The sequence below is a fragment of the Cricetulus griseus genome (genome assembly GCF_003668045.3).
Source record: "Cricetulus griseus strain 17A/GY chromosome 1 unlocalized genomic scaffold, alternate assembly CriGri-PICRH-1.0 chr1_1, whole genome shotgun sequence".
NCBI classification, from domain to species: domain Eukaryota; kingdom Metazoa; phylum Chordata; class Mammalia; order Rodentia; family Cricetidae; genus Cricetulus; species Cricetulus griseus.
The window spans coordinates 98,884,932-98,945,879 of record NW_023276807.1 but is presented as its reverse complement, the minus strand read 5'-3'; the positions used below and the strand labels follow the sequence as shown (position 1 = coordinate 98,945,879).

The 60,948-nt window shown below is 47.4% G+C and overlaps 3 protein-coding genes and 1 pseudogene across 3 annotated transcripts in view; 2 read left to right on the top strand and 2 right to left on the bottom strand.

Moving 5' to 3' along the window:
* Nucleotides 1-3,960: 3,960 nt before the first annotated feature.
* Myl7 (myosin light chain 7) lies at nt 3,961-9,385 on the bottom strand. Its single transcript, XM_035453025.1, has 7 exons — nt 9,280-9,385; nt 5,760-5,881; nt 5,495-5,570; nt 5,153-5,257; nt 4,618-4,696; nt 4,404-4,452; nt 3,961-4,062 (listed from the first exon to the last, which is right to left on the bottom strand). Exons 1-7 carry the CDS (start codon nt 9,383-9,385, stop codon nt 3,961-3,963), a joined length of 639 nt encoding a protein of 212 aa, XP_035308916.1.
* A 33-nt stretch (nt 9,386-9,418) lies between these two features.
* On the bottom strand, nt 9,419-34,854 carry Gck (glucokinase). The gene is made up of 10 exons (XM_035453024.1): nt 34,828-34,854; nt 17,686-17,848; nt 17,092-17,246; nt 15,894-16,013; nt 14,537-14,632; nt 14,332-14,431; nt 11,717-11,900; nt 10,260-10,415; nt 9,786-10,019; nt 9,419-9,563 (listed from the first exon to the last, which is right to left on the bottom strand). Exons 1-10 carry the CDS (start codon nt 34,852-34,854, stop codon nt 9,419-9,421), a joined length of 1,380 nt encoding a protein of 459 aa, XP_035308915.1.
* A 615-nt stretch (nt 34,855-35,469) lies between these two features.
* Nucleotides 35,470-36,777, top strand: LOC103161819 (annotated as a pseudogene).
* An 18,120-nt stretch (nt 36,778-54,897) lies between these two features.
* Nucleotides 54,898-60,948, top strand: part of Ykt6 (YKT6 v-SNARE homolog) — a 10,993-nt gene continuing 4,942 nt past the window's right edge. The window contains exons 1-4 of the mRNA XM_027388185.2: nt 54,898-55,132; nt 58,457-58,539; nt 59,534-59,634; nt 60,601-60,705. Coding sequence (XP_027243986.1) covers nt 55,029-55,132; nt 58,457-58,539; nt 59,534-59,634; nt 60,601-60,705 — 393 coding nt within the window. The 5' untranslated portion in view covers nt 54,898-55,028. The remainder of the gene's footprint in view (nt 55,133-58,456; nt 58,540-59,533; nt 59,635-60,600; nt 60,706-60,948) is intronic.

Genomic DNA, 60,948 nt, shown 5'->3' with positions numbered 1-60,948 from the left:
CTCCCAGGTCATTAGGAAACAGTCCTGGGCTGTAACTTGGGAAAGAGGCTTATTTAACTTTCAGACAGATTTATATAACTAGAGGCCAAGAAAGACCCAAGAGTTTACAAGACTTCTAAACAAATGCTCCAGTAGAAGACAGAGGGAATGCCTACCCTTTCTTTATGCCCTGGGGGATTAACATGTTCTTATTTTGTTTATTTTAAACACTTTAGTATGATTTATTTATTTATTTATTTATTTATTTGTGTGCGTGTGTGTCTGTGTGTGTGTGTCTGTGTATGTGTGTTCTGTATTACTTGGATGTATGTCTGTGTACCTCATGTATGTTTTGTGCCTGCAGAGGCCAGAAGAGGGTGTCAAATGTCCAGAAACAGAAGTATAGGCAGGAGTGAGTCACCATGCTGTGGGTGCTGGGGAACAAACCAGGGTCCTCTACAAGAGCAGCCAGTGCTCTTTACCATTGTGCCATCTCTGAAGCCCTTATGTGTCTATTTAGTTTTTGGTGAGGTTTTGTATGTTTGTTTTTCTTTTTCTTTTCCTTGAGACAGGGTCTCACCATGTAGCTAGCACGAGCTGGCCTGTAACTTGCTATGTAGACTAGACCTGCCTCTTGAGTGCTATGATTAAAGGCATGTACCACAACACCTGGCTGTTTATTTGTTTTGTTTTGCTATCATTTTCTCTCACTCTATAAACTAGGCTGACCTCAAACTCAGAGATCACCTACCTCTGCCTCCCAGTGCTGGGATTAAAGGCGTGCACCACCAAGCCCAGCCTGCTTGTTTATTTTTAGCTGATACACAATAGTTGTTTACATGTTTAGAATCCTTGTCATGTTTCTTTCTAGCCACATATATGTAACTAAAACTGAGTAAATACATCTGTCTCCTCAAACATCCATCTCTTTTCTTTTGTATAGGCATCCAATGTCCACCCTTCCAGAGGGTCCATTATCATTATCTGTAGCCACTTTCCTGGGCCATGGCACATCTGAGCTATTCCTCCTGGTAAGTGAACGTAACAGCCATTCTTCCTTCTATCCTCTCCCCACTACAGTTTCATATTCAACTTCTATGAGATCAATAAGAATCATCTTCTAAATGTTTCTGCGTCTATCCCTCAAAAGGATATACAGCTGGGCCCTGCCCTGAGGGCCCGCATGAGACCAACACCTGCCGTTAGGAAATCACATTGTAGGGCAAAGAGGCTCCCACAGGCCTTTGCATCCAGCATCTGCTGAGATGTCAGGTGTGGGTAGGGAAGGGATGGTGGGGTACTCTAAAAGGGTATTAGAGGGTGACTGGAGTCCCTCTAAGGAGATGAGGAAACTGATGCTGTTGTTGCAATAAGGGCAAGAAGCTTGGTGTATCCCTATGTGGGGCTCTGGGGTAAGATGGGTTGGGAGGTTCCGGAGGACCGAGAGCTCTGGGGCCTCTGAAATGTTCTCCTTGGGTTAGAATATAGGGTCTTCAGAGCAAGGAGGCTTCCAGGGCTTCTAGAAGGCAGCAGGATCAGAAGAGGAGGATTTGTAGCCTTCTGATAAGATCCCCCAAGGGAGCCTCAGGAAAAACTGGGGTGCAGGGTGGTAAGTGGTGCGAGTATACAGAGGCCTATTCTCAAGCCACACAGAACCCAGGTAGCAGGTGGGACCCAGGGGTGTGTGTGTGTGTGTGTGTGTGTGTGTGTGTGTGTGTGTGTGTGTGTGTGTGTGTGTGTGTGTCCAAGACAGGGATTCACTGTGTAGCTCTAGCTGACCTGGAAGTCACTCTGCAGACTAAGCTGGCCTCAAACTCACAGAGATCCCACTGCTTCTGCCTCCCGACTGCTGGGATTAAAGTCATGTGCCACCACGTCCAACCTGTTTTTGTTCTTTGAGACAATCTTTCACTTGGCCTGTTACTTACCGACTAGCCTAGCTTGGCTGGCCAGTGAGCTTCGGGAATCCACCTGTCTCTGAATCTGCAGTCCTGGGGTACAAGCATTCACCGCCACATTCAGCTTTTTCACATAGGTTCTGGGGACTCTAAGGTCCTCATGCTCACATAGAAACTGAGCTCTCTAGCCATTAAAAGACACCCCGACCCCCTGCCAGCCAGGTGCAAACAGGACCTTGACTCAAATGCAAAACAAAATGAACACCGGCAAAGCCTTATTTGCTCATTCGTGAGGGAGTCAAGGAGACGCTACAACAAATGCAAGAGGCACCCCATGTGTGGACAATCAGGAAAGCTGAGATGAATCTGCTCAACAGATGAAAGGCTGGCTTCTCTCACAGAACGGAAGGGAAATCATCTGCACTTCTGCTGCCTTTGCTTTCATATCCACAGATGAAAGCCACGGTCTGGCTGCTAGTTCCCCATAACCTCTCCCCATTTCCCTGTCTGCCTTCCCCTCTCCTCTTTCTCTTTCTCTCTCTCCTGTTCTTTCTCACCTCTCCCAGCTCCAAGCTGAGAGACATTGCAGCAGGCATGGAAGGAGGCACAGAGCTGCTGCTCAGCTCTGGTCTGATTAGTCACTAGTTTTCTTTCTCCCTAAGTACTTTCTTGGGAATCACTGAAAGATTTTAGTTTGCTGAGAGAAAAAGCTTTAAAAGATTTTAGTTCACAGAGAGAAAAAGTTTCCCACAGGCCTTGGCCCATTACAAGGCAGTTGGCCCCAACCCCGGGCACATCCTATGGTTTAGACGGGGGCAATCGCCAAGACAACCCTCTTTGGGTCACACCTGGCTGGCCAGCAGACCATCAAGGACTTTCCAGGGTACGTTCTGTGGTTTTCCTTTGTAGAAAAGCAGGTCACACCTGGGTGACCACTCTAACATGAGGTCATACTTTGTAATCAACCATTTTGTGCCCCTTGCCTGTATGCTGATCTGCGTTTTTTTCCTATAAAAAGAGCCTGTAACCCTTGCTGGGTGTGCAGCTTCCCCGATATTGCTGACACCCGAATGCGCATTCGTTCAATAAACCCTCTTGCTTTTGTAGCTCTTGGTCTGGTTTCTGAGTCTTGGGGGCTCCTCGGGATCTTGAGGCCCTTAGGGGACTGGGGGTCTTTCATCACCTGCTTCTACAACCGTGATTCTAGCAGGGATGGGAGAGTGCGCAGGGTGGATGGCGGGGGGGGGGGTCACTAACAGTTCTGCAGGCACAGTCCTCTCCCTGCTGTCCAGTTGTATGACCCAGGGACAGAACCCCCAATATGAGGGCCCCGTGAGGCAGGAGACCAGTTTCTAGCACCTGCGTGTGATCTGGCTCTGTCTCCGGTGTCCATGTCCCACCATGTTATAGTCTTTCTATTCTTCCAATATGATTGCCATCCACCCTCCCCCTCCAGTGTCCACGTCCTAGTCTTCCTGTACTTCCAATAGGACTGTGATACCCTTCTTCTCTTTTCTCCTCTCCTCTTCCCTCTCTCTCTTTCCTAGGGGAGGGGTACTTATTGGGAATGGAATACAGGACATGTAACATGCTAGGCAAGGCACCCACCACTGAGCCATCCCTCTACTTCTGGCTGTGTTTGTAAACAGCCTCCTCTGTGCTTTTCCCACAGGGCCCGCATATCAAGAGTAGACTGGGCAGTGGGCCTGTGTATAGAGGGGGAGGCTAAGTGGGTGAAGGCCCTTGGGGCTGCATCTACTAGATGAACTGCTGGGCAGAAAGTCTTCTGGGTGTCAACAAGAGGTTTCTTCTTGCCCCAGACCTCAAGAGCTGGGCTGCCCACCTGTGACTCATTCCTGGGCCTCGTGGAGGTTGTATATATCCCATCTCCTCTTTGAGTTCAGCAGTGGACAAAATAATGGTTCATATTTTAGTTGGTAGTGTAGAGTGAACCAAGGTGGGACTTCATGGGGGGTGGTCCTATGTCCCCTGCCTGCTCCAGTCCCATCTTGCATGTAACAGTCAAGTCAACACCTCAGTTCTAGTTCAGCACAGAGTTTATTGAGGTGACCCCAGCCTGCCTTTACTCCTCTTTCTCATCCCCATGGGTGATGATATAGCAGAGGGACTTGTAGTCGATGTTGCCTGCCAGGTCCATAGGTGTCAGGGCAAACAGCTGTTCTACCTGCAGGAGACATGGCCTAATGATGCCCTGTCCCAAGAGCTGTGCTTTGGGACTGAGCCTTTTCAACCCCAACTGCAGTCAGATGTTTGAGCTGTTGGTGGGCAGATTAGGAAGTGGGCCCAAATGCGAGGGTCAAAGGCTCACCTGACCACAAAGACAAGCCCACCCTCTTCTGAGTCTGGTTCTCCCCTCTGGGTCTCTTCTGGGAAGACCCTGTTACCCTTTTAGCTTGTACCACATAGGATCTGGGTTCTGAGCCCCCTGGGCAGTGGGTCATGAGGCTTCCTAGTACTAGAATGGCAATGCCAGGAACAGGTGTTGATGGGGCCAGAATGTCTCACCTCAGCAGGAGAGAACTTGTCTGCCTGGGTCAGGAGAAGCTGCTTGAACCTGAGGATTGAGAAGGCTTGAGCTGGGAGGGAGAGTGGCAAGGGCACAGGGAAGGACTAGTCACCTGCCAGAATATGGTTATGACCCGAGACACAGAGGACCTTACCTCACCACCCTCTTGTTTCCCTGTGGTGCCCACCCCAGGGGATGGAGGACCTCACTTACTCATCCTTGTTCACCACCCCCTGGCCGCTGGGGTCAAACATTCGGAAAGCACTCAGGATGGCTTCCTCAGGGTCGGTCCCTAGGGGTGGAGGCAGCCAGGTGACCTGTCACATCCCCCACCTCTGGGTCCAGGAAGAACTCATCATAATACAAGGGAGCTAGGATCTTTCCTGGAGGTCGTTGTTGGAGGGGACAGTGAGGTGGCGGGGCCTGAAGGGCTATAGCTGTATCAGATGAGTAAAGGTCAGGCAGGGTAGATGAGAGGGTGCAGGAGAGGTGTGTGTGTTGGGGGGGGTTACCCCACAGAGTATTTCTTGAGGAATCAAAAGGGTTGGCAGGCCTGGTTGGGAAATCAGAATTGGGATTTGGGGGTGGACATTTTCTGAGTCCAAGTCAGTCCGGGTGTTCCCCATCCAATGGGTTGACCATGGTCAGGCAGGCCCACAAGTTTCAGGTGAGCCTTACATGGGGCTCAGAGGTCAGGTGAGGTCAGGTCTGCTTAATGGCTAAGGAAACCGTCATGAGGCAGACTCACCATTGAGTTTCTCCCCAAAGAGTGTGAGGAAGACAGTGAAGTTGATGGGGCCCTTTCCTTCCTGCAGCATGGCATCCAGCTCCTCCTCTGGGACACTTACCCTCCCTATGAGGGAAGGACATGAGGAAAGGACCCAGGCTGTCCTCCCAGGCTTCCCAGGCAGTGAGGAGAGATTCAGGGGGCAGCTCTGGCTGTGGAGCTGGTGGGGGATGGGGATGTGTGACTGGACTGAGGGACGTTTAAGGAGGCTATGTATGTGGGCAGGGCACTGTCCCGTCTCTGAGAAGGCCCCTGAGGAGATTGGGATGGGTCACTGGGAGGTGGGCCCCTGTATCTACTCACCAAGCTGGGAATAGGTCTCCTTCAAGTCTGACTTGCAGATGATACCATCTCGATTCTGGTCAATGCAGCTGAAGGCCTGTGAGGAGAGCCTTCAGGTGGGAGCTACCCCCTCTCTTCCAGGGGAGGCAGGAGATGAGGGAAGAGTCTTGGGTGGTGTGAGGAGCAAGGTTGGAGGGAGGACCCCCCCTCAGGGAAGAGAAGTGTGGAAGGGGTATGGAGTGGGCTCCCCTGGTGGGTGAGAGGCTGTTGAAGATACAGTACTCACTTCCTTGAATTCCTGGATCTGGGCTTGTTCGAACATTGAGAAGACATTGGAAGAGCCACGTTGGGCCTGCTTGGTGGCTGCAGCCTTGCCTCGGGTCCCAGCCTTTCTGCTGGCCTGTAATACTGATGGTAAGAGGGGCCCATCTCCTGATTTCCAAAGTGCCCCTCTCCCTATCACTTGTAGCCTCAGGGCACAACCAGAAGTGCCAGGCCGAGGGACCTTTCTCCACCCCTAGAGATCATTTCCCTTATCCCTGCACAGGCTCTGCCCTTCTGCAGAGCCGAGACTGCCTCCTGTGCCCCACCCAACACTCACCATGGTTTGCAGTGGTCTGCCTGTGTGATATTGTCACCAGGCTCTTTATGTCTCAGCCTTATCAACCAGAGGCCCAAATAAGGAGAGGAATGGATGACGGGGCTAAACTTGGAAGCCCCCACTTGTAGAGGAAGACAAGGGCCTTAAGCAGGTTCCATTCACACTCCTGGTGACCTTCAAGTGCCCAAGTGTGACATCCTGGGATCCATCAGCTCTTGTGACCAGGTTCCATGTCTTCCTTGGGCAGAGAGGCTCCAAGCTTTTAGCGTCCCTGGTGGTGTTGAAGATTTCCTGTGACCCGTCATCTACCATCCCTCCTGCAAGTCCAGGCTGGACTTTGGCTATGCCGTCCTTACTCTGTGGATTTAGGAAGCAGTGCCTATTTCCAAGGATGATGTACGTCTTGAATCCTGGATGAATCCTGAATCCGGGTGAAAGCCCTGAGCTCTGGCCTGCTGCCCGGCTGACAACAGACAGAGCAGTTTGGAGCAGGCTGTGAGCTGTGAGGTGACAGATGCACAGCTGCTCTCCTCACGTTCAGACTGTGCTGTTTTTGCACCTGCTCTGCTATTTTTGCACCCTATTTGAGTCTTGCTATTTGTTGAACTCTATCTCAAGTCCATCCTCTCCCTACCTCAGAAAACTCTCTCTGACAGTCCCAACTGAGAGCTGGAGTCTACTCCTGAACACACAGCCTGGTCAACATCTGGTCAGCAACTGGGATCCAGGGGACCAGGCACAGAGCAGGCCTGTGTGAGGCTGTTTTTCCGGGAAAGTTTTGGAGCATAGTGCCTCCCCAGGGTTCCCGTGAAAGTGGCTCATTTAGTGGTTCTGAATTTTGGACAAAGGGGCTCCTGTTCCAAGCAGTAACACTATCAACTTCTTGAGGACCCTAGTGTGGCAGAGGAGTCAGAGAAGCTGGGCAAGCTTGGGCATGGTATGAGTAGCCCTCTGGCTGGGTTCAATGTTCATCCTCACATTGGGAGGATTGCGAGAATGTGGGTACCCCCTGTTAGGGCCTGAGTCCCACCCACCCTCCTTCAGTTTGCGGATAGAATTAGCTATGTGGCCAGGGATAGCCTGGATTCCAAGCCTATACCGGTACACGTGGCTCCAAGGCCTCCTTCTGTGTAAGTATTTTATAATACACCCCTTACTATCCAAAAATGAAGTTCATTCATTCAAATTAGATGTGTAAAGAGAGACTAAAAAAAAAAAACATCAGTACTGTTGTAATTTAAGAAAAGCATCACTCAAGAGAAAGATGCCATGAGACAGGCTTCAGGCAGAGGGTTCCTTATTAGGTAAAGAGATCATAGAAAGGGGAAAGGGAAGGTGGGGGGGAGACCAGCCTCAAAGGGACAGGAGCAGCAAGAGAGAGGAAAGTGGAGAGAGAGAGAGAGAGAGAGAGAGAGAGAGAGAGAGAGAGAGAGAGAGAGAAAGAAGCAGACAGACAGGCAGACAGACAGATGTAGGGGAAGCTGTAGCCAGCCCTGTAGCCACGCCTAGTTAGGGGCTGGCTACAGCTTCCCCTACAGAGAGAGGGAGAGAAAGAGAGGAGAATGGGAGATGGGCAGGGTCCTTTAAAAAGGGAACATAGTGAATATGCACAGTGGCTGTAGCTGTGAGTGTATCCTGTCAGAACCCCAAGAACAGGCCAGTACAGATGCCAGAATACTAACAGGTGCAATGCCTCAGATTCCAGATTTCAGATTTCCAGAGAAATGAAAGAAGACAAAAAAGAAGATAAAGATCTATATTAAAAGTCTGTTCAAATATGGACATAAGCAAGTGCTGGTGTCTGTTCAAGACAGTGAAGATGATCCAAAGCAATTCTATATGAAAGTTACTGGAAAATGATAAGATTTCAAGGTGTGACTTTCCCCCAAATCACCAATTTTTTTTTTTTTTTTTTTTTTTTTCTGAATGAAGCAGAACAGTTGCTTTTGACCTACTGGGTAGTTCCATTGAGAAATAAATGTGCATTAACATCACACATGTCTGTGTTTACCTGCAGGTATGTTTATGCTGCACAGAAAAGGCAGTAGGCCCTTTGTGATTTCACCTATGAGAGTTCTCCTCTGGGGAGACCTTAGAAATTGTGTGACATCACATAACCCTGGCCCTTACTCACTGTTGCTTCCTCCATGGTTCTGAGGAGACAAAGTGCTGCTGAGACCAACCCATAGCTGAACCAGAGCATCGTTAGGCCTGGCATTCCTGCAGGGGCAGGGGCAACCCGGGGCCTGGGCCCAGCACAGGGATATTCAGTGCCTGGAGTGTCCCCATGCCACCCCATTCCCACAGCTTACCTCTCACACTCCCCTGGGCAGTGTCTGGAGCGCACAGCAAATTCTGAGACACAACCAAGTTGAGGGAGTACCTATGTACACCAGTGATGTTTCTTTGTATGTTATTACAACAGTCCTTACGAACAACAGTCAAAGAACAATGGATAGGCTATGTTTAAGTATTTTAAAATATTTAATTAAAAACTCCCTCACAGTCCCAGGTTGGTGTAGAGAGGGCGGCATGGTATTTGGGAGGATGAGGGAGAGAGGGGCCTGGGTGGTCTCTTGGAGGGATACTGACGGTGGCTTGCTTTTTCCTCCTGGGTCAGGGATGTGAGAATTGAAGATGCCATCCTGCTTGAAGGAGGGGGAGCTCCTGATAGTGCAAGTGAGGCCTCCCCTTTCTGGTTCCTTTAGGGAAGGAACTCCGGGGTGCTATTCTGTGGCGTCTCCTGGGAGGGTTCATCCCAGGACCATAAGTCATTCAGGGGTAGAGGTATATGAAGGAAACTGTCTCTTTGGGGTGTCGGTGGCCTGGAAAGTCCTCTCCATGCAGCTGGACAGTCAGTTTCCTATAGCTCCCCATCCTCTTCTGTCACAGGCAAGAAAACAGCCAGGTTTGGGTGACCAGCAGCCCTTGCTCTCCTGGGAGGCCGGGTCTGGTTTGGCCAAGCTGCTGGAGCTATCGCTCGATGCAGAGTGTGTTCCCAGGGAAGCCGGACCTTCACAAGGTCCAGCACTCCCTTGGGAGGCCAGGACCACAGCTGTGAGAGGCAACAAGTGTGAAAATGCAAGTCCTGAGTGTGCAACGCCTTTCTCTGTAGTTGATTCTGACAGGAGAGGCTTTGGTGCCTCTGATTCTCTTCCTCCTCCCAGCCCCCTGCCCCAGGCTGAGAGCCCCGGGGCTGTCCCACTGACTGCTCGGCTTGCAGGGGCCTCTCCCCATTTTCCAGGGGTAGCAGCGGAATAGATCTCCTGCCCTGGTGGGCTGGGAGCACCTGTGGCGTGTGGAGTCCCCATGGAGCCCAGGTCCCTGTCCTTGTGGCCTAGATTTCACTGGCCCAGCATGCAGGCCTTCTTGCAGGCCACAGCAGAGACCAGCGCTGCTCCCCTGCCGCTGCCCTCCTCTGATTCGATGAAGGTGATTTCGCAGTTGGGTGTCAGCCTGCGCACACTGGCATGGAACCGCTCCTTGAAGCTGAACAGGAGAAAAATAGGGCTGCCATTTCTCCTCCCACCTCTAGACCTCACTCACCCTTGCCACCCATCCATTTACTGAAGGCTCCCTGACCGCAGCACCCTCAGCAGCTAAGGGAAGTCTGGCAGGAGGGCTCCCAAATGCCTGGAGCTGAGAGCCACGCCATTTGGGCCTCCCCTTAGTAGGAAGAGGTTGGACCCGGGAGCTAAGGTAGAAGCTGACCTAGGGTGCAACTTGTACACGGAGCCATCCACGCCCACCGTGATGCGCATCACGTCCTCACTGCGGCTTTCGCGCATGCGATTTATGACCCCGGCTAGTCCCGCTGAGCACATGTGGGCGGCACGCGTGGACACGCTTTCGCAGGCGCGGCGTACGATGTCGCAGTCGGTGACCGAGGGCCGAAGCCCCAGAGTGCTCAGGATGTTGTGGATTTGCTTGCGGTCGCCCGAGTCGCTGCGGGCAGAATGGGGGAGGGAAGTCACTGAGGGTCCTGGAGGAATGGGAATGCCCTGCCCAGCAAGCGTTTGGTCAGCACTGGATTCTTTCTGGCTCCATGTCTCCCTGTGCCTCTAACCTAATACTCTTCTCCTCCTAGAATCCTGGTCCATTCCTCTGTGTCCCTGAGGTCACCTCTGTCCCCATCCCATTCCTCCTTCTCCAGGACCCCGCCCCGGCCCTGCCCCCTCCAGGCACCTCTCCACCTGCGACACAAAACGGGTCTCGAAGGCGCCACGCGTGCGCAGCTGCTCCGAGGCTTCTCCGTGGAACAGAAGATTCTCATCAACCAGCTTGAGCAGCACAAGTCGTACCAGCTCGCCCATGTACTTTCCACCAATGAGCTTTTCGTACCTGGATACAGAACTGTCGGTTATGCCAGCTGGCCCTCGGGAAATCCCCACAGGTCCCATTCCGGTTAGGAGGTGACCACATGGGGCACTGTGATTCCTATCTCATTCTCATCCCCAAGCCATTATCCAAGGTCCTTGACCTCGGGCCCTGCCCCCACGTTTGTAAACAGAGGCTTCAGAAACCTCAGGTCCTAGGAACATGCACATTTTTAACCCGGTTGAGGGAGCACATCTGGCCCCACTGCTGGCCTGGTATATGAGCGGGACACAGAGTTGAGGAGGCTCTGTGGTCCTTTGGAAGTTTGCTGATGGCAGGCGTTGTGGGAGTGCACAGCCTTCCACAACCATGTGAAGGGATGCTATTCTCATTGGCTCACAGGGTTGGTGCCCAGTAGGGCACATGGCAGCCTGGTGTATTTTTGCCTGATCGGTGAGCCTCCATATTGTCATGTTGAAACCAAGCAGATATTAATTAATGACCTAACAGAGGCCCGTGAGGGTCTGAGATGAAACTCATTAAGTAGTTAACATGAGAATGGTACCATGCAGGTGGCTAGCCTGTGATAGGCACAATTCATTTTATGTATTTATTTACTTTCATTTGAGACAGGGCCTTACTATGTAGCCATGGCTATCCTGGAGCTTGCTATGTAGCCCTGGCTGTCCTGGAACACTAAGAGATCTGTTTGCCTCTGTCTCCCAAGTGCTGAGATTAAAGGAGTGCACCACACCACGTGGCACTAGCCTTGATCAAGATGAGCTCTGTGCATCTGGTTCCCAAGATGTATTCTGCTAGCCTACAGCACCCCCCCCATGCTAATGTTCATTTTATGGGACTGGCATACATATATACTTTGGGGGAATTCAGGCTTAAGCCAGATAAACCTTGCAGTGCAGGTCTTTCATAGCTGTCTCTGGTGAGTAGAAAGATGGGACTTTATACTAACCACCTTGACACCACCACACCTCGGAAGGGCCAGATCGTGACTGAGCTGAAGAAAAGAGCCAGCTAGTAGAGAGATCAACGATTTGCTTCTCCCCAGGGCACTCTCTCTTTCGAGACAGGGTTTCTCTGTAGCTTTGGAGCCTGTCCTGGAACTCACTTTGTAGACCAGGCTGGCCTGGAACTCACAGAGATCCACCTACCTCTGTCTCTCAAGTGCTGGGATTAAAGGTGTGTGCCACCACCGCCACCACCTCCCCAGAGATCATTATAAACAAGCCATTAGGTGCTGTGACCCAGCTGTGATGTGCCAGGCAAGAACAGCCCCAGGGAGGGCTAGGAGGGCGGGGCATCCTTACAGTTGCTGACCGGGGTTCGCTGAGCTTTCATCCACCATCCGGTCATACTCCAGCAGGAACTCATCCAGCTCGCCTGAGTCCCCGAAGGCGCCCCACTCAGTGTTGACACACATGCGTCCCTCATCCCCTTCTACCAGCTCCACATTCTGCATCTCCTCCATGTAGCAGGCATTGCAGCCAGTGCCTACAGGGATGGGGCACATTAGGCTATAAGAACCGGGGGTGGAAGCTGGAAGGCTGGAGCAGCTGTGTAATGCAGAAGAGCTGGGTCAGTCTGTGGACTGTCCTCTAACAAGGATGGCATCCCAACTCTTTACCTGGGTAGTCATGGGAACGGAGAAAAACAAAGTGTGCCATTGTGGTATGACAGCTGGAAGTGGATGTGAGGTGTAGTTTTATCTTATTATTTTAATTTAAAATTTTTTTATGTATATGAGTGTTTTGACTGCATGTATGTTTGCACACCACAGATGTGCCTGCCAGATGCATAAAGGAGCTAGAGGAGGGTATAGATCCTCTGGAACTAGAGTTACAGACAGATGTGAGCCATCATGTGGGTACTGGGAATTGAACCTGGGTCCCTCTGGAAGAGCAGGAAATGCTCTTAACTGCTCCAGCCCCTTGTTGTCTAGCACTTTGTAGGCACATCTTAAAGTCTCCTGAGCCCTTTTAAGGGAATTTCAATATAAGTAAGGCACCGTGTGTGCCCCTTGGAACAGTCCAGAGGCCACTGCAGGCAGGACCTGCTGCAGTTTGTCATGTGCCCTGCCTTGTGCAGAGTGAAACTGTGGGGTTCCTACAGAGCAAGACCACAAGGACAGCAAAGCCATGCTACTCAGTAGCTTTCTTTCTTTTTTGGTTTTTCAAGACAGGGTTTCTCTGTATTGCTTTGGAGCCTGTCCTGGAACTCGAGGCTGGCTTTGAACTCACAGAGATCCGTCTGCCTCTGCCTCCCGAGTGCTGGGATTAAAGGTGCTTTCTATAGGAGTCTGGGGCCAGTGTATTCTGACTTCTAGTGTTTTGTGTGAAAAGCAGAAATCTAGATTTTGATGTGAATTCTCACAATTGCTTCAGTCTCAGCAATTATTGTGAATATGGTCTCAAATACTGAGCAGTCACCACGAATGTTTGTGTGCAGATATGAGTGATAGGTCACCAAAAGGTACCCATTGCTTTTGAATCACACCACAGGAGTTGGTGCGACTGGACAGAGTTGCTGCTCCTTGGCCTGCATTAAGTGAGTTGTCTTGGGAGCCCCAGGAAGAATTACGGAGGACGCCGCTCGGGGAATACAGAGGGAGGCACATCTGGAGAGAGAAGTTTTCCCTGGAAAGGCAAGATAGAAAATAAAAATAGCAAACAGAAGGAGATGCAGTGAGAGCAGGGGTTCTCAACCGGGGGGTTGCGACAGGGGTTGCCTAAGACCATCAGAAATACCAGATATTTACATTGTGTATCAGATATTTGCATTATGGTTTGTGACAATAGCAAAACTACAGTTATAAAGTAGCAATGAAAATGATGTTATGGCTGGGGAGCACAACAGCATGGACTATATTAAAAGTTCACAGCATTAGGAAGGTTGAGAACCACTGGGCTAGAGTGTAAAAATACATACACAGAACTGGATGTGGTGGCGCACACCCTTAGTCCCAGCACTCAGGAGGCCCAGGCAGGAGGATCTCTGTGAGTTCAAGACCTGATCTACAGAGTGAGTTCTAGGATAGTCGGAGCTGCACAGTGAGGCCCTGTCTCAAAACAACAAAAAAAGGTTAAAAAATATATATGTATATACATGTGTGTGTACACCTATAATGTGTTTATATATGCATGTATATAAAATGACTATATTATTTAGCATGTATTATTTAGGGGACAGTATAAGTACAGATGAGAACCTATGAATACAAACACATGGCATTGGAGATCTGTCTCTGAAGGGCCTATGACACAGGGTTTTCTGGGTAATCGGGGCTCAGAGAGTTCAAACAAACATCCCTACACCTTTGTGCACATTAGATAACAGATTTGATTGAAACACTCACTGCTTTGGAAGATCACAGGGACTTCTGAGACAGTGGCGTGGGGGGGGGTCGTTGGTGTCGGAGCTCCCACCCCTGGTTAGGAGGGGGAAAGCTACAGCTTGTCTCTCTGGAATCTCTGTCCCTTCAGAGTGGGTTTAGGGCCTGGCAGTTTGGAGATTCAGTGCTGGGTCCCCTGTCAGGGGCTGGGCCAGGGTGGAGTAGGGCCAGGTGGGGGCTGGGCCGGGGGGGGGGTAGGGCCAGGTGGGTAGGGCCGACTAGCAGCATGATGACGCCACCACTTCCGCTGATTCTCTTCCACTTGAACAATTTTGTCCAGTGCGGCCAATTTACTAGATAAAGTGGTTTAATTACATGCAGATAGGCAGGGCAGGTGTGCAGCTGACAGGCCGCCTGATGCCCTGACACTGCAAACATGGAAATACTTCCCATCAACATACAGTTCCCGAATCACCACATCCGCAAGGCCACCTGCTCAGGGACAAGACCTCCCCTGACTGGCACTAGCTGTTAGTGTTCTGGCATTGACTGCTAAGTCCCTGTGGGAAGCATTGCAGGGGAACAAGCCCTTACCCACAATCATGCCGACCTCGCATTGGCGGTCTTCATAGTAGCAAGAGATCATCGTGGCTACTGTGTCATTCACCATTGCCACCACATCCATCTCAAAGTCCTGCCAAGAGTACGGAGACTATGGGAATGCGGCTGAGGAGAAGGCCCTGTGACAAAGGAGTAGGGGCCCAGTATAGCTCCTCAGGGCAGGCAAAAGTGTCCTCACCCCTCTCCTCTTGATTGCATCTCGGAGAAGTCCCACGATGTTGTTCCCTTCTGCCCCAGAGGCCTTGAAGCCCTTGGTCCAGTTGAGGAGGATGCCCTGTAGAAGTAGGAAAACATGGCTGCTGCTGTGTCCTTAAACCAACCAGGCCGCAGGTCCATGGCTCCCCCATTTCACATTTGAGGAAGTAGACTCACACAGCTTTGAGAGGTATTTGGAACCATTTTCTACACACACACACACACACACTCACACACACACACACACTCACACACACACACACTCAGAGAAACCCAGGACCTTGAGAATTTGGGGTAAATGCTCCATTGCTAAGCTGTACCCTCCCGCTGTGTTGGACAGCAAAACTCAGGGTTGTGATTCTAGAGTAGAGCTACGTAGGACAGGAAGGTCCCTGGGAGAACAAAACTGAGTAACTTTGGGGTTTATCTCCTTAGTGGATCCTACTGCACAAGAAGGTATCACATGTAGCTTTCTCTGTGGAGCTTTGGGCTTAGAAAACTACTGGAGGTGTGGGTTTGGCTGCTGCCTTTGCCCCTGGTTTCATCTCTGACACAGGTTGTAATGATTTGTTTTGTCACCTGGGAGGAAGTCTCAGTAAGGGCTTGTCTAGGTGAAGATTAAGTTGGCCTGTGGACAGTTATCTTGATTATATTAATTGAGGCAGGAAGACTTACCCCCCAGTGGGGGGCACCATTCCCTAGACAGAGGCATGGAAAAAGCAAGCTGAACACAGCAAGCATGAATTCTTTGCTCTGTGTTTCTGCCTCTGTGACTTCCCTGCTATGATAACCTGGGAGTTAAATTAAGACCTTTCTCCCCTAAGTTGCTTTTGTCAAAGTACTTAATCACAGCAACTATAAAGGAAACTAAAGCAGAGATTGTGTGTGTGTGTGTGTGTGTGTGTGTGTGTGTGTGTGTGTGTGTGTGTTATGTAACTTATGGGATTGCCAGTAGGGTAGATTCTCAGACCCTTCCCACTTCTGGCGCAGTCAGAAGCAGTGAGGTGTCTTTGTGCTATGTGGTGAGCTGGGGCCCCAGTCTTAGGGCCAGTTACCACCTCCCACTTAGAGCAACTTGCTTAACCTGTTACTCTATCTGTAGAGGGGTGATCATAGCATGTCTCATGAGAGGCTTTGCCACATGGTAAGAATCAGCAGATGTTATGTCTGTTTGCCAAAGCTTTACACATAGGAAGTGACAGGGGCCACAACTGAAACCTCTTCCAAGCTTGGGCTCTGTTACAGCCTTGGTTGGGGAGCTGCGACTGAAGGCAATCTGAGCAGAATTCTCCTCAGGGGTCTTTCTGTCCATGCATCTCCCCTTCCTCTGTCTGGCTCACCTTGTCTATGTCTTCATGCCTTACAGGGAAGGAGAAGGTGAAGCCCAGGGGTAGTTTCTTGTGCTTCATCTGATGCTTATCCAGGAAGTCAGAGATGCACTCGGAGATGTAGTCAAAGAGCTAGGAGTTGCACCAGAGTGGTATTGGGTCAGGGTCAGGGCTTGGACAGTAGCAGCTCTCCCCAGGGACTGTGCCGAAGTGTCCTTTGGAGGTGTTAAGACATTTGACCCCAGAGGCTGCAACTGTATGCTGGACCTGTCTGCAGTTTGTTTCTCCTCAGCACTCAGGCCCTGCGCCTCCTCAGATGGAGAGTCCTGCAGACTGCAGTCTCCAGAGCAAGGTGATACAACACAGGCTGATCCCCAGTTTAGTCGAACCCCTGAGCCCCCCTCCCCCATTCCTCACTTTCTCAGTGAGGACTGACTGGCATCAAGCCTGGGTGGATGTCCTGTGAAGCTCTAGGTAGAAGCACATTCTTGGCCATGACTATGATTACTGTCTCTTTTGCTGTATCCTGGTCACCTGACCCCTGCTGAAGGCTGCCCCAATCCCTTCCAGTGGAATGGTTCATGTGGTGAGGCACCGCTGAGCACTTTGTAGATGGATGAGGGAGCTGCCTCATAACATGCCCAGCCCCAGGCTGAGGTGTGCTGAAGAAAGGCTGGGTGGCTATGGGCAACCTCTTGCCTGGATGCCCCTCTGGTAATGGGTTTTCCCTTGTCCCTGGGCATGGTTGGGGGTTCTGGCTTAGCCTGTGGCTCCCTCTATTTCTAGGTTCCCTGTTTGTGTCTTCCTCATGCTTAGGGAACCCTTGCCACACCACTGGCATATACCCGTTGATGGGTTAGTGGTGGCCTGTGAGGAAGGCTGCGTTTTGGGAACTGCAGAAGGCTGGGCCAGCATGACTTCTGACTGTTCAGACCTAAGCTTTGGTTTTCCTCTAAGAAACTGGACAGAAGCTGGGTTTTCTCCTGCTGCTGACCCCTCTTCAGCCCCTTCTTGTTCTGAGCGGACTGGAAATTGGGACTGGGGACAGGTTAAGCCTCTGAGCCACCTACTTGGGTCTCTGTCTGAGGCGGGGTGGCTCACCATCACTCCTGTTCTTGGAACCCTCCCAAGGACCAATTCTCTTGAGATCCTGGGTGACCTTGACCCCTAGCCCCCCTTTTCCAGCCCTCCCCCCACCGAAGCTGCTCACCATCTCTGCAGTGCCCGTCATGGCATCCTGGGGGATGGAGTACATCTGTTGCTTGGTCTTCACACTCCACTGTCCTGCATCCCCCTCGCCCACCTTCACTAGCATCACCCTGAAGTTGGTTCCTCCCAGGTCCAAGGAGAGAAAGTCTCCAACTTCTGCAGGCAGAGGGAGATATGTTCAACCTCATTGCCTACCTGACAGGTGGAATAGGTATGGGGACCCCAGACACTGTGGATGAGGGGAAGCAAGCTGTGGAAGGGTCAAAGGTAAACTCAGGAACATCAGTGGGAAACCCTTGCCTTAGGAAGAGGCAGCCAGAACCCAGTTAGCTACATAGAGACCTAGAGTAACAAACAGACTAGACTCTGGATAAGGAGGAGGTTCCCCAAGTGACCTTAGAGACAAAAAAAAAAAAAAAAAAAAGAAAGAAAGAAAGAAAGAAAAGAAAGAAAGAAACCAGCTCTCCTGAGGTTTGATAGCTGGGCCCAAGCACCCCAGGGCTTTAGGCAACTGGGCAAAGACCTACCCAGTGGCTTGGGGATGCCATCATTTACCTAGGGAGTCCTGTCTAGGGACAGATGACCCCTGTGGTACCTGAGCCTTCTGGGGTGGAACGCACGTAGGTGGGTAACATCTTGACACTGGCCTCCTCGTGGGTCTCCAGCCTCAGGCCACGGTCCATCTCCTTCTGCATCCGCCTCATCACCTTCTTCAGGTCTTCTTCCCGCAGCTGGAACTCTGCCAGGATCTGCTCTACCTATACAGGGAGGGGATGGATGGGAGCGGCTGTGGCTGTCACCAGGAGCCTCCACACACCAAGAGTCTCTTTTTTTTTGTCTTCTGACTCCAGAATGCAGGATGGTCCACACCTCAGAATATTTACCATAGGTTATTTCAAATATTTCAGGGCCAGCCCCTCAACAATTAGCCTAGGTACTCTGGAGGAGTGAACAGCAGGGAACTGGGTAATCTTTGCTCTTAGCAGGATTTTGCAGCACCATGCCTTGAAGTGCCTCCCATTGCCCCTAAGATTTTGGATGAGGGGAGGAAAATGTGTAAATGGGACTTTGGTGAGGCAGGACTGGAGCTGGCATTACTGTGTAAAGACTTCATGTGTAAGGTCCCACTGTAGGACTCTATGGAATGAATGGGTCAGTATGCACAGGGTAGCCAAGACTAGGTAGCTGGTGTGACCCCTGATACCAAGCAGGGGTCTGGCTAGCAAAGCATGGCCATTCACAGTGTGCAGACTTTGAGCCCAGAGGGAGGACACTCTCAGTATCAATTTGGGAGACCTGTGCATGAGAAGCTCAGAACCACACTCCAGTCCTGCATGTGGCTGGCCAAGGCATGGGATTCACCCTCCACAGGATGGACCCTGGCAGTGAGCAGCATGAGGCTGTTCATGCCTAAGCTAGAACACTGGGCAGTGAGAAGTCATTGCAAAGACACTTGAACTTTGAACCAAAAAGAAAAGTGAGGGATCTTCTGATAAAAGGTACAGATCCATTTTTTGTGGGACTCAGCATCTTTTGTGTCTTGCACATAAACTCAGTGTGTTGGAGGAATTTGGACTGTATGTAGAAGGGGCATCTTTTTCTTCAGTTACCCAGAGTTTGCTCAGGAGGACTAGGTAGAACAGTAAACCCTGATAGACTAAGCTGACCATAATAATTCTATTCTCCTTTGCTTGGAGCTTGGGCATATGACTCAATTCATCAATGACAGGTGAAGGGAAGCCTGATTTTAGCTGGAGAGGGGAGTTCAGTGCCTCTTTGTTTATGAACACAGGATGTGATGGTCGGCATTGCAGCAGCCGCCTTGTAGCCATGTTGAGAGAAGGCTGGAAGCAAAACAATGTTAGCCTATTGCACATGGCAGAGAAAACAGGTTGATGCTAGACCTAGCCAACTCTACATGAAGGATTTGGAGCAGTTACATAAGCCGTGGGGAGTCAGACTCTTGGTTTCCTTCAACCAAAAGCATTCCTAAGAGATACAGAGCATTGGTTAATGACCACTTAAAAAAATAAACCCCACACAGAATTTAAATCCAGGGAAGTCAGGAAGCACTCTGACAAAGGCACGGAGCAGACACCAGCATCAGGTGAATATGAGGTGAGTGTGTGGCCAGTCACTTCTGCCTTCAGCCCTCAGAGAAGCCTGCTAGAGACATAGCCAGCACCCTGTAACAATCCATGTTGTACCCAGCAATCCAGGATGTTCCCCAGAGCAACACCCTTGTCCTCCTCTGTCTCTTTCCTAGACACGTACAATTTGCTGAGAAATAGCAGCTGTAGGATGCTTGTCTTCTCCCTTGAGGTACAGCTGTTTAAAGGGACTCAGTGACAGGCTGGGTGTGGTGGCACATGCTTCTATTTCCAGTACTCAGGAAGACACCCAAGGACAGGCCAGGTGTGGTGACACACACCTCTAATCCCAGCATTCGTGAGACAGAGGCAAGAAACCCTGTCACAAAAACCAAACCAAACCCAAACCAAAATCAATCAAAAGGACCCACTTATAAGATATCTGTGGTTTTGTGACACAACCAGGGCTGATCCTAACAAAAGTTCAATCCTCAGGCCCTGTTGGATCGTATCCCTGCCTCTCTGTCCAGGTAGCTCCTCTTGGTGACTGGAGGCTGGATTCTGGGTTAGGGTTAGAATTGGGGTTAGGGTTTGGTTTGAATTAGGGCTAGGGTTGGGGTTGGGGTTTGGTTAGGGTTGGGGTTAGGGTTAGGGTTAGGGTTAGGGTTAGGGTTAGAGGTCGTTTTCAGTTCAGGATTCTTCATGGAAGGAGCCACACTTCAGGCTTGGGTCTCTGAAGAGGACGAGGACTAAGGAGTTGCCTAGGGTGACTAGATAGTGTGTGGCTGTATTATCTGGCTGATGAGGGCTCCAAGCAATTCCTGTCTTCTTCTTTTTATTATTATTATTATTTTCGAGGCAGGGTTTCTCTGTGTAGCCCTGGCTGTCCAGGAACTCTCTTTATAGACAAGACTGGCTTTGAACTTAGAGATTCCCCTGCCTCTGTCTCCCAAGTGCTGGGATTAAAGGCATGTGCCACCACTGCCTGGCATCCTGTCTTCTTTATGGAGATGAGAACTTGTCCAGAGCTTAAAGGGTCCCAGTGAGAATGGGACAAATGGTAGGTGCTGTTTCTTTCTTACAGAGGTGGGGGGTTGGCGGGGTCATCTTCCTGTAGATGTTGGGAAAACCAAGTGTGCTGGATGGTGCCCAGGCTCTACAGCTCCTAAGCCAGAGTGTGTGTTCCGAGGGCCTGGATGCCAGTGAAGCCAAACTGATACCACCTGTCCAGAGGACCAGTACTGTCTCCGTCAAAACTTAAATTTGATTCAGGACACAGTCAGAGTATATACTTCACAAGTACACAAGAGTCTCCTCTATGAAATAAGACCCCCCCAACACTCCCTAGTACCCTGGATTCACCAGCAAGGCCATGATGAATAAACCAAACCCAACACCTACCACTACCATGCTACCTTCTACATCCTTTCCAGAGAGGAGGTGGAACTTCCTGGCATCAAGGGCGTGAGATGGGACTGTCTGCAGAGCCTAGCCCATTCTCATAAACAGAACTGCATCTGGCCTGTGGATCTGCCAACCTTTAAAATCTATTTAAAACAGATCCTTTTTACAGAAGTCTAGATTTCCAACAAACTGGGTCTGCATTCTCACTGAGGCTATAGCGAAGTGGGGGGCCTGCCCCCTAGTGGTAGAACTGGTCTAAGTCAGCTGGCCACAGAGCCCTCATTCTGAGTCTTGGCCAAACCTGGTGTGCTGCGGTACATCCAGACCACTGGGGCTAGTAGGACACCCTCACATACCCCTAAATCTCTTCCCCAATCCTGGTGATGCAGGTTGGAGGGTGTGTGTGGAAGGTGCTTGAGCTGAAGTTGCTAAGCAGTTCTGCTCTTGCTGTGGAGAGTGTCTTCCAAAGGCGAGTCATCCTTGGAAACGGAAGCCTACCTCAGAGTGCTTTGGGCCTGACGATGCCTGTACTTTTGGCATCAGGTCAGTGTACAACCCAGAGGAAGTCTGACCAGAAGTGGCTGTGGGACAAGGAAAATGGGCATCGTGTCATGAGGAAGTCTACCTAGCAGTGCCCATGCATTGTACATAGGACCAACTATAGGCCAGGCCCACCATGGACATCCCTGGGTCTCCCCCGCATTCCTGAATCATTCCAAGATACTCCTAGAACACCGAATACACACTGTCCAATCCCTCCTTGTAAACCCACAGAGCCAGGAGTGCAGAGTTGAGTGGCAAGGGGCATGCCGGAGATCCGAGCTTATTCCCACCCGTTGGGCTGCTTCCTTCATGATTTGGGGACCCGACTTTGATTGGTGTCCAGTAAGACATTCTACCCTGTGTGTCCCTAGAAGGGTCTCATGTTGCAGGGAGATCCTGTTAGCTCACTAGTTTCTCTTGTGGACCTTGTCTGAGAAGTCATAGGATACATAACCAAGGTTCATGGACACAAGCAAACATAGGGCTTTTCCTGTGGGAGGACTCTCTTCCTCCTAATTCCCTGAAAGGCACTGGAAGATCTCCTTAGCAGATGCCAGCTATGGGCAGTGCACTGTGTGGTGTGTGGGGTGTTAGAGAGAAGCTGAGAGCATGTTTGCCGTCTGTCTGTACAGGAGCATATGTCCCAAGTACAGCAGCCTTGTCAGGCCAGTGTTCATAGAGAGCCACGGAAGAGAAGCACATGGAGCGAGGTTGGGTGGTGAGGGAACGACGGTGGTATGGGGGGGGGCTGTGGAGAGAGCGCAACTGATGTTCCCTAGAAAGTGGGGACCTTCCATAGAGGGGAGGAGGGAGTGACCCCAGCAACTGGGAGAAGCCTAGAGATTCCTGGCTACACAATGGGGATTTCTTGGGACAGGATAAAAATAGGGGCATTAGGCTGTCTCTACAATCTGGGTACAGTGACAGTGAGTCCAGGACAGAGAGGTGGTAAGGTCTAGAGAATACATATATTTGCTGGTGTCTTGAGGCATAGGGGTTTTAGGTAGAGACACATTGGGAGGATCACACGGGCTAGCCTGAGCAGCTGGAGCAGGGTTCCATTGGGTTTGAGCATTCTGGGAAACTGATCCAAGCATGCCACCCATCTGCCGGTGCGTCTCAAGTGTGAATGGCTGGCTGTGTAAGGACAGAGTTCAGGGAAGACAGTGGAGACACACACTTAAAAGCCTCAGTGTGGAGGTGTTCTTAAGGCTACAAGTCTGGATGAAGCCACAGGACGGATAGCAAAGTGGGAGGAATGGAGCTGGCAGAGCCAGATGCCTTGAGCAGGCTTGGAGATCCCACCTTAGAACGCAGTAAAAAAAATAAGACATCATTGTTGGGTATTGGTGGTGCATGCCTTTAATCCCAGCATTTGGGAGGCAGCAGCAGACAGGTCTCTGTGAGTTCAAGGTCAGCCTGGTCTACAGAGCTAGTTCCAAGAAAGAGGGCTACACAGAGAAACCCTGTCTGGAAAAAAAAACATAATAATTATACTAATATACCATCAAGTGTTTTATTTACCAGATGAAGAGGTCTTCTTAGCACTGGAAGAGGTGGCCCCAAGGAACTGTAGACCTCAGAGCATCTAGACAAGGGCTAGAGAAACCCATAGATAAAAGCTACAGTGCCCAAGGTCCAGAGATAGTCTCATGTCCCCATGTCCAGACTCAGCCTGGCTCCTCTCTCCCCAGGCCCATGGTGGCTATCTACACAGGAATGAATGGCCCTAGGCCAGCCATCCACATACTCCTGAGGAACAGAGCTCCACACTCTTCCAGGTACAGCTGTGAGGTATCCTTGAGAGACAAGCAGCACTAGGAAAAGCCCTCAGCCTAGGCACTATTGTCCCAGGAACAAGCCCTCTTGGACACCTCGAGAGATGGACGATAGTGGCACCAGTGAGGAGGGCCATGTCCAGGTCTCCTACATGCCTGAAACTGTCCTTCAATGGCCCATCAATCCCTCTCCCCAACCTGAGGGCACTAGCCTCAATTTCCCTCCCAATTCCAGACCTTTGGCCTGTGAGTGGCCCTTACCAGGGTCAACTGACTCCTTGTAGTAGCCGTAGCCATCTCTCTGAGAGGACAAGCAGCAAGTAGTTGGGGGAAGTACAGATGCTCCTGCCTCCTGAGGCCACCTGTTGCAGGCAAGGGCTGTCTGGCTGAGTGTTGCAAGAGACAGGCAGCCAAGGGTTTCTGCACTAATGGGCCTGATGAGCGGCTGCAGAAATACTCTGCCCACTTCCACAGGGTCAGGGCCAAGCCAGGACAAGGGACCACGTGGGGTCAGGTTTAACAAAGGCCACAGGGATAGGGCTATGAGGCAGGCTGCTATGTTCTTTGAACACTGCCTGGGATAGCTATTGAGAGGCTGACAGGGTGGCTAGAGCCAACCCATCCACACCCCACCTCTTAACCTTGTCAAGGAAGACAGCAATAGGTGCCTTGAAGGATGGGAGGGAAGCAGGTACGTGTGCGATGAGGAATGGTGTGTGCCAGGGAGGCTTCCAACTTGCTTTAGGAGCAGTGGGGATCCCTATGGGTTCTCATCTATGGAGGTTGGCTATGCATCTCACACAGTCTGGGGCTCCATCATGGAACTCGGTTGGGAAGGGGAGGCTGCGGAAGGGAAGGAAGCCAAGTTTCTGTGGAAAGGATAGAGCTTGGCCACAGAATGGGGGGATGGGGACTGGATGGGAGGGAAGGGGTGGGGTGCCTGTGCAATACAAGCGGGAGTAGGTTCAGGTCCTTAGGACATGTCCCCAAGTAAAATAATACATGTTTCATTCAGAACTTTTTACTGTCGTGGACCCTCCTTAAACTGTCTTGAACCCAAACAGCAAGAAATAGAATGGCAGAGGCCATTATGTTTTGTGGCAGAAATGCTCAGGACACAGGCTTGCTTTGAGTTCCTCCATGAGGTTCAGACATCCCCTAATCCTTTTCTTGGGGTTGGCTGGGAGTGACCCCAACATACTCTGCACTTGCTGGCATCTCCAAGCTCTGCTAAAATTAGCTGAGATTGGCAAGTAGGTCAGGGTACAGAGGGTGCCTTGTCAGAATGCCAGTGTTTCCTTTGATTGGTCAGTATGGTCACCCTCTAACACAATTGATTTCTTTCCCAAAATAGAGCAAAGCCGAACTCACCAGACCTCATGTGGGTGGGACCAACTGACCACCCAACCCCTGGCTCTGAGTCCTTTTTGCTGTAGGGAATAGAACTCACGCCTGAATTTGGGGTGCTAGGCCCAGGAGCAGTGGTCTGGGGGTCTTGCTCCCATCTCTTGGGTCAAACCACAGCACAGATGAGGAGGCAAGTCCTCAAGCCCTGGCCTCTGGGAGGTGGGAGGTGGGAGGTGGGGTATGGACCAAGTCAGAGCCAGAGACAAACCAACCCACTTTCTGTCTTGGCTAGACTGCTTGTGCATGAGCAACAAGCATCCTCCCCAGAACCTGATCCTGGTACCTTTGAAGGAAGAATAGGACCTAGCTAGCTAAGCACACAGCACAGATTCTAGCAACTCACAGTCATCCTCCTGTGAACCCATCTTGTCCTTGAGCACCATGATGAAGCAAGGGCACTGTAACACAGTGTACTTCTTACACTCAAGAGTTGTGATTGGACAGCCTGTCCAGAGATGAGGAATCCAGACAGAAGGGTGCCTTAGGGACAAGATCTCATGATGGATGCACAGGACACAAGAAGCTGCATGAACTGTCTGCTTAAGATTTGGAGAAAACATTAGAGCTTTGCAACCATAACTTAGGACATCTCTCCATCTTTATCTTTTTTTCTGGTAGAGTGAAGGAAGAGAGCAGACCAAATGGATCATTTTCTATGCCCTAGTTGGTAATATACCTCCTTTTTTTCTCGTGTGTGAGTGTGTGTGTGCGCGCGCTGTTAGGCAGAAGAGGCCAGAGGAGGGTATTGGGTGTCTTTCTCTAATGTTCACTATCTTATTTTTTTTGAGACAGGCCTCATACTGAACATGAGGTTGTTTTCAGCTAAGCTGGCTGGCTAGTGATCTCCAGGGATCGGCCTGTCTCTGCCCTGGCTTTTATGTGGGTACTGGGGATTTAAACTCAGGTGCTCTTACCTGCATAGCAAGCACTCTTACCCAACGGGCCATACCATTCACCACCCCTGTGCCTTCTTGTTCAAGAAGCCAATTCACATGCACGGCTGGATTTTCATTTCAGTTACTTCAAGGCAATGGCATGACAAGTGTAGTGACTGATATTCAAGCTTGTTCATTCTAATATCAAAAAGTGGGCCACAACATTGACAGTACCTACACGAAGTCATAACAAAGGTAATGAAAGCTGACAAGATGGCTCAGTGGGTAAAATTCCTGCCATGGAAGCTTGATGACATGAGTTTGATTTCTGGAACCCTGTGAAGATGAAGGAGTGGGGGCTGGGGAGATGGCTCAGCAGTTAAGAGCCCTAGCTGCTCTTTCAAAAGACCCAGGTCCAATTCCTAGCATCCACATGATAACTCAAACTCTGTAACTCCAGTTCCCTCTTTTGGCCTCTCTGGGCACCAGGCACACACATGGTACATAAACATACATACAGGTAAAAACATCCATGAACATAAAATAATTAAAGAAAAAAAGATGGCGAGAACCAACTCCATGGAGCTGTTGTTTGACCTCCACAAGTGTGCCAAGGCATGTGTGGTACCCACCCACATACAGACATGCAATAATAATAAGTTACAGTGTTTAAAATAAAATATTTTGAAAAAAGTAAAGTTGATATATTACTATTTTTTAATTAATGTTTGTGGGGTTTTTGCCTGCATGTATGTTGGTGTGCTAGGTGTGTACAGTGCTAGAGGAGACCAGAAGAGGTCACTTAATTCCCTGAGACTGGAGTTATGATGGATGTGAGCCACTGTGTGGGTACTGGGAATGGGACCCAGAAGAACAGCCAGTGAGTGCTCTTAGCTACCAAGCCATCGCTCCATCTCTCGGGTTGATCCTTCACTGTTAGCATATGTGGCCATTAAGTATGAAATAGCCCTCCCAGGCTCACATGTTTGAACCAGTGTTCACGGTGGGGGTGCTATTTTGGAAGGTTGTAGAGCCTTTAGGACAGTGGTTCTTAACATGTGGGTGATGATCCCTTGGGGAGGGGATCAAATGATCTTCCCACAGGGCTTGCCTATCAAATATCCTACATATCAGATATTTACATTATGATTCATAGAAGTAGCAAAATTTACAGTTATGAAGTAGCAACAAAAATAATTTTATGATTGGGGGTCACCACAACATGAGGAAATGCATTAGAGAATTGCAGCATTAGGAAGGTTGAGAACCTCTGCTCTAGGAGATGGAGCATAACTAGAGGAAGTGAATCACTGGGAGCCAGGTCTTCAGTTTTAATAGCCAGACCCCACTTCTTGTTTTCTCTCTACTTCCTGCTATGGACTCAGTGTGGGACCAGCTGCCTTGCAGTCTACAGCTATTCCTTCCCTGCCATGATGGACTGTGTCTCCTAAAACTATAGGCCAAAATAAGGCTTCCCTTATTAGCCCTGGATATCCTGGAACTCACTCTGTAGGGCAGTCCGGCTTTAAACTTACAGAAATCTGCCTGCCTCTGCCTCCTGAGTGCTGAGATGAAAGGAGTGTGCCACTACTGGCCAGCTTAAGTTGCTTCTTAGAAGTTATTGTCACAGCAAAAAGTAACTAATACAGCCCACAAAGATGTCAGTGACATTCTGTTGAGAGGATTGGCAGCCACCCTCCTGTAGTTCTCTCTTGGACACTGCCTCTGGTATACACTTCAGGTATAGCCCCTGTGCTGTACAGGTCTAGACGGGGTACCTGACAGGATCTTTGATGGAAGCTAGGCCATAAAACACTGTGGCTCCTGTCCTTTTCTCTATCAATCTGTTTCCTCTGAGGGAGGCCAAAAGCCATCAGTAAAAATGTGGTATGGGAAGCTGAGTGTCCCCCTGACATTGGGAGGAGTAAATGAAAGAACTGCCAATCGGCCATATTGGAAGCAGATCTACAGCCACAGTCCACCTTCCTGATACTGCTAGTTAGACTTTCCTTGACTAAAACCTCAGGGGAGAACAGGGGTGGACTGTCTGCTGGACCACAGAGACCATGTAGGACAGTAAGGCCAACTTGTCCTGAAAGTGGTTTTTAACATGGTGGCACATTTTTTTTTGATGTTGTTTGTTAATGACATGTTTTCCCATGGACATGTGTAGGTAATGTTGATGATGTTCTCATGGGAGGAAACACAAATGGGACACCATAATGGTGTAAATATGAATAATTTTATTTTTATTCCATGTGCACTGACATTTTGCCTGCATGTATGTCTGTGTGAGGGTTGGATCCCCTGGAACTGGAGTTACAGACAGTCATGAGCTGAGATAGGGGTGCTGGGAATAGAACCCAGGTTCTTTGGAAAAGCAACCAGTGCTCTTAACCGCTGAGCCATCTCTGCAGCCCAAGTAGTTTTATTTTTATATATCCGTATTTTCTAATTTTCTGTGATGAATGTATATAATGGAGTATTATTTTTACTTCTAAAAACATTTATTTATTCTTATTTTATGTATATGAATATTTTGCTTATGTGTATGTCTGTGTATCACATAAATGCCCAGTGCCCACAGAGGCCAGAAGAGGGTTTCATATCCCTCTAGAACTAGAGTTATTAATGGTTATGAGTCATCATGGGAATTGAATCTGGGTCTTAGTACCCTTAACTGATGAGCCGTCTATTATTAAAACTATATTTTGAGACAGGGTCTCACTATGTCGTTATAGCTGGCCTGCAACTTACTCTGTAGACCAGGCTGGCCTCGAACTCATAGAGATCCACCTGCCTCTGCCTCCTGAGTGCCAGGATTAAAGGCAGGAGCCACAACATATGTCTGGAGTATTATTTTTAAGTTAGGTTTTAAAATAGAACAGAACGGAGGGGCCTCACTGTTTTGTGTACAAAGGCTCCAAGGCCCAGATTCACAGTTAAATTAGCCAAATTTCCTAGCCCCTTGTGCCAGAGGGAAATAAGCTGTATGCCAGGGAGCACACAATGCCAGCCCATCCCCCAATTGGCCTGTTCTCCGGCTGCCCTCAGAACTAACCAGGCTCCAGGTACAGGCACACTGATGCAATGGGGTATGGAGGCCAGTGAGTGTCGCAAGTGTTTGCTTACCACAGAGTGAACTAGAAATTGGCTGGGCCTTTGTGTAAAGGGGCAGGCCATGGGCCTGGTGAGTGGGAGGTGTCAGACAGTGGGTGGTAGCTTGTGACTAGGATGCTGGGAATGGGGAACAAGATGGGGGTAGACTGAGAGAAAGCAAATCAGACCCTGACAATTGCCACAACAAACTTGAGATAAGTGACTACATCCTGTAGGATACTAGGGCAGAGTTTTGACACAAATTACAGTTTGTGTGCCTTGTGGAGATTGAGGCCCATGAGAGTTAAGGGATTTACAAGGATGCTCCAGCTAGAAACCACTCAGGGGGTTCATACCCAAGCCATTCTGATTCCAAGATTGTTAAGACTTAACTTCCTCTTCCGCCTCCTCCTCCACTGAGGCGTATGCTGTATGCCCATGATGGCCTCAGACTCCTGATCCTCCTGCTTCCACTTCCCAGGTACTGGGATGACAGTTGTTCAAGACTTCATTCTTCCTGACTAGATGTGGGGGGAGCATTCCAGAACCAAGCACACATAGCTCAGGACACAACCTCAGAGCTGCTTCCATGGGAAATAGATGTGGAGGCTTCAGCTTCAGCTGGCAGGTGAGGGAATGTGGTAGCCAGTCTGCTTGCCTCTGACAGCAGGGTGGGGGGCTGGAGGTCTGGGGGGCTGTCAGGTGCAATGCTCAGAAGTCAGCACTACAGGGCACGAGGTAGGGACAGGGCAGAGTTTGGAGCATGAGGTGAGGTGGTGTAGAGTGTGGGGACCAGGCGGGGGCAAGGGTGAGGACAGAGCAGAGTGCGGTGAGGAGTGGAGTAGCTTCTGTCTCGATGCCCAGTTCGTCTACCCTGCTGCTGCTCACTTCTGTTTCCTTCCTCCACTAACCTCAAAGCCCAGCCTCCTCAGGCTTCCCACTGTAGACTGAGGCTCTCCAGAAGTCAGCCTTGCCTTCGGTGACATTCCAAGACATCTCAGGCATCTAGACTCATGATTTGTGGCTACCAGATTCTCAGCCTATCTAGTTTGAGGCTATTGTTGGACTACTCAGAACATATGGTGTAAGCCACTCTAATAAATCCCCTTTTAATACATATTAATTCTGTCAGTCATGCTCCTTTAGAGAACTTGAACTAATACGGTATGTGAGGAAATAGGAATCACAGTGAAAAAAGAATTAAAAAAAAAAAAAAACTATTAGTCAGGGCACTCAGACATGGGAGTCAGATGTTAAGTCAGTTGTCTTAGACATGATTAGTGGATGGGGAAGTCAGAAGAGACATATATGAACTGATAAAGATGATAATAAAAGTACCAAAGTTATTGAAAAGGAACCCAATAGAAAATTTGAAGCTTGAAAGTATAATAACTAATGTGGAAACATCACTGAAGGGCTCATTGGCAGATTTTTAAAGTTATTTTTAGTTTATGTGTAGGGTTTTGTTGTTGTTGTTGTTGTTGTTTTGTTTTTCGAGGCAGGGTTTCTCTGTAGCTTTGGAGACTGTCCTTGAACTCCTGTAGACCAGGCTGGTCTTGAACTCACAGAGATCCAACTGCCTCTGCCTCCTGCATGCCGGGATTAAAGGCATGTGTCACCACTGCTAAGCTGTGTATGGGGTGTTTTAATAGCATATATGTCTGTGGACCACATGTGTGCCTGGTGCCCTTACAGGCCAGAAAGAGTGCTGGATCCCTTGGGACTGGATTTACAGACAACCTTGTAAGCCACCATGTGGGTGCCGGAAATTGAACCTGGGTCCTCTGGAAGAGCAGCCAGTGCTCTTAACCATTGAGCCATCTCAATCAAAGATTTTAATGGGCATAAGATAGAATCAGTGGAGTTGAAAATAAGGAAATTGGAAGCATTTGGTCTGAAGAAAAGACAAAGAAAGGAGAGAGGAAATGAGCAAAACCTGAGGGACCAATGAGATCTATCAAGTATATCGTCATAAAGATAACAGCTTATGGAAGAAGAGGGGTGGCGAGGGGCGGGAGAATAGTTGAAGAAGTAAAGGTGAAATAGTTTCCCAAGCTTGATGAAAAATACAAATACATATACAAACTCCAAGCAGAAGCAACCCCAAGAGATCCAGGTTAAGACTGATCACAGTCACAGCATCAAAAGACAAAGAGACTCTTGAAATCTGCAGGAGAAGAGCGAAACATGGACCCGCAGGGAGACTCAAAAGCCATCTCTCATTAGAAGCCTCGAAGGTCAGACAACAGCAGTGGCACCAGAAGTAAAAGCTGTAGCCCAGAGTTCTGTGACCTTCAAAATTAGTCTCCAACAGAGAGGAAATACCAAGACATTTCAGATGAACCAAAATGGACAGAATTCATTCCCAGTAAGCCTGCCCAACAAGAAATGCTCCCAAGAGGAATTCTAGGGAGACAGTTGGGAAACTGCCTGTGGTTGAGAGGGGACCCAGGGTGGGGTAGGACAGTGAAAGAAGATAGAGTTGTGGTTCCTATGACTGTCCCAATCCATGCTACCTGTGAATATGTCATTTGATGTGACAGATGAAAACACACAGCTGACATCATATTCTGTGGTAAAAGACTTCATTGTTTTCTACACTAAGTCAGGAACGTGACAAGGAATCCTAGTTTTGCCACTTGCTGAAATGTCTAGCCATAACGATTGGGGAAGGAAAAAACAAAAGATACCCATACTGCAAAGGGCTACAGTGTGGATGTGTTTTACTCTCAAAGCCCATATGTAAACCCTAATTACCAGTGGGACTATCTTAGGGTGAGGCCTCTAAGAAGTAATTAGGTCACAAGGACAAAGGCACCAGGAGTGTGACTAATGCCTTTATGTAATAGGTCCCAGAGCTTCTTGCCCTCCTACCATGTGATAGTAGTGAAAATGAGAGTTGAGAATGGGCCCTGATCACAGGGCAACTTCATCTTGGACTCCCAGACTCCAGAACTATGAAAGAATGCTATTTACAAGTGGCTTAATTTATAAAATTTTCTTTTTTAAAAAAATATTTTCTTTTAAAATTTTATTTACTTATATTTTATGTATGAGTTCTCTGCATGTATACCTGCATGGTATAGGTGGTTGTGAGCCACCATGTGGTTGCTGGGAATCCAACTCAGTACCTCTAGAAGAGCAGCCAGTACACTTAATCCTTGAGTTATCTCACCTGCACCTATAAAGTTTTCTTTAGCAGCCACATGGACTGCAAACCACCTCCAATTCAGATGACATCATCATATCTGTAGATCACAGATAACCCATAAAAATGTTTGGGTTAATGCACTCATTCAACTCCATTTACAACAGCACCAAGGAAGGAGCTCCTAGGAAATAAAGTCAGAGGGTAAAAGACTCACAGCTGCGAAGCACTGATGAAGAAGCAAGAGGACACCTCAACACATGGAAGGCGCCAGTGTTTATGCATTGGAAGACAATGGTGCTGGGAAAACAACACTATCCCCAAGTGATCCACAGATTCTCAGTAGTCCCTAATAATATTGAAATTATGCTTTTTACAGAAGTGAAAAATCTATTTTGAAATCAATATGGAATCTCAAAGAACCCTGAATATCCAAAACAATCTTGAAAAAGGAAACCAACTAAAGGATCCATAGTCCCAGTTTTAACATTACTACAAAGTGGCATAGTAACCAAAAGAGTATTACGATCGATGTTGGGTTAATGGCAGACATATAACCCAGTGAGACAGAACATCGTGCCCAGAAACAACGCCTCCCTTGCATGATCATGTGATTTTTGACAAAGGTGCCAAGACAATTCAATGGAAGAAAAACAGTCCCTACAGCAAATGATGGGTAAATTTGGTATCCATGTACCTAAGAACGAATTCTTTCCCAATCCCATAACAAAAATGAACTTGATCAAAGGGTGGGTGGAACCAGCTGGTAATGTTATATATGTATGAGGATATCACAATGGAACCCATTACTTCATATGCCAATCAAAAATTAATTTAAAAAGAAATGTATTGAAAAGGTGAAATCAGAACACTCTTAGAAGATACGAGGTAAATCTTTGTAGACTCAACAGTGGCCTTCTAACTTTTTGTAGTGTTGAGGGTTAAGTCTAGGTCTTTATGCCAGTGAGTGCTCTGCCACTGTGCTACACACCCAGCCCTGGAAAAACTTCTTAGAAGTGACACCAGGGACACTGGCAACAAGAGGTCACAGATAATCAGACTCCATCAACATTTAAGAGCCAAGTATGATGGCCTGTTCAGTAGCTCTAGAGGCTCAGGAGGCTGAGGCAGGAAGATAATTTGAACCTAGGAGTTCAAGGCTAATCTGGGCAACATAGCAAGAGCCCCATCTCAGAAAACAGCAGCAACAATAAACTTAGTGGGTAGAAGGGCATTATTAAGAGAGCACTGAATGAAAGAAAATATTTGCAAACCTTGTTTCTATTAAGGAAGGGCTTAATTCATATACATCAATAAGGAAAACACTTATAGCTCAACAACAAAAAAGCAAATAACCCCATATATTGGGCAAAGGATTAGAACAGACCTTTCTTCTTAAGAAGATTTAGAGCGGACAAAGCACGTGAACAGATGTTAGTCACTGGGGAAATGCTAAAATCATAACTGTGAGACACCCCCCATCACTATGTTAAAAAGAGGCTAAGGAGGGAGGTAGAAAATAACAAGCGTTGTTGACCATGGTGAAATATTGGCAGAGGACAGAGTTTGGATCCCTCATACATTGCTGGTAGGGATGTAAACGATTCAGGTGTTGTGCAAAACATCCTCGTGATTCATTGTAAAGTTAACATAGGGAATACTATATGACCCAGCAATTGTACCGCTAAGGATGTTCTCTTAAAGAACTGAAACATGGACTCAAACAAATTCTTGTATGCAAATGGTCAGTCACAGGAGTGCTATTCACAAAAAGCAGACACACACCTGTTGTGGAATAATCCTTTTGTACACTGGGGTAAGGTGTTGCTCTCATTGTTAATAAAAAGCTGATTGGCTGGTAGCCAGGCAGGAAGTATAGGCAAGACAGCCAAACTAAGGTCGGGGAAGGAGGGTGGAATCAGAGGAGATGCCAGAGAATGCAGAGAGATCAGGACGCGTAGAAAATGAAGTAACAAGCCATGAGCCACATGGCAGAGGGCAGATAAGAAATACGTTTAATTTACAGTGTAAGAGTTAGCTAGTAACAAGCCTGAGGTATCAGCCGAGCATTTATAATTAATATTAAGTTTCTGAGTGGTAACTTGGGACCACTGCTGGGACAGGAAAACTCCACCTGCACATACCAGCTACCTATGAATGAAGGTAGGAATGATGAATGAAGGAAGGAAAGGATATGTGTGCAAACCAGGAAATGCTATTTAGTCGTGAAAAAGAATAAAGTTTTGATATACAATATAGCATAGATCAACCTCAACAACATTATGCTAAGTAAAACAAGCCTGATAAGAAGGGATATATGATGATTCCACTTGTGTAAATATAAAAAGAATAGTGCCTGTTATGGGTATGGGGGATTAGGAAGTTAGTAAGTTTCTGAATGGAATGATAAAATAGTTTGGAAAGAGTGGGGAGCTATACAATGCTGTGGGCACTTAATGCCACCAAACTGCATTTTAATTAATAGTTTAAATGGGTCCTGGAGAGATAGCTCAGTGGTTAAGACTACTTGCTGCTCTTCTAGAGTGCTGAATTCAGTTCTCAGTACTTACACCAGCTCACAGCCACCTGCAACTCCAGTTCCAAGGGTTCTGATGCCCTCTGCTGGCCTCTGCAGATCCCTGAACACATGCACACATACACACCACACACACACACACACACACACACACACACACACACACACACACACACACACACACACACAATTTTAAAATCTTTAAGGTTACAATGACAAATTTTATAATTTCATTGCAATAAAAGGGGGGATAATGATGAATAAGCATTCCATTTTAATAGTAAAAGCAGCTGTTTTACTACTTTAGTCACAATCACACTGTTCTCTTATTCAACAATTTTTACTGGCAGGTGCTTTGGATAGTTATTGGTACTATACAGGTACCATGTGGCACCTAAACGAGGCCAAAGCGCAGTTAGGTACTTCTTGACTGGTCCAAAACTGGGGCTAAACCTGAGGACACCTTGGCAGAGGCCGTTCTGGATATCTCAGTTAAACAAAGGGACTCACATTGGCTGAAGATTAACTTGATGGAACTTCTCACCCCAGTGTGCTGTTCCAGGTGCCTCAATGTCCTGCTGTTAGTAGAAAGTAGGGAGCTATAAAAGCCAGAGTAGGAGGATCCATTGGCAAACACACAAGAAAAGAAATGAGATATCTATGGAGTTTTTGAGGGGGAAACCCCATAAGCTTGGCTGGAAAAGAAGTCTTTGATTATTCAAAACAAAAGATAATTCTTGGGACCCATATATTATCACCAGAGAGTGCCCATGGATCTTCCAAAGGTAGGGCTGAGGCTGGGGTGGATGTGAGCTCCCCACAGAGGAGGACCAAGTGCTCTCAAGGAGTATACTCACCAGCAAGGGAGTCCACAGGTCCTGCATGGTGACACATCCTTGTTGCTTTGAATTTTTGTTTCTCATTCTTTCTCTTTCTGAATGGGAGCTGACACTTCAGTTTGTTTCTTAAATGTCCTCCCAAGGTTCAGTAGGGATAGGGAACCCTTTGGGTCATTGTAGTGGGAGGTGCCCTGTGAGGACATAGTGTGAGTCCAGCCCTTCTGCTTCTTTCTTTCACTTTCCAGCCACAAGGTGAGTCGTTTTACTCCATTACAATCTCATATCAGAATTGTGTCACGAGTCCCAAGCAGCAGGGCTAACCAGTCAAGGACAGAGACAGTTTTAAAATTGTGAGCCAAAGTGAACCTTATCTTTTTATAAGTTGAGGATGTTATGTATTTATTGCAGTGATGGAAACCTAACCAAGATCCCCTATCAATGCTCTGTATTCCGTGGTTGGATTGTTAGTTTCTCATTTATGATGACTACCAATAAGTGGCATTGTCTGCACTTATGGAGAGCCCCGTCTTCTGCCTCTGAGAACTGTATTTTGCCTTGGATGCAGGAACTGCATGGATTGACCCATGTTCTAGGTGTGAAAAGACAGTGTGCATGGGTACACAACCTGGGATACACAGAGGCGTGCACAGGTGGGCCCAAATGCCTGACCTCTTTGTCCACAGTGAGATGATGATGGTAACGAACTGCTGGCTGCTCTGTCTTTCTCAGTCTCCTTTGCAGCAAGCTGCCCCCATGGAATCTAAGTGATTGTACCATTTCCAGGTCCACATGCTTTCGAAGACACCATCTCTGCCTGACTTTTCCCAGCTAGACACAGACAATGGTTTGGTTTTAGGGAATAGGCATAGCCATGGACTTGAAGAAGCCTGGATTTCCAACTATGTGGAGAACTTCCCACCTGTCAAACCTCTCACACTGAGCTACATGATGAGAAATATAGTCTCATGTAGGACCAGTTACAGAAATGAAGTGTGTCCTGATTGACACCAGATGCTAGAATTGGTGATCAGCAAGAGATTTGAACAGGATGCAGAGGCAGAGCCAGGCAAATCTCTGTGAGTTCGAGACCAGCCTGGTCTACAAGAGCTAGTTCCGGGACAGCCTCCAAAGCCACAGAGAAATCCTGTCTGGAAAGAGAGAGAGAGAGAGAGAGAGAGAGAGAGAGAGAGAGAGAGAGAGAGAGAGAGAGAGAGAGAGAGCGCCATTTGAACAGGATATGAGATGACTCATTCCTTCAAGTTTGTGCTTAACGTGAGGTTACAAAAAATGAATTTAAAAGAAAATTATCTATCTCCTTGCCTGTCTGTATACCTACTACCTACCTATCTATATTTATTGCAGAACTCAGGACAACTGTATTTAGGAAATAAGGAACAGTTCATGACTTTGTACAAAGTTCTCTGCACAATCATGCTAATCTGCCCTGTCTCATTCCACCTTTAGTTACAAGTGCTGCAGAAGCAAGAACTTCTAGAAACTGGGTTTAACTTCCAGGAAGCATAGAGTCCAGTAAAAGACAGAAACGGTTTCATAGAAATTCGAACTGGTAACTTTTCGTTCAACTCTTTGGCTGCTCGAGGATCGCCACCACCGTGAATGACTCAGTAGCTGTCTGGATCAGGAAGTTCATGACTGTCTGCTTCCAAGAAAATAAATGGTCAAGGATGTCCTTCACCCTGGGAAAGCAACAGTACCAAACACAGATATTCAGCTAGCCAAAATGTACAAGATCACACCAGTTGTCACCTTTGGAATTTGGGCTCAGAACCCATTTTGGTGAAGGCAAGGCAATGGGCTTTGTGATTATGCATGAGACTTTAACACAGGCTTGCAAGACACAGTCCTTATGAGAAGAAAAAGACCTCAAGGAAGCAGAAGGGAAGGCAGAACAGAATGAAAAGGGGGCAAGGGGACTACAAAGCCAATGGTGGTGCTGGCAGGAAGTGAGCTGGAGACTGGACAACAGCAAAGGGATAGACAGTCTGCAGTGACCTCATCCTCTGTGGTGGCACCAATTTCTGGGCTATGCTGCAGTGAACAGTAAGAAAGACCTTGCTTCCAATACAGTGGCAGCCAAGGTTGCCCTTTGACCTTCACATACATGTGTATAGTGTCATGCATTCCTCTGTATTCTCTCTCTCTCTCTCTCTCTCTCTCTCTCTCTCTCTCTCACACACACACACACACACACACCACATACATACACAAAAGATAAAAAATAAAGACTGCCATTGAATAATATGATAAAAGATAACAAAAAAGACACAAACAGTTCAATAAAGGGATTTAGTTACAAATTCAGGGAGCTTGGAAGGCTCATGAGAGTTATTCATGATTTAAATGAATGCATTTCAAAAATGAGAAGAGATGGAAGATTTTCAAATAATGAAAATTATTTAAAATTTCACTCAGGAAGACCGGAAGAGAGGTGCCAATAGTTGAAATGGAGAGTGATGAGGAAACCTTCCTCTTATACAAATGCCAAGTCCAGATGCTAAAAACAAAAAACTATACTTTGGGGCTAGAGATGTAATTCTTTTGTAAACTGTGAGGATGTGTTGCTCTCTTTGTTAATAAAAAGTTGATTGGCTGATGGCTAGGCAGGGTTTTTGGGGTAAAGAGGCTGCTGGGGAGAAGAAGGGCAGAGTCAGAGGAGACACCATGAGATGCAGAGTGAACAGGTTGGAAAGTACATACATGAGGTAAACAAGCCTCAGGGCAGCACATAGATTAATAGAAATGGGTTAATTTAAGTTATAAGAGCAAGCTAAAAACAAGCTTAAGATAGAAGCCAAGCATTGATAGTTAATCTGGTCTCTGTGTGGTTATTTGGAGATAGGCCACCAGACAGAAAAGTCAACCTACCGCAGAGGGCTTGCCTAGATACACAAGGCTCTCCAGAACAACAATGGAAAATATGCTTATGAAAGTCTTGCCAATGACTTGGGACAAATATGATTCATTGAATAAGTCATGACAGTCAAGAGGTTTTGGCGATCAGGGAATTTTTTTTAATGATTTATTATTATTTATTATGTATATAGTGTTCTGTCTGCATGTGTCCCTGCGGGCCAGAAGAGGGCACCAGATCTCATTACAGATGCTTGTGAGCCACCATGTGGTTGCTGGGAATTGAACTCAGGACTTCCGAAAGAGCAGTCAGTGCTCTTTAACCTCTGAGCCATCTCTCCAGCCCCTGTGATCAGGGAATGTTGTGTGAGGGTATAGAGGTAGGGTGTTTCATGTCTTGGGATAACAGCAGGGCAGTTGGGGCTTGGGGACCAATTATCCTTTAACTCTGCACTTCTGTCTCCAGGACCTACTCAGAATCAAAGCTCTATCTGCCTCCAAGGTCTGGAAGGAGGGGCAAACAAGCTGGGACATCATATAGCAAGCATTAGAGTGATGGGTGAGAGATGCTGGGGTATATATAGGCCACTCAAGGAAAGGTTGCAGTAGACATAGTTCATAGAAACAAATGTGGATCTATGCAGAGCCTCTCACCTCATCAAGCACATACCTGGTAGAATGGCCAGGACTAAAACATATAAAGAGCCTTTCCATCTCAGTAAGATGACAACACCCCTATTTTAAAAGAGAACATCTTCAAAGATTGCCCAACATAGATACAAAGACATACATAGCATCATTAGTCCAAAAGATAAAGTGGAATTTAAGAGCGCACTGACATGCCACTGCATAGCCCCAGGATGCTTGGATTTAAACCTGGACACAAGTAGGAATTGAGGAGGATGTGCAGCAACCGGGGCCCTCTGACCCTGTCCTACCTCCAGTATGGGAACCAGTTTGGCAGTTTCTTCTAGGGTTTAATGCCTACTTACACATCTCTCACTGCTCCCCAAATGAACACCCATGCACACACAACGACGTACTAGAATGTTCACGAAAGCTTTACACATGACAGCTTCGGCTGGGAACAACCCAGATGCTGACACTGCTGAGCAGTGGGAAGGGGCAAAGAACAATGTGCTGCTGACATAGCAAAGCTCATTGCCAAGGAAAGAGCCAGCTACAACAGACTGGCCTCACGGCTTCTACATACAGATGTTCTGGGAAAAGCAAGTAAAGAAGGATAAAAAACAGAACACAGATTCTCAAGGACTGGAGTGAGAGAGGTGATTGACAGCAAGGAGGCAGGATCGCGGGGCCTCCTGGAGTGATGGAAGGAGTCTTTCGTTGTTGTTGTTTTGTTTTTTGACACAGGGTTTCTCTGTGTAGCTCTGGCTGTCCTGAAACTTACTCTGAACACCAGACTGGCCTCAAACTCAGAGATCTGTCTGCCTCTACCTCCCGGTGCTGGGATTAAAGGCGTGCACCATCACCACCCAACTTGATAGAAGGAGTGTTGATGGTGATGGTGGTTACATTTGACCTAATTCATCAAAAATGCACCTGAAAAGATGCATTTTGGTTTTGAATTTTTCAGTCTGGATCTCACTGTGAAACTGAGGCTGGCCTTGAACTCCTGAGCATCCAGTCTCCACTTCCCAAGTGTTAAGATTACAAGTGAGCATTACCACACCTGAAGATGTGGATTCCACCGTGGTAATACTGCATACTCAGAAAGAAGAGCAGAGGGTGATGTTAGAGACAGACACAGCAGTCTTCTAGAAAACTTTTTGGGTATCTAGGATCATGTCATTCCAGCTCTGATGGTGGGATGCAGGACAAGGGATGGAGAGGAATGGAGGTCTCTGAGCTGGTATGGGGATTCTTTCTAGCTTCCTTCCATGAGTAATTCATACCACCAAAACTGCTGTTTCAATCCTTATCAAATAGGGATCTGATGCCAGAACATTCGACAGAACTGCATAGGGGTTAGAAGATAAATCTTGCCATTCACAACAAGATTTTCTGTTTTTATGGAGTCAAGGTGATATGAGCCCTAAAAGGCGTCTGGTCAAGAAAGCCAAAGCTTCATGGAACTCAGGCTGTCTCTGTTGAATGGAAGAGTGAATTCTCTGAAAACTGAGCCTCTGGCAGGAGCTCCTCTTCACCTTCACTATAGGTTTTAGCCCAAATATCTGTTGGTGACTGTCACTATTGGAACCCAAGTCTTGCTCTGTCTGCTTATGTTCATAGTCTTTGCATTCAGTGTGGCAGAGCCAGAAGAGCAGCAGCCAGGCCCTCCTGAAGGTCCAGAGCCCCAGGCCTGGCCCACCATGCTCAGCAATGGCTCTGTAACATGGAGGTGCTGCCTGCAACTGGTCTCTGGTTTCATTTGTCTGGTGTCCTGTGACTTTGAACTGCCGTGGCCCCTGGGCTAGCTTCTTGGCTGTGGTGCTTCCAAGGGTGGAGTAGGCTTTTGTTGTTGTTGTTGTTGTTGTTGTTCCTTAGAAAGCTATCATCCCTCACTGTCTGGCCATAGGGCCTTCATTCTGCTCAGAATCAGGTGCTAATATGCTCAGCATTGGCACAGACCTGTCTGGCTTGTCCTCGCTGTCCTTATCTGCTGGGTTGCTTTCTAGACTGTGAGGTATCTGCGGGATGTGTTAAAGAAGACTTTCTCTGTAGGGATTGAGTGAAGCCCTGTGTGGATGTCTGTTGTTGACATGGCGCCTTAGCCCCACTCGGGGGGTGGGGGGTAAAGCCTTCCTTGGGTGAGGCTCAGAGGAATGGCAAAGTCTTCCTCTGGTCTGTGTGTGGATATTGATGGATTTTGCAGAAAATATCCACTGTAGCTTTCCCCTGGATATTTATGATCTGAAGACTGCTCCCCTATAGAGACTGTTCCTATTCAGGTTAGCTAAACCCACCTCCTTGTTCATCTTTTTGCAATAACACCGCTTTCCCTGCTTAACTCCATATATAGACACACTGATATCCTGGGGTGCTGAGGCGTCTCCATCCAAGACCCCAGTATACCCAATCCCAGCTTTTCTGTACTTTCATGTGTTTGTCTTTTCTTCAGTCTCTTGCCACCCTAGTCAGGTCAGTTTTTGTGGCCATGCAAAGACAAGCATACATTTTTGCTTCTGGAAGATTGTTTGGTCTGTTTGTGCCTGTGGTGCTTGTGACACATCTGGCAGCCATCAGAAAAGCTAACCCGAGCCTTTCTGAGACTGGGAATCACCAGCCTCTAAGCTGTTGGCCAGGTAACATTTATCTCGTTACCTTCAGATGTGCTCAGTTTAATCTGGTATCTGGACTAGCCCAACATCCCTAATGGGCAGGGTGCCATTAACAAGTCGTGCCTAGGCATCAGGCAGAGGAAGTCTAAAGAAATGGAAACAAGGTGAAGCCGGCACAAAATGGGTGGATCAAGTGAGTCAGGAAAGGAGAGCTCCCTGCAAGGTGGCAGAACCCCCGTGTTGTTCTGGAGGAGGACCAACAACTAGCTTTCCAGGGGAAAGGTCTAAGTGGTGGCTTTTGCTGTGTTCTCCATTGTAGACACTCTAACCAAACAGCATGAGAGGGAGCCAAGCTTCTGTTGCTGAGGTAGAATACCCCCAAAAGCAGCTTAAGAGAGAAAGGGCTTGTTTTGGCTTGCAGTTCCACTGGGTTACAGTCCTTCAAGGTGAAAAGACACGGCAGCAAGCATGGATAACATGGAGGTGGAAGCTGTATGGTCACATTATATCCACACTCAGGAACCAGAGAGTAAACAAGAAACAGAACAAAGCTATATGCTCTCAAGGCCCACTCCCAGTGACCCACTTCCTTCATGGAGGCTCCACCTCCTAACCATTCCACAACCTTTCCAAACAGTGAACACCATGTGTTCAAACACATGAGTCCATGGAGGACATTTCACATTGAACCACAACAAGCTTCCCGTGAGCCCCAAGATCTGCTCATAGAACCCCTTCTCCTAACCTAAGACTTGCTTTCTCTGTCAAGCTGCCTCCAGGCCAAGAATTTCCCTAGACATCTGACCATCCAAACCCACAGAAGAAGCCCTTTGCCTACTTACAAGAGGCTGAAGTTCTCCGGGATGGCTTAATAGAGTGGGCTGGGCCATGCCTGAATGAGTTGAGGAAGCTATTCTCTCTATCTGCTGACTCTCTCCAGATAATCCCAGCCAAGGTGCCCCTCTTAAACTTCCTGGGTGAATGAAGGATTTTTGCAGCCATTAAAAATGGTGTGTGTGTGGGTGGGTGCGAGCGCCATGGCACGCCTGAGGCAGTCAGAGAACAACTTTCAGGAGTCATTTCTCTCTTCCCATCATGTGGGTCCTGGGGTCCGAGCTCGGATCAGCAGGCTTGTCAGCAGGTGCCATTCTCCACTGAGTATCTCACTGGCCTTGCCACCTTCTTGTTTGAGACAAGGTTTCTCACTCAATCTAGAGCTTGCTGATTTGGCTAATTTAGCTGGTCAGTAAGCCCCGGGTATCTCTGGTCTCCAATTTCCCAGCTCTGGGATTTCAGACATGTAACCCCATGCTCAGCTTTTATTGGGGTGCCGGGGATGCAGACTTAGGTCCTCATGTTTTCTCGGCAAGAACTTTACTAACTGAGGCGTCTCTCACCCCTTTGCAGCCAGTTTGAGAAATGCATCAGTGAACTAATTTACCGATAACAGAATTACTCCACAGGAGCCCTGTACTCCAGGGTTAAAAGTGAGAGAAGGTATGAGACCTACCCAGGAACTATTACTAAAATGTTCTTCAGGTAAAGCAGGCCACTAAATATTTACACATGACATAAAGCAATTTCAAAATCTCCTACCTAATTACTTAACACTTGATAAGCTCTATAATAGACATGTTTGTGTGTATGAATAATCATCTTGCTCATTGCAAATATCCCCGCAGATACTTTGATGCCTGGTGGGCCAGGGTCCCTCCCTAAGATTGTGTGCTAACAGCTCACAAGCACACTCACTCTGAGACTTGCTTTTCAAATGGAATCAGCCCCCCGCCAAAAGATGGAGCAGTTACTCCTTCCTTAAATTTGGCAAAAATACAGTGTTTATGGGCTATTTGGGATGCATAATGAGACATTGGCTGTTTATCTAAAATTTAAATCTAACTGAGTATCCTAATTTTTTATTCACCAAATCTGGAAGCCCTAGCCTCTTCCCAGGGCCCCCAGGAACCAGTGACTATAAGATGGGAAGGGGGGATTGGGGGTTGGGAGTGCACGCCTTTAATCCCAGCACTCGGGAGGCAGAGGCAGGCAGATCGCTGTGAGTTCGAGGCCAGCCTAGTCTACAGAGTGAGTGCCAGGAGAGCTACACAGAGAAACCCTATCTCGAAAAACCAAAAAAAAAAAAAAAAAAAAAAAAAAGAGTGGGAAGGCTGGGCCTGCCTCAGAAGGACTCCTAAATCATAAGCACAGAATCCTCACCTCAGGTTCTGCTTTTATGACCCAAGAAGTCAGAAACAGAGCAGTCCTACAGTCCATCCATGAGAACCTTTATTCCTTCAACAAGAAGCCCTCTCACTGGCAATGGAAGGAGCACTGAGAGTCCTTGGCAGACAGAAGCAGTCTAATACCAATAGTGTTTATGGGGAGCAGGACAGGTGGTAGAGAACTGACTCCTGTCTCCATGGATTCTGCATCAGTAGGTCTCTCTCCTGTATTCAGGAGCTGGAAGACCCCCATATATCCTGAAGGTATTTCCCACTTCAGAACCCTCCTAGGACAAACAACCAGGGTTCAGACAGTATTCCCTTCTGCTGAGCCTTCCATGCAGGCTGCTCAGAAAGGCAACATTGGACAGGAAGGCTGAGGATGTGTGTCCTATTTGCAGCACACCAAAGACCTGTCCATGCCAGGAGTTCCCTCCTCTCACCAACCTGCCCCATGGCTCAATGGGCCACGCAGGAGACTTCAGCATGAAATGCAAAGGCTGTGAACCTTGGAAAAATCTGAGCACAGTTCCTTTATCCTCCTCAATGCTGCCCATGTGGTTGTTTTATATTTAAAAGTAAAAATTTAATTAAAACTGTGTATAAAATAAGCTTTTCTTATCCTTGGGGTGAGTTGCACCAAGACCCTCACTGGATACTTAAAAACTTTAGGAGACAAAGAGCCTTATATATACATTTCTCCTATGCATTCATAGCCATGATGTAATTTAATTTATAAATTTAGCATGGCAAGAGGTTAGCAGCAATAACTAACAATAAAACAGGTTAATTATAACAATATTTCATGATAAATGTTCTTTCAAAGCATACTGCTCTACTGTATTCTCCCATCTTCTGTGAGGGGAGGTGACTCAGTACCTGTATAATGAGATGGGGTGCGTGAATGACACTAGCCATCATGAAACAGTTAGGCTACTACACAAATGTTACTTGAACACAAGTTTGAGCCATTGTCAATCAATCTGATAATGGAGACAGCTTCAAAGTGAATATTGGGCATGTGGCAAATATAGCCTATGTTATATATTGCTATATAGTAAATAGTGGACACACTTGACCAAGGAGAAGCTTGTGAGATGTTTGAGATGGCTCAGCACTTAAGAGTATATACTGCTTTTGCAAAGGAACAGAGTTCAGTTCCTGGCACCCATGTTGGATGGCTCACAATCACCTGTAGCTCCAGCTCCAGGGGATCTGATGCCCTATTCTAGACTCTGAGGGCATTTGGATTCACATGCACACATTCCCAGACATGGACGTGTATTTACACATAATTAAAAGTAACTCTTTAAAACTTCTTATTGGCTTATTTTTAGAATTTTCCACATAGTATTTTTGGACAGCTTTGGACACAGGTACATGGAATCATAAATAGAAACTGCGAATGGGGGTGTGGCATGGACTTGGATGCATCTGCTCTGACGAGAGAGCTAATAATGTATAATGCTGGTGGGACTTCAGAGAGTCAAGGAAGAACTATAGTTGAGGCGGTATTTATGTGGGAGACAGGACAGTAGAAGAGGCAGAGTCATGGTTCCTACAGATGTCCCTTGGGTCCTGTGAGTATGTCTCCTTATATGGTGAGAAAGACTCAGTAGATCTGATTTAGTTAGTGACTGAGATCATCCTGGATTATCTGTTTGGGCCAGTGTTATCCCAAGCGGGCAGGAGAGGCAGAGACTCCATGATGTTAGAAGCATAGGTGAGAGAGATGCAGCTGCCACCCTTGAATATGGAAGAAAGGGTAAGGATCCCAGGAATTTGGATGGCTTGTAGAAATTTGAAGGGGAAAGGAAATGGGTTCCTCTTCAGTGCCCAGAAGGAGTCAGTTCTGAGAACACCTTTATTTTAAAGAGATCCATTTAGACTCCAGAACTTTAACATAACAAGTGCGTGCTGTTTTAAGTTCTTATGTTTGGTGGCAACAGGAGACTCCCATTACACAGGGTGGACCTGTAGGTCCATTTACCTCAGTGCCCACATTTCTGGTGTGTCTACCCATTTCCTCAGTGTGGCTATCTAATGCTTTGCAGCTAATCATCCCGACAGGCAGTTCTCCTTCCTCTTAGCAGCTGGTGGAGGCAAACATCACTGTTCTAATTAATTAGCAATCAGTCATAGGCCCAAAGAGGCTAAGTGGCAGCCTCTAGATCCAGTCTGGCCTGTCTGCCCACTGAGGTCCAGACATCACCTCCCTCAGGGACAGACTCATACTGGGGAGTGAGAGAGAAGCACAGATCTGGCCTTGGGCTGCTGAAGATTCCACCTGGCAAGACCCAGATGTAGCAAGTCAGTAGCAGAGGCTACAGGGTAGAGGTTTGGGTATACACAGCCTATGGAGATAAGAACAGGAACTGGGAAGTTGATGAGTCTGGGGGAAATGGTAGTTCATCTAATGCCTTCTGAATCTAATCTAATCTTGCCAGCAGCTTCTTGCTACATTAGCTGTTGAGAGTCTCTACCTGTGCCTTGCTTGGCCAAGTCAGGGACCTCTATGCACACACTAGACACAGACAAACACACTCATGTGTGTGCTTTAAAGGATCTTGGGGACTTCAAAGGAGTCCTGGGACATAGCCAGAGCATAGACAGCAACTTAAAAGGAGAGCTGACCTGCAGTTCTCCAAAGAGGAGTGGTAAAAATGAAAACAAATAGTTAAGTATCAAGGGGTGTGTGTGTGTGTGTGTGTGTGTGTGTGTGTGTGTGTGTGTGTGTGTGTGTGTGGTATGATATATATATATATATCCAGACCCAATGGGTGTCAGGCCTTTCTTGCAGTGATTTACTGCCTACCCAAATGAGGTGAACACATACGCAGACACTCCAGTTTCTTTCCCAGTATGCAGAAATCACCACATCACTGACCCATACATTCACCATCTTCTGTCTCCAGCCACTTTATGCTAAAGGCACCAGCTTCCTTCTCCTCAAGGGCTGTGAAGTGGTCCTTATTGACATTTCTTAACTAGACCCTGGCACCAGTGGTGGGCACATATGGGATTTGCTGGGGTCCTCCTGGCCTGTTGCTCCCTGCACCATGTGGGCCCTCTCACTCAGGCTGGTTGGAGGGTTGTTTTCCTTCTTACATCATCAGCTCTGACAGAAGCAGGTAAGGGGGTGTTTGTGCTGACTTTGACATTTCTCACAAAGGGGAGAGAAGCCAGGGGGAACTGTGCCTGAAACAACTGAATCTTGCTCTCTTCAGAATGGGAATTCTGTCGTCCCCAGAACAGGAGGACATTCATGTTTCATAGCAAACATGCCCAGTCCTCATCTCTTTGCTTGCTCACTGTTCAACCCAGGGTCAGTACTGACAACATCTGGAACTCTTGTTGGGGAAAGGGACTACCCTAAGCTCCTCATCATGGAGCAGCTGCCCTCAGGCTCCCTGCCAAGTGCTTCCTGCAAGGAAGAGACCTTTGACTTCATGTGACTTTTCAGTACCACCTCAAAATCAGGCAGTAGGTTCGTCCCACTAATATTTCAGGCACCCAAACACCCCAATAGGATCTCTGGCTCCCCCTACCCCACCACAGAGTCTCTGGGCAGACTGATTCCCAGATCTCTATGCAGCTCCACTCCAGGTTACGATGCCAGTCTAGGAAGCAGAGATCTTTCTGCCCCTCAAGTACCTCTGTCCACATCTCTCTTAAAGATCCTGTACATAAAAGCAAATCCTGAGATGCAGACCTTACAGGTGTCAGCCAAACCTCTGAGTGTTGGGAACATGCAAACGTATGATTCTAAAATGAGGTAGGTACCTTTTCCTTCTTGGCGGCCTCCATCCTGGTTCGGTCATCCGGCATCTGAGAAGCTGCCAGCCCGGGAGAGCTGGGACCCTTCAGTGTTCTCCACCAGATTTCCAAAGCAGAAATAGCCCAGGTTGTCCTGCAGAGTCACAGCCAGCACCGGGCCTCAGAGAATGCAATCCACCTCAGCTGGTTGAAGTCACAGCTTCCTCCTTTTCATTGTTCTCTTCTGGATGCCTCCCACCAAGGCCTCCTCAGGCCCAGAGTTCTCCAGGAGGAGCCATGGGGTTTCAGGGAACTGTCCCCACTGTTGATTGACTTTCTTCCAGTTATGCTGATCTGTGAGGGCTTGGTGGCCTCCAGACAGACTTAACAGAAAAGGTCTTTCCCTCCAATGGCTTGGGGATGGCTTTTGAATAATGAGGCAACAGGTAACTGTGTCCCTCACGCCCCAGCTTTCTTCTCTGGGCTCAGTCACAGTCAGTGCCTCTGTTCCTACCAGGTGTGGAGTAGATTTCTCCTGCCAGGGCTTCTGTGCTCCTGAAAGGACCTGTGGTTTCTATGGTGACCATTCTGTCATTAGAGCTACCATGCATAAAAATGGGACTGATGGCCAAAGGCTTCTACTCCCGTCACCATGGTGACTACTCTGTCACTCTCTCACCACAGTGACTGTGGCCTGGTAGACATTACCACCTGCTTAGTTGCCAGGTCAGTGACTCAGTGCCTGTCTCACTTACTAAGGAGCAGAGGCCTCTGTGTCTGAGAACCAGAAGAAAGGAAAAGGCTTGGCTTTTCTTGGCTACCAGCCTGGCAATGTGTACTGGAGACTGCTAGGAGCTTCTTGCTGCTTTCCCTTCCTCCTGTTGTAAAATCTGAACTGGATAGTGGGCCTGACCCACACAAGCCCATCTGGGTCCACACTGCTAAAACAGAGGCTCATGCAACTGTGTGTTTGTAGCCCAGGAAACCCCAGCCCAGGGTATAACTCCCTCTCACCACCACAGCCAAATGTTCCTAGTGAAGTTGGCCTCCACAGTGGGAAGACCTAGGCCATGGAACTGGAGGCCAGGGCACTGACTGAGAGTTCAATCCATGCCAGTGGTCTGGAGCAAAAGGTAGTTTCTGACCCAGAACTCTGAGGTCTTGTGTGCAGTTCTGTAGTTCACACAGCCCTTCTCAATCAGGCCTGGCCTTTTTCAGTGTGGCCAGTGACTATTTCATTGAATGGGGTGTCTGCCAACCCCTGAACTGAGCCACTACTGTTCTAAAACTGAACAGTAGAGTGAGCAGGAATGGTTGGTAGATCTTTCTAGATACTGTATTATGAAATCAACTTCCATTGACAGTTTCAGGGTTTTTCAGTTTCCAGGAAGGCCAGGATAGAAATCTTGACATTTTGCCTGAGTAAATACATATGAGTGTTGGTCATTGATGGTTTGTAGAAGCAAACCTCTGGTTCAAAGGGTGTATATGTCTTACATTTTTGGCAGCTAGGATCACATGACATTTTCAAGTGGATTTATTAATACTTCTGACAACATTAGGAGTTTAACTACATTGTTGGCAATCATTGAGAAGATAAATCTTTATGGTTTTTCTGTCTTCTCATTGCTGTTAGAACTGTGAAGTGATGGCTGTCTTCTTATATGTCTATTGATTCTTGTGTTTCTCCTTTTTTAGTGTGTGTGTGTGTGTGTGTGTGTGTGTGTGTGTGTGTGTGTGTGTGTAGTGAGTACAGGTGCCTACAAAAGCCAGTGGTATCAGATCCCCTAGAGCTGGAGTTTTGGGCAGTTGTGAGAGCCAGATGTGGTTGCTGGGACCTGAACTCAGGGCCCCAATGGAAGAGCATTATATTGCTCTTAACGACTAAGCCATCTCTCCAGCCCCAATGTTTCCTCTTTTAAAAGTATTTATTAGCATATGTATTACGTGTACAGAATGATGGGTTTCATAATGGCATGTTCATTCAAGTGTATCTTTTTGACTATTCACACACACATAATCATCCTTCCCTCCCCCAGCTTGCTAGGCCTCGGATTTCTTCTGTTAAGGGTTACTTATTTAAAAACTATGTTGTTATTGACTTGCTTTCTACCCATCAGCTGGAACAGTTTTTATATTCCCTCTAAAATATATAATAGTCTTTGGTCTGCCAAGTATGTTGTATTTCACAATTTGCTGCTAAATGTACAACTTGACTAATAGTGTCTTGCGTCATACGTAAGTATCCACTTTCATGAATTCCAACCTCTTCTTATCTGAGGGACTAAGGTTTTGTTAAAGAAAGCCTTTCCATTCCAAAGTTGTAAAACTAACAATGCTATTTTACCTTTCATTCTAATCTTTTATTTTCGAGTTTTTTTAAATTAAAGAATAATTGTATAATTTCCCCCTTCTCTTCCCTCTCTAACGACTTTCCCCTATCCCCACCTGGCTCCCTCTCTAACCCATGACCTTTTGTCTTTGTTGTTGTTATCTGTTTATACATATAGATGCATAAGTATAAACTACAACCTGCTCAGTCTGGTTACTGTTACTTTGTGTATATGAGTTCAGGGCTGACCACTTGGTATTGGATAACCAACTGGGGGCTCATAAAAGGGGAAGACTATTTTCCTGCTCTCAGCATTCCTTAGCTGCGTGTAGTTCTTTGTTTGTGGGTGGGGCCCCATGATATTTCCCTCTTCCATGTAAGCATGTCTATTGGTGCTGTACTTGCTTGGGTCTTGTTTAGATGGTCATACTGTTGAGGTATCATGGGTAAAGCTTCCTTAACGTTTCTGAGAGTCACAATCTCACAGCAACCCCCCACCAAGTTTCCAAACCACCTATTTAACAAACCCACTAGTCTTTCTGTGACTATGTTAGGAGATCCATCCAGCATTCTGATGGCATCTCTCGTGTTCTGGCTACTCCTCTAACTCTCTTACTACTCTCACAAGTCCTAGGGCAGCTTTTTGTGTGCAGTGTGAGGCAGGAGTCCTCTGAATGGCCAGTGTTGGTGTGGTGAGGTCTGGTCTGGTGCAGCAGTAGATGTTTCTTGACTAGCTCAGGATTGGGCCAGTCAGCCTATGAGGATCAATGGCACCCATTGCCCATGGTACAGTTTCCCTATAAGGACTCTTCCTCTGACTGTTGCTATGGATGCTTCCAGGCATGGCTTGATGTGCCTAGCTCCAAGGGCATGCCTAATTTTCTTGCCTTTCCTCTGTATATGCCTGTTCTCAGGTGGGACCCACACCCACTGAGGCTGAGGGAAGTCCCTGCAGGTTGTGGAACAGGAGTAACCCCTGAAGGCTCTCCTGCCTGCTCCTCTGTTTTCTCTGAAGCTTCCCTTCCACTTTCTCTGTAGTGCTGAGCCACAGCTATCAAGTATCATGAATAGCATAAGCAAGCTGCCTGAATGACCATGTATTCCCTTTTCAAATGGCTGGCATTTATCCAGTACATTTAGTCCTCAGCCAGAGAAGGCTGTCTCTAGGGCAAATATAGCTTTGGGAAAGCCCCTGAAGGGAAGGCAGTCTGCAAATCCCGCCTCACTGACTCGGAAAGCTCCTATATGTTTCACCTGGCTGTGTCTTCCTTGGCTGTGATCCCTGTCCTTCCTTTGTCCTGACATAGCCAGTGGCATAAATAAAAACTTAAGGCAGTCTATCTTCCCTGTTGCCTAGAGAACCTAGTGGAAACTGGGACAGCCCAGTGAAGGGTTATGTAAGTAATGTTCCTAGAGTCAGGGTCTGCTGGGGATTTGTATTGGTTATCGAATCTGTGCACAGAGGGTACAGATTTGTGCAGGGAGGCAGCAAGTGGAGGAGACTTGCTTAGCACCAATGAGGACCTGGGCTCTATCCCTAGCACTAAAATATGTATATAACTGATCTTATGGAAGTTTCACCACCCAGGTAATCCCTTTCAGTGTTCCCTTGGATTCTTAGGGCCTCTACTGTGTAGCTGGGATAAGTACCTCTTGTGAGCTGGGCAAAGCTTCAGAGGCAGGTGGGCAATTGCCTTATCCACTGGGCAAATGCATAGGACCTGGGCTTTTGGTCATGGAAACTGTTATTCTAAATATGTTTGCAGAGGGGCTTTTTGAAAATTAGGGTCTGCCGGCTGGTGAAATCCACAGAAACAGATGATCTGAACAAGGGGGAGCTCATGGACCCCAGACTGATAGCTGGGAAACCAGCATAGGACTGAGCCAGACCCCCTGAACATGGGTGTCAGTGAGGAAGTCTTGGCAATCTATGGGGCCTCTGGTAGATCAATATCTATCCCTAGCATATGAATGAACTTTGGGAGCCCAATCCACATAGAGGAATACTCTCTTAGCCTAGACGCATTGGGGAGGGCCTAGGCCCTGCTCCAAAGGATATGACAGACTCTGAAGGATTCCCCATGGAAGGCCTCACCCTCCCTGGAGAGCAGACAGGGGATGGGATAGGCGGTTAGTGGGGGGGGGGGCAGGAAAGGAGGGGAGGGAGAGGGAACAATTAGAACAATCTTGTTTCTAATTAAATAGAAAATAGAAAAAAAGAAAATTAGGGTCTGGAGAGATAACTCAGTGGTTAAGAGCACTAGCTGCTCTTGCAGAGGTCCTGAGTTTGGTTCCCAGCACCTACATGGCAGCTAATAAACACCTGTAATTCTAATTCCAGGGAATCTAATGATCGGATGCCCTCTTCTGGCCTCCATGGGCACCATGCATACACACGACACATGCATATATATGCAAGAATAACATGCCAGGTAGTGATGTCAAAGCTGGGCGGTGATGGCTCACACCTTTAATCCCAGCTCTTGGGAGGCAGAGGCAGGCAGATGTCAGTGAATTCAAGGTTGGTGTGGTCTACAAAATGAATTCCAGGACAGTCAGAACTGTTGCACAGAGTTCTCAACAACAACAACAAAATAACATTCATACACATAAAAATAAATCTTAAAATTTGTATTATAAATAAGTATGTATTTTCTCTAATACTATTATGTGTTAGTGTGCATGCACACATGTTGAGTATTCAGGGCATTGGCATGTATATTACTGTGTGCATAAGATGAGAAGGCAAGTTGTGTGACTTGGTTCCCTGAGGATCAAACTCATCGAGCTTGGCAGCAGATGCCTTTCCCCCACTTAGCTATCTCTCCCGCCTTTTCTTCAACATCTCAGGACTCACGGGGAGACTGGACACAAGAGCTAAACCACCCCACAGCCGGGAGGTGGATCTCAGAGATTCATTCTAGCAAGCTTTTCTCTCCCAACATTCCTGGGTTTTCTGAACCACTACAGGGACAGTGCAGGAATTTCTAGACACTCTTCATCTGGATTCCTTAAATCTTTACTGTATTTGCTTTGTCTTTGGCATTGTGATGAATAACCTTGGCTGTGATCTTGACTGCATCTGGAGTCAACTGGGTGCTCCTGTGAGGGATTTTCTTGAGCAGATTAAATGAAGCAGGAGACCCACCCGAAATCTGTGCAGCACCTCCTGGTGGTAATCCAGATAGAAGGAAATGGAAGAAGGAAACTTTGCTTCTCGCCTGCTGGCTACTACCTTGTCGCTGTAGCATTCCCTCACCTATATTAGAACCAAATTCGTAGGGATTCAGATGTAGGCTGCAGACCAATCTCTCCAGGCCTACTGGCTGGTTTTGTGTTTCAACTTGACACAAGCTATAGTCATTAGTAGGGAAGGAGCCTCAGTTGAGGATATGCCTCCATAAGATCCAGCTGTAAGGCATTTTTGAAACTAGTGATCAATGAGGGAGGGCACAGCTCATGGTGGCTTTGCTATCTTTGGGCTGGTTGTCCTGGGTTCTATAAGAAAACAGGCTGAGGGCTGGAGAGATGCCCCAGAGGCTAAGAGCACAGGCTGTTCTTCCAGAGGTCTTGAGTTCAACTCCCAGCAACCACATGGAGCCTCACAACCATCTATAATGATGAGATCTGATGCCCTCTTCTGGCATGCAAGCATGCATGCAGACAGAACATTTCATACATAATAAATAAATCTTAGCTGGGCATTGGTGGTGCATGCCTTTAATCCCAGCACTCGGGAGGCAGAGGCAGGCGGATCTCTGTGAGTTCCAGGCCAGCCTGGTCTCCAGAGCGAGTGCCAGGATAGGCTCCAAAGCTACACAGAGAAACTCTGTCTCAAAAAAACAAACCTTTTATTTATTTATTTATTTTTTAAGAAGGCTGAGCAAGCCATGGGAAGCAATCCAACAAGCAGCTGCACCCCTTTTTGGCCTCTGCATCAGGTTCTGCCCTGTTTGAGTTCCTGTCCTTGACTTCCTTCAGTGATGAACAGCAATGTGGTAGTGTAAGCCGAATAAACCCTTTCCTCCCCTACTTGCTTCTTCTTTTTTTTTTTGGTCATGGTGTTTCATCACAGCAATAGAAACCTTAACTAAATCGCCAAGAATCCTCCAAACTTCCAGCACTAGATTGCTGAGACATCCAGTCTCATAGACTGAGCAACCACCAGATTCTTAGGCTCTCCAGCATGAGACAGCCACTGTTGCACTAACACAGCATCCTGAAGCCAATCTAATAAATCCTCTTTTAATTTATGTATATTTATTCTATCAGTTCTGTTCCTTTAGAGGACCCCAATACCGGCATATACATGGATATGTTCTAATACACACATATATACAAATATATGCATATAGAAATACACATATGTAGATATACCTACATGTAGGTATACATATTATATATGAATATGAACTCGTCTTGAGTAAGTTGTAAAAATGATGTTCATTTATTTCTACTCATAAAACCATAAATTTTCTTTTATGACCACAGCAGTGACTGGAAGCAAAAAATGAAAATACAGGGTTATTAGCTAATCAATAGACCTTGATCAGATCTTAGCCTGCCTTTAAATTTCTTCTTCCAACAGCCTGTGGGGTACCTTCAACCTATCACGAGCTCTCTTTTCTTTTTTGTTATTGAGCATAGATAATAAATAATAAATAATCATCGTTGTTAAACATCTGCAATGAGTAGGGCTTGGAATATTATACTTTATCATCTTTAGCAAAATGTCTACAAAAAGGATATTTTTCAAGTTTAACAGATGGTGAAGGTAGAACCCTCCCTTTTGTGGCATGGAAGTATGGGGGCTGAATTCAAATTGGGTAACAGCTAGGGAAATGGAGTGGAAGACAATTATCCTTTGCAATAGATTAACAAGCTTGGCTTAGGAAATTTGCGTATGATCAGATGGGACTTCTTGGGGCCAAGTGAGGCTGAATAAAGCCAGAGAAGAGCGGGAAGAGGTGCCAAGAGTGGAAGTTTGAGCGGTTGAACCCCAGCTCTGCCTCTTACTAACCAGTTTCCTAAATCTCTTTCTGCAAAGTGGTTTCCACTCACTCACTGTCCTCCTGGTCGTTTTGTATAATTTTTGGTGAAGCGATTTTCTACAGAAATGGTTCTCACCTGCCGCCTGTAGAGTCACTGTATCAACAGTGCAGGCGAATGAGGCCGGATGACAGCCTCTGGCCGCAAGGCTTGTCGAACAAGTGTGCCCATATGAGGGGTTGCTGGGCCTGGCCACAGCCAGTGACGTTTTTGAAGCTTTTTTTTTTTATTGCAATGGAGGCATTGAGGGCATTTCCTTTAGTCCTCTGTTTTGGGGATACACAGGGAAGAGGGTTGGTTAGCCTGGTGCTTACATGTAAGGTGTACCGAGAAGTAGAGCGTAGGGACAGGTATGGGTTGCTGTTCTAGCCGGCTGAGGAGGTAAAAGCGACGGCACGGCGCGGCACAGCACTGTCTAGGACCGCCAGGCAGGGTCCAAGCGACAGCCGGAAAGAGAATACACCAGAGCACTGCCACGCAGGCGGAGACCGAGCCTCCTGGCACCGACCTCGCCCGACGAGGACGCGTCCCGCCTCTTAGAAGCACGCACGCACGCGCGTACGCTGTCTTCCGTCCTCCGTTGAGCGTCAAGCGCAACCCTGGACCGGAACCGGAAGTGGACCCCAAGCTAGGAGGAAGAAGCCGGCGCGGCCCCGTCAGCAGCCGGCCGCGGCTGTTCTGAAGGACGGCGGCCGCGCTCCCGTGAGCGGGTCTGGGGTCCAGCCGTCGGCCCGAAGGTGCGGCGCCATGAAGCTGTACAGCCTCAGCGTCCTTTACAAAAGCGAGCCCAAAGCGGTGCTGCTCAAAGCCGCGTACGACGTGTCTTCCTTCAGTTTCTTCCAGAGGTCCAGGTGAGTGGACCGGGCCCTGGTGGCTGGGCCGGGAGGCCTGGGGTCGGGGTTGGGTCCTGGAGGACGGGGAGTCGGGTCTCTCTAGGGGGAACCCAGTCACGGCTTGGGGCAGCGCGGGTTGCGCCCGAGGAGGAGTCTTCAGCATCCCTGGTAAAGGGCTCTGCTATCCATTATGGAAAGATTAGAAGAATACTGGAAAATCGTGCGAATTACCAGGTTCACTACCGAATGTTGTGAAGTAGGATAGCGAGACCCAGAAATAAGTATTTTGATTACCGCCTTGCACCCAGTGATTTAACCAGAGTGTTTGGTATCTTAACAGCCACCTTTGCATTTTTGTCAAAGCCAGTGGTTCTCAATCTTCTGACGCCGCGACCCCCTTAATACAGTTCCCATGTTGTGGTGACACCCCCCCCCGCCCCCATCATAAAAGTATTTTCCTTGCTTCTTCATAACTGTAGTTTTTCTACTGTGGCAAATAGTAATGTAAATATTTTGGAAATAGAGGGTTGCCAAAGGGGTCTCGATACACCGCTGGTCAGAGCCCTTTCCAAAAAGATGTATGGAGGTGTTCTTTTTATGACTGAAGTCACTGATTCCTCAAGGTTTGGGCATTGGGCACAGCTAGAAGTCAAACTGATATTCTGTTTCTTAGTGTTTAGGCCCTGGTGATCAGAAAGGATCCACGCTTCTGATGTGGAAGGAAGCATTGAGTTTGTAGGGCATCCTGGCATTTAAAGGGTTCTGGAGTACTTTAATTGGAGTGCCACAGTTACCCAGCCCATTTGTGGGAGTGGGCAGAGTGACTCGATGTAAAAGGAGAAGGACCCAACAGGATAGGACCAGTGGTCATTTTGTCTCAAAGTCTGGGGGAAGCCTGCCTTTTGGGGTTCTGTCTCTGATCTTGACCATTCTAAAGACTCTGTATAAGTGGAATTAAATAGTATTTTGTCTTTTTGTGTCTTCCTGATTTTACTCAGCAGAAAGTCCCTAAGGTTCATCTATTGTTGCTGCAGATACAAAATTTTCTTCCTTTTAAAGTCTATACAATGCCGAGTTTTATGTGAACACTGTTTTGCTTATGGGTCTGTCTGCTGATGGACATGAGTTGTTGCACATTGAGACCATGTGAATAGTTTGCAAGGGGTTGGAAGACAGCTTGAACTGGGGAGTTAGCTCATTCAGGACAGTGCTTCCTACATGAGGCCCTGAGTCTGGTCCCAGATACAGAAGAAAAAAAAAATCTGGGTATTGTGGCACATGCTTGTACTTGCAAAGCTGGGGAAATAGAGACCAGATGGTGGGGGTCAGGCATAACGAGCGGCTCTCTGGCCTAGCTGCCTCTGAGGTGGATAGCTCCTGAGGAATGATGCCATGTGTGCATATGTACCTGCTCGTAAGTGTGCACCCACATGAATGCACACACAGAGTCCCACCTCACAGTTTTCTGTGGCGTATATACCCAGAAATGGAACTGTTGTGTCATCTCTTGGCTCCTTCTTGGTTCTTCCTGCTTCTCTACTTTATGTTCCCTGGCCTCTGTTCTGTGCTTGACGTTGTTTTCCTCTGATGGAACTTTTGGTGCCATCTTGGCTCTAGATCTTTTAATATTTTTCCCTTTCTATTTATATGAAAGATTCTCAGAGCTTTCACTGTACCACTGTCTTATTCTTTGGCATCCTTACATTAGCTAGTCCAAATGACTAGCAGTGACATAGAGAGATACATATTCCGGTTCAGTGAGACCCCTCGTTTTCATCTTTGTGTCCCCATGATTGCTAAAGTCTTTGAATACTCTGTCACAATTAATGCACTTCTTCCTAATACATGACTATACCCCTGCTCTAGATATTGTCATTTTAGTTTTATTGCAAAGGCTTTCTTGAGGATTTAAGAAAAAAAATTAAAGAATTTTTTTGTGGCTATTTGACCGTGTCATTTCCTTATGATGATAATAGCATATTGTGTGCCAGGCAAGGTACCAGGTGCTTTTAATATATTAACTCATTTTAACTATCACACCAGACTTGATTTTACTATCAAGGTCAACACAGCCCGACACTTAGTAAAACTTGAAATCTCAGAGTTAGATCTTCAGATATTGCAGTTAAGAATCCTGTACTGCAAGGTATGGTGGTGCATACCTTTAATCCCAGCACTCAAGAGACAGGATCTCTCAGCCTGGTCTATGTAAGAGTTCCAGAACAGCCAGAGCTACATAGACCCTGCCTCAAAAAACCCACAAACAACCCTGTACTGATGGCCCTGGCTGCCCTTTATCATGCTTCTGCATTTGAAGGTTTCACATCTCTCCTCTGGCTGTCTTGAAAGTCTCCCATCTAGCCAGGTCTACACCTCTCTTTTGGGCCCATGACAAACTCTAATTGCAGCTTTATGAGCTACTCCCACTTCTAACCTTGACTAAGCTCTTTCTTTCCATTCCTTCCACAGTGCTCGGGACACCAGCAGACCTGAGCAAGCTCTCTCTCTCAGTGTGTAGGTCTGTGGCATTCCCAGCCAGGGTCTATCGTGTGGCCACAGCACTAACTAGGATGCTTCTGCCTACAGTTTTTGCCACTAGTGTTTTTCTAGAGCAGTATGTATTTATCCTGCTTCTTGGAAACTAGTACAGGAGCTGCTTTCTGCTTTGCCACTAGTTCTCAAGCGTGTTGGCATTTTAGAAAATTTCAATCACATTTTTATATCCTGTGTGTGTGTGTGTGGGTGTGGGTGTGAGCACATCATGGAATGCTTATGGAGGTCAGAGAACAACTTGTTCGAGTCATTTCTCCATGTGGGTTCCAGGGATCAAACTCAGGTGGTCAGGCTTGACAGGTGCTTGTATCCAAAGAGCCAGATCACTGGACCCCAAATCATGTTTCCATTGAAATGTTAATTGACTGTAGCCTAAAGAAAGTATCCTAGGGAGTTGGTGGTACACGCCCTTAATCCCAGCACTCAGGAGGCAGAGGCAGGCGTGTGAGTTCAAAGCCAGCCTGGTCTACAAAGCGAGTTCCAGGACAGGCTCCAAAGCTACACAGAAAAACCCTGTCTTGAAAAAACCAATAAATAAATAGAAAGAAAGAAAGAAAGAAAGAAAGAAAGAAAGAAAGAAAGAAAGAAAGAAAAGGAAAAGAAAATATCCTAGCTATCTGGAAGTGGTTGGCACAATGTGTTTATTATTATTTCTAGGTTAAGAGGGAATGAAATAAAACCTAGAGGCAATGAATGTCTCCTTAACTTAGAACCTCAGACGTCTCTTTCCATTGTGTTGAGGGCAATGTGACTTGAAAGAAGGTTATAAATATGTGTTGTATTTCCTAGTGTTCAGGAATTCATGACCTTTACAAGTCAACTGATTGTGGAACGATCAGCAAAAGGCAGCAGAGCCTCTGTCAAGGAACAAGGTAAGAGCACTCACCACCTTCTGAGTACTGGCCTGGCAGTAACACCATAGAAAGTGCACGGTGCTGCCTGCACCATATGACCATTCCCAGGGCCATGGGTCTTCTGCTACCCTGTTTCCTTTCCTTGGTTCTCCTATCTGTGCAGAGTTCTGAACCCAGTGTTGAAGTCCAAGCTCACCATACATAACTCGCTATGCAACTGCGCTTGCACAGCTTGCACTCAGTAAAGATTAGACTCGCACCAGACTGGGCCTGACAGGCTGAGAAGTGATAGGGACTGGTGGTCTTGGGCCATTAGCAGCCACCCAGTCTACTTTTCCTCCTGGAGTTGCAGATGCTTTGAAAGAGGATTTCTAGCTAGCTTTAAGTGTTTTTTGTTTTGTTTTGTTTTTTGTTTTTGTTTTTGTTTTTGTTTTTCGAGACAGGGTTTCTCTGTGTAGCTTTGGAGCCTATCCTGGCACTCACTCTGGAGACCACACTGGCCTCGAACTCACAGAGATCCGCCTGCCTCTGCCTCCCGAGTGCTGGGATTAAAGACGTGCACCACCAATGCCACTTGGCTCATGAAGAAATTAATTTAAGAAAGTAGAAGCAGCTTGACTTGCCTTGTGTCCCTCAATCTAGGAACAGCACAGAGCCTCAGAGGGCCATAAATTGCCTAGGCTTAGCTAGGCCTGGCCTGAGCTAACGGCAGTGATCTGGAATTGCTCTGAGGGACATGATTATGGTGTGTTTTCCATCCCTGGCAGCTCATTTGATCTCTTTACACATATAGTCTCAGGGAACATAGGATATTAGCTCCTGGGTAGCTCCTGTAGAACTGTGATACATAGGCCTTCAGTAGGCTCACTCAGAGCAGTTGCGTTCCAAGGAGTTTCAGAGTGGCTTTGTCTGACCTAGAAAGCAGGAGCCAGCATTGTGATGCATTGGAAGATTCAGAACAGTCTGAAGCCCTCGTGTCAGAAGCCACATGTGAGGTCTCTTATCTCCTTAGAGTATCTTTGCCATGTCTACGTCCGGAGTGACAGTCTTGCAGGTGTGGTCATTGCTGACAGCGAATATCCTTCCAGAGTGGCCTTTACCTTGCTGGAGAAGGTGAGTGTGTTGTTGGATTAGACTAGGATGACAAGTATGAAACATGGTAGACCAAGTACCTGAAGCCCAAGGGGTGATTAGTTCAGAGGCCACATTTTCAGCCATCACCTCCACCCAAACCAGGAGACATTTGAAATCCATAACATTTCCTCTTTGGTGCTAACTCTGCCCTTCATGTGCTTGGTGCTAACTCCTGCCACTGGGTTGCATTACCTCTTCTCTGGAATAGGGCCACAGCTGCCACCCTCTCTCTTTCACTTTTGCAGAAAGTTCCTTGTTCTCTTCCTGTTGCTCCTGCAGGCAGTCACTGCAGCTCTCTCCCATGATGTGGTCAGTGGCTTCATGGAATTAATTGTTTCTTTGTTTTTGAGACAGGATCTTACTATGTAGCTCTGCCTTGCCTGGAACTCATTATGTAGACCAGGTTAGCCTCAAATTCAGAGTTCCATCTGTCTCTGCCTCCTGAGTACTGAGGTTAAAGGCATGTGCCAGCACACCACACCCATTCCCACCCACTCTGTGGCATTTAATACCCAGTAACTTCTAAGTATGAACTTTGAGGCAGAGGCTCCCTTGTCTGATTCCTCACACCATTAAAACACTACTAGGTACATGGACTCTGGGGTTGCTTACATCCAAAGAACTTAGCTCACTTTCTTGAAGAATTACTTTGGGAAACTAGAGGGCTTTAGTTTAAAATTAGTGTAAAATGAGAATACTTTTATCATTCTCCAGGTGATGTTTACCCTAGGTTGGGCACACTTTACTTTTATTTCTAAACTACTTAGGATGTGTAAACATTTGAAAAAAGGAACTTGAACCTAGACTGTTCTGTTGCCATTAGATGTCCTTGTTCCTGGGGGGCCTGGGAGCCTCATTTGGAATGAATGCTGTTGGTGAAACTGGGTCACCAAAGGTGCTGGTGAGCATGGGTGGGAGATATGTTGCATCTCTTTTGTTTTGCAGGTACTAGATGAATTCTCCAAACAGGTGGATAGGATAGACTGGCCAGTAGGATCACCTGCTACAATCGAGTACACAGCCCTGGATGGTCACCTTAGTAGATACCAGGTGAGTTTAAAGAAACCTCTAGAGAATGCCCAGATGCGCTGTGACCTGGGAAGGGTCAGTAACCATGACAGTTCAAGGCTGATGCAAGGTGAACCCTCTGTTTTGGACAACACAGAGAAATACCTTCAAACTTTGAAATCTAGCTCTAGACAGGCTTTTGTGTTCTCTGTGCCTTCTTATTGTAAGAGTTGGTTCAGCTTCTTTAGTTCCAGTGTGTTTATAGGTAATGCCATTCTTAGTCTT

Excerpts from the sequence above, each read along its gene's own strand:
- Gck (XM_035453024.1), bottom strand. The coding sequence starts at position 34,854 with ATGCAGGACCTGTGGACTCCCTTGCTG. Across the intron at positions 17,849-34,827 it reads ACCTGTGGACTCCCTTGCTG|GTAGAGCAGATCCTGGCAGA; the intron begins GTGAGTATACTC and ends CTCCCTGTATAG. Across the intron at positions 10,416-11,716 it reads GCGAACCCCGGTCAGCAACT|GTACGAAAAGCTCATTGGTG; the intron begins GTAAGGATGCCC and ends TTCTGTATCCAG.
- Myl7 (XM_035453025.1), bottom strand. The coding sequence starts at position 9,385 with ATGGGGACTCCACACGCCACAGGTGCTCCCAGCCCACCAGGGCAGGAG. Across the intron at positions 5,258-5,494 it reads GGAGACCTATTCCCAGCTTG|GGAGGGTAAGTGTCCCAGAG; the intron begins GTGAGTAGATAC and ends CTTCCCTCATAG. Across the intron at positions 4,063-4,403 it reads ACAAGTTCTCTCCTGCTGAG|GTAGAACAGCTGTTTGCCCT; the intron begins GTGAGACATTCT and ends TGTCTCCTGCAG.